Genomic DNA, 72,089 nt, shown 5'->3' with positions numbered 1-72,089 from the left:
TTAATACCGCGTAGACAAGACGGGAAGTTGATATGCAAAATGTTCATTTAAACTCGTCGACATATTTCAATCAGTGTGTGCATGCGTAAAATTAATCATAGCTTAAGTGGTTTGATTTAAATCTTCTCATCGGGCAGGACGCTATACGTTTTAATTTCGATTCTAGCTGATGGCACTCAAGTCATTTTTTTAATTTCGAAATTAGTATTATATATTAGGTACAATGTAATATTCAATAGATAATTTTCTCTGTAATAATAAATCCAAAATCTGCAGAATTAAGATATATAAAGCGTATTTTACGACCGACATGGTCGAGCGCCCCCTATTCGTTTAATACTATAAACGGACCTATTAAACTATTGTTAACAATTGTTCCTTCATTAAGAGAGTCAGATAATAACCTGCAGTTGAATATCATCTAACTGTTTTTCTGGATTTATCTGCTTACTTCGAGGTTATATATCTATAATTTAATTCGTTTCTCTTTACCATGATAATTCTTGGTGACCTAAGATTCTTTTTATCTCGTTATATATTATTTTGTTTGCAGAAATTCTCGTCTAGACTAAAGTACCGTAGGTTTGCAACAACAGATACCTTATCAAATCTATTATGTTTAGACTATTAGCCAACTCTTATCCTCGAGTGGCCTATGGACCTTGATAAGTGGTAATATATATTTTCTACAATATATATATATATATATATATATATATATATATATATAACAAAATAGGTTGGAGTCGCTGAATAACTCATCCTCCCGTTAAAGCGGTTCCATCCTCTTTCCCGAATTTGACTACTGTGCACTTTTCAACTCTCATCCTCGAGTGGCCTATGGGCCTGTATAAGGGGTAAATATATATTTTATACAATATATATATATATATATATATATATATATATAACAAAATAGGTTGGAGTCGCTGAATAACTCATCCTCCCATTAAAGCGGTTCCATTCTCTTTCCCGAATTTGACTACTGTTCACTTTTCAACTATTATCCTCGAGTGGCCTATGGGCCTTGATAAGTGGTAATATATAGTTTGTACAATATATATATATATATATATATATATATATATATATATATAACTTTAGAACGCCATTTTATACACATTTATTCGTTGTAATCAAATCCTACATTACATCCGAGAAGCAACATCATCACAATCGCAAGCATCTTTAGAGGAAGTAGTCCCTATTTTTCCATTTAAATAAAAAGTCATCACCGGGAGGTGTTCTGCATTTTGGACAGATATATGTTTCCTTCTTTTGTAACTGGATCATAAACTCATTGACATAACATAATCTTTCCCTTATACGTTCCCAAAATAATAATGTCTCCCCAGACTTATTCCACTCTTTCTGATTGGATGAGCTCTAGCCATGCGTATATTTCAGAGTAACAGTATTAGTATGTTAAACGAAAGCTAATGTACATCGAAACATGACATTGCAATGATACTTACTTTTGCCCTATGAGTAAATTGCTCGCTCGCTTTATACATTAAATGTTTGTTTCAATAATTATTTATAATTTTTTCAAACATAGTTACATCTTTTAGGTAATTCATTTAAATATACTTTATTTAAACCTGCACAATCGACTGGATTCTCTTGTTGTATATATTCTTTCAGACTCTATCTCTCTCTGTCTCTCACTCTCTTTCTCTATCTCTCTCTTTCTCTATCTCTCTCTTGCTCTCTCTCTCGTTTCGAAGACAAAACAACAAATACGCATTTCCTCTTCCTCTCGCTCGCTTTGTGTCTCGCTGTATATGTTCTTCCAATTTGAAAACTTAAACTATTTTTATACTTTACAACATTTCATATATAAAAATACGTAACCTTTTTTAGCAATTGATTTTTTTTAGTTTTTTATCGCATATATTTTCAAATAACTATGTCTATTTAAGTTAGTATCTGAGATATTTTGTCAAACTGTTTAGATATTTTCCGTAATTTTCATTATATAGGGAACTGAATTTAGTGGTGTATTTTATTTAAATTTCTTTTCCGGACTGATTCTCAAGATTGCGCACACGTAATTATTTTGGGGGGAGTGCGGAGAAAATTTGTACATTAGGTCCACCTCCAAACTTTTCTATAGAATGACTACTTTTATAAGTTTTCGACTATGCTGATTAAGTAAATCTCATTCAAATTTTGCGGAGATAAGTATTTATAGAGATATAAAGACCTGTATACTGCACTGTAATTCACTAGCTTCCGGGCTTGTACGCATGCACGATAACTAAATTTACTTCTATCTTACCGAGACTGCTTCCCCACACTTTCTTTTAGCATTGGTAGGATGGGTATACTGACAACGATTATCACGGTTAAATTTGGGGGAATTAATTTTCCACATTCCCCAGAAAAAAGGGGGTGTTTACTCCGAAAAATGGGCAGGTTTATGGTGTCTATTCTGAAAACCGTTCTTAACATGGGGAGTTTGGGATGTCTATTCCAGATGTTGTTCTTAACATGACAATATTCAAAGCTATAAAAAGACGACACACAACTGGAATTTACTTTAATAAATGTAATTGGTGGAAGATTTGAAAAGAAACGGAAGATTTGAACAACAAACGGCAACAGCTACCACTGATTTCGATTACTCTAAGAAGTAAATATACAGTGAGAATCCCTAACATCTAAAACTTCTACTTTTTTGTACTTTTATTAATTCATACTTATTTGCGCATTCCTTTATTTGCGCATTCCTTTAATTGTTTTTTTTTTAATTCAAACGGTATCTACCACCCCCAAATCGCCAGACAGATTATTTTATTCGCGGCTACAGCAACCAGTTTCCGTAATTGGTCAGGGACGGCCGAGGCCACCACCACCACCATCATATACAACAACAACAACAACAACAACAACAATCGTAGTTTACTTTTTTGCAAGGATGGGGGCAGGATTCCACCGGGCAACGCCGGTTAAAGGGTCCTGCTAGTTGTTAATATGTAACAAACAAAGAGAAAATCTATTTGCGACACGCAGTTTCGGTTTGCATCGATAAATGAAGTAGCGGCCATATTGAAATGTAACGCCATGTCGGCAGGCGGCGAAAGCGAGAATATGAACTGTAGCTTAATTGGAAACTGTTAACAAAATGAAAGACGAACACAATAGAAAAAATAACGGTGCCTTTTTTTTACTTGCCAGAAGTGAAAAAATTTGTCTTCTTTCTTGTAAACTTTAACATTTCAATTAACAGTATCTATCTATCTATCTATCTATCTATCTATCTATATATATATATATATATATATATATATATATATATATATATATATAAGTGAAAGTGTCTTCGTGTCTGTGTGTCTGAGTACATTTTCCTTCGCAATATCTCTGTCAATCTTTAGTCTACAGACTCGAAATTTGATATACAGGCTACTGAGATTTGGGAAAATTGAGGTGATCGATTTTCGGCCAGAAATTTGTCTGTTAAGAGGTCAAAGTCCAACGATTTGACCTTTGAGAACTCTACCAAACTCCTCCGACAATTTTGGGTCTAAACACTTGATATTTTAGATATAGGTTCCTTGGACATGAATCTAACTTAATAACTTGATTTGAGCTCAAAACAATAAATGTTAAGATGTCATAATAGGGGTCAAAGTTAAAAAAAATTGACCGTCTTTTTTTTTTTTGTTTTTTTTTTGTTTTTTGCTCAGCATACACCTGCAAATACCCGGGCAACGCCGGGCACCCGTGCTAGTATATCTATAAAAGTGAACGTTTCTGTCTGTCTGTCTATGTGCCTGTGTACATTTCCCCACGCAATAACTCTGTCAATTCTTAGTCTACAAACTCGAAATTTGATATACAGTTACTGATATTCGGGAAAAATCTGCGTAATTCGTTTTCGGCCAGAAATTTGGCTGTTGAAGGGTCAAAGTTCAACGATTTGACTTTTGAGAACTCTACCAAACTCCTCCGATAATTTTGGGTCTAAAAACTTTAAATTTTAGATATAGGTACCTTGGACATGGATCTAACTTAATAACTTAATTTGAACCCAAAACAATAAATGTTAAGGGACCATAATAGGGGTCAAAGTTTAAAAAAATGACCTTTTTTTTGTTTTGATTTTTGCTCAGTATACACCTCCAAACACCCGGACAACGTCGGGCCGAAATGCTAGTATATATACATACATATATATATATATATATATATATATATATATATATATATATATATATATATATACTCCTATGACTATTTTTTGTGTGTAATGATATTCATATTAAAAGGCCTTTTTTCTATTGGTATTTATTTGCTTTCTCACGCAAGCAAAATGTGACACAAGGTCGTTTTTAATGTGAGGGAAACCAGCTTCGTAAACCAAAATAATAGTTGTCTCAGTATAGAGGGTTTCTCGGTCATTGTCCAAGGTCAAATTAACTTAAGTGTAGCATGAGAACAGGTACTACACTTTGATCCCGGCCCGAAGGTCAAGGACCGTTTTTTCTATTTATTTATTTGTTTGTTTATTTTGCCTCCCCACGAGGGCAGAGTTAGACACAAGATCGGTTTTCATGTGGAGTGAAAACCAGCTCCCCAAAAAGAGTCCACTCTGGTTAATAATAAAAATAATAAAAATGTATAGATTTCTCCTTCATGAGCCGAGACCAAAAGCGTAATGCAACATCAGAACAGATACTACGCTTTGAAGGCCAGGAAAAAAAATGTTACCTTTTTTTTCCATATATTTGTTTTTAATTTTATTCATTTTTTGTTTACTTGCCTCTCCACGATGACAGTTAAAAAGTCGATTTTAATGGGGGGGGGGATCAGCTCCCCAAAAAAGGAATATAGAACTTTGGTATATAAGGGTCGTGGAATTGCATTTTCTGCAAAAGATCGAGTTAATTTGCATATTCTTTTAAACATTCACTAAATTAATACCTTATTAGTTTTTCGGTTTTCTTATGAGATGATCATCTTTAGTTAACTATTACGTGTAATTATATTCATGCAGATATTCTACATGATTTATACTTAGTTAATATTTGCGTAAAAAGTTTATAGTTAACACAAACCTCTTTCTATATATATTTATGTATGCGAATATATTTGTTTAAAAACGTCTGCCTACCAAACTCCTCTGTCAGTTTTTGATCTACCTAGATGAAACTTAATATATAGGGTATTCGAACCCATGCAAAATTTATATTTGAGTTTTAGTCGGAGAAAATCGGTGTAAAAGTGTGAAAATTTAACAAATGGAATTTACCAGGTTAAAGTCGAACGACTGCATTACGAATATGTATGCGTAACGTAATAGATATCGCGTCCTTTTTTTTTAATTTTTAGCTTTGCAGCAAGCATATCTTCATAGTTCAGGCATTAACGTAAAAGGAAATTTTCGATTTAAGGTGGTGGCTCACGAGTCATTTTTTTTTTAACTTGTTAAATCATTACTATATATTAGGTTCAATATTATATAATGTTAGGTTGGCGCAAAAATAATGTCGTTTTTTGACGTTCAACTATATATATAAAAACAACATTATTTTTGGACCAACCGAATAATAAATACGAAATCTGCATTAATCAAAATATCATATTTAAGCGTATTTTACGACCGGGAAGTGCCGAGCGGCCTGCTAGTTGAATATATATCTAGATGTTTTCTTATAATCGTAACAATGTATACATACAGTGTATTACAAAAGTGAGTACACCCTTAACATTTCTTAAAATATTTAACTATATCTGTTCATCGGACAACACTGAAAAAATTAGTTTTTGACACAATGACATGTAGTCGGTCTGCAGCATATATAACAGAGTTAATTTATTTTCCTCTCAAAATAAGTAAAAATATAGCCATTAAAGGCTAAATCCCTGGCAACAAAAAGTGCGTACACTCCTTACGAAAAGCTGTCAATATTAACATACAACACGTAAACTTTTTGTGGCCACCATCATATTCAAAACTGTCTTTAATCTCCTGGGCATGGAGTTTACCAGAGATTCACATGTAGCAACTGGAATGCTCATTCACTATTGAATTACGACGTCGTGGAACTGGCGGATATTTGAGACATTGGCATCTCCATCTTCTGCTTGAGGATGCCCCAAAGATGTTCTATTGGGTTCAAGTCTTGAGAGATGCTTGGCCAGTCCATCACCTTTACTCTCAGCCTCTTCAGTAAAGCAGTGATTGTCTTGCGTATGTGTTTTCGGCCATTGTCATGCTGGAACATTGCTCTGTGACTCAATTTCTGGAGGGAAGGGATCATGCTCTGCTGCAGTAGTTGAAAATACATGTTGGAGTTCATGTTTCCCTCAATGAAATGTAACTATATAAAAGCCAAGTACGGCCAAGGATGGAATACTATTGCCATATCTGGACAGGAGCTGCCAAAAACAGCCTATCATGCCTTGACAGAGTACAAAATAGACTTCGTGGTTTAGTGGGGGATGCCCTTTTCTCTACCCTGCAACCCCTCTCCACCAGAAGGGACGTTGCGAGCCTATCCTTGTTTTATCGTTATTTTCATGGCAGGTGCTCGTCTGAACTCCAATTCCTGGTCCCCCCTCGCCAATCTTTCACGAAAAACACCCGTCTAGCTGAATCCACTGTGAAAAATTTCCCCCACTCTTCATCTGTGCCTAAATCAAAACGCGGATTTCATGAACAAAGCTTCTTTCTTAGAACTGCACGCCTGTGGAACTCTGTTCCGTCTGCCTGCTTCCCTCCGGACTACAACTTGGATGTCTTCAAGTCTAATGTTAACAAATTCCTAATGAACCGCCCCCTTAAGTAAACACTTCATTAAATCTCCTCACTAACGTAATGTACTTGCAATAACCCTTATCCCTGAGTGGCTTCCGGGCCTTGATAAGTGGTGATCACTGTGTAAAAAAAGAAAAAAAAAACAAAAAAAAACTCTCCAATACCTGCAACACTCATGCAGCTCTAGACCATGACATTCTCACCACCATGCTTGACTATAGGCATGACACACTTATCTTTGTACTCCTTACCTAGTCGCTGCCACACATGCTTAAGGCCATCAGGACCAAACAAATTAAATTTCGTCTCATCAGACTATAGGACATGGTTCCAGTAATCTATGGACCTTGTTGACATGTCTTCAACAAACTGTTTGTCGACTAGGTAAGAAGTACGAAGATAAGTGGGTCATGCATACAGTTAAGCATGGTGGTGGGAATGTCATGGTCTAGGGCTGCATGAGTGCTGCAGGTATGGGAGAATTACATTTCATTGAGGGAAACATGAACTCCAACATGTATTGTCAACTACGTGTATTGCCTTCAGAAGGGGTTTCCTCTTGGGGTGACAACCATGCACACCATTCCTGTATGCAATATGTTTGAATATTTGTATTATATATGTGTGTTTATTATATAGTATTAGCGATGGGACGATTCCAATATTTTTACCGGTTCTGATACAATTACTGAATTCGCACTAAATTACCGATTCCGATACAATTACTGATTCTGGTTCTTTATAAATCTCTTGGTATTAACTAATAGGCTTGTTATTTATTCCCGATTACCGTAAAACACATGTTAAATATGGAAATATTTGCTTCAATCGTAAAAAATACACTCTGCGGAATGACCTATAGAATTTTGTTTTACTGGTAGTTGAAAATCAATAAATATTAATACCAATTATTAATATTAATTCTGTTATTAATACTAGCGGTGAAAGGTTTTGCTTAAAACAAAATAAGATAAAAGCGGCAATTAAAAGAATTGTTTTAGCGTCAGAAAATAAGGATAAATTTTTTCCGATTCCGATACCCCATAAGTTCCGATTTTTTCGATTCCCGATTCTGATTCCGAACAAACGATCCAGCACTAATATCTATGTGCGTGCATTATATTTGTATATATGTATGTATTTGTATTTGTATGTATGTGTGTGCGTATTATAGTAACCTCTAATGCATCTGCTATCCACTCTCTTTTCAAAATACGTTTTCTGCTTGTCCATCTGTTTCTGGTGTACAATTCGTCGCCGCTGTGTGCGTTCAACTGTCCGTCAGAACAAATCACAACTTTGGCGCGCTATTCTAAATTATTGCAGTCAACGAACGACAATGCAGCCGACAGATTCCGTGTGCCAAGTCGCAGAACAATTTGAGGGCGGCCGAAAGCTGATGGCGAGACGACGCCATTTTCTTATTCATTTCTTTTTTCTGTTTATTTAAATTCTTTTTTCGTTTTTCGCCGGGGTGAAGACCAGTCGACCATCAATCATGTGGAAGAGTAAACTTCGTCTTACCAGGCGTGACTAATCGAAAAAAAAGTGTCGTCGTTATTACGATGTCAGTGACGCGAAAATGAACTTGGTGTAATAGTTTGAAAGGAGATTGTAGTAAAGAGAGGGGAGAGAAACAGAGAGAGATAGAGAGAGAGAGGGAGGGAGAAAGAGAGTGAAAATAATGAAAGGAAGAGAGAGAGGAAATTAGGAAAAAATACAGAGAATGAAAAACTGAAATGACTAATATATATATATATAAAGAGAGAGAGAGAGAGAGAGAAGGACAAAGAGATAGAAAATGAAAGGGAGAACAAGCGAGAAAGAAGGAGAGAAAGAGAGAGAGAGAAACAGAGAGAGAGAGAGAGAGAAAGAGAGAGGTCGAGGGAGAAAGAGAGTGAAAATAATGAAAGGAAGAGAGAGAGGAAATTAGGAAAAAATACAGAGAATGAAAAACTGAAATGACTAATATATATATATATATATATATATATATATAAAGAGAGAGAGAGAGAGAGAAGGACAAAGAGATAGAAAATGAAAGGGAGAACAAGCGAGAAAGAAGGAGAGAAAGAGAGAGAGAGAGAGAAAGAAAGAAAGAAAGAAAGTGAGAAAGGAAAGAGAGAAATTAAGAAAGACAAAAGTAGAGACCATGGATAATACTTTCACTGTAGCTCCGCGTGTAATTGTGAGGCAAGGATTGCGGAATCAGCAACCAATATTCTCCTGAATTGCTTAGGTTAGTGGCAAGAAGACTCTCAAGTCTGATTGGAAACAATGCCGAGATAAGCGTAGAAAACCAATAACACCTGGAATATCCCAATAAGATATATATATATATATATATATATATATATATATATATATATACTAGCAAAAGTACTCTTCGTTGACTGGGTTCAAAAACAGCCTACAGAAAATGGACTCTGATTTATGAAAGTATGATAAGTTATGAAAAGGAAGGGTTTTAAAGAGATAGCTTCGAATTTAGGGGTATCAAAACCAAAGCAAAATATGATGAAAGTAAAAATAAAATAGATAAACCCCGATAATTTATTATACCATACCTGTTCACACTGAAAAACTTTTCACAATATTCTGTGGATCTATATTTAAAAACCTTGTTAAACCTTGTGGCATATTTCCATTCTATGGAGGCCATTATTATACCATATTTCTTCAAACTCAAACATAATTATTAAAGTATACTTACGCAGATAGATATGAAAAGTCTTTATTAAAGTATGTGCCTATTTCCATTCTATAGAGGCCAGGCGCGAACGCAGACCCCACAATTTTATTATACCATCTTTATTTAAGTTAAAATACTTATCAAAGTAGTCTTATGTACATCTATATAAAAAAAACTTGTAAAAGTTTTTTTTAATTTTTAATTTTTTTATTTTCATACTTTGTGGACCAGGCGCGAACGCAGACCCCCACAATTTTAATGGACCACCGTTCTGCTAGATCAAACATACCCATTCCTGTGTCTCGATACATCTTCTATCATTATATGTGATCAGTTTTTTTAAATAGCCAACCATATAGGAGCCTATTCGTGACCACACACACACACACACACACACACACACACACACACACACACACACACACACACACACACACACACACACACACATTCAGCTTTATATTTTATATATCTATATATATATATATATATATATATATAGAGAGAGAGAGAGAGAGATAGATAGATAGATAGATAGATAGATAGATAGTCTAAAGAAGCTTTGAATAAAAAAAATACAAAAATAAAAATAAAGAATGAAATTTATATTCCCGGAAGTAAAAAAAATATTAATTTTAACCTCTCGAAGACATGAAAAAAAAATGCTTTAAATAGAGAGAGAGAGAGAGAGAGAGAGAGAGAGAGAGAGAGAGAGAGAGAGAGAGAGAGAGAGGGTCGGGGGAGAAACCGAGTGTAAATAATGAAAGGAAGAGAGAGAGGAAATTGTCAAATAGAAATAGACTTAACACTTGCAAAAGTCTTCAATTTTAAAACAGAATTTAACTACATAAGGATGAAAAGAGAAAATCTTAAATAAAATTTTGTAAATAGAAAACGGGGATTATCAGCTGTTTACCATGTAGCTGTTTCGGAGATTTAAAAACAGGACAGCTGTTAAATACATAGCTCTCCAGTGAATAATACCACTTCCCCCCCAAAAAAAAAATGTAAATAATACGGTTACTATTTTTACTAATATATAAAAAAATATATACAGATACATAAAATATAAAAATATAAAAATATAAACTATTAATAAATAAGTTTAAGATTCCAAGATCCGTTCTGCGACATGTTAACTAGCATATAAATGCCATGAGAATAAAAATGCATAAAAGCTTAAGTACCTTAGGTACCACGAAGGCAAATAGATAAGAGGAAGGAAACCTAGCCATACATATCTAAAAATCCAATATATGGTCGGAAGAAGCTTTGAATAAAAAAATACAAAAATAAAAATAAAAAATGCAGTTTAGATTTTCAGAAGGAAAAAATATAAATATCGCAGGCTAAGCACCTACATAATCCGATTTCAAAAAAGTTTATAATGACTAAAGAGAATTCATTTATATATGGATGAAAAAAAGCCTTAACTGAAATTGTTAAATAGAAATAGATTTAGCATTTGCATAAGCCAATTTCGCAAAAGTCTTCAATTTTAAAATATATATTTTATTACTATATATATACACTTGTGCCCGATATTATTCATACCCCCCTTGAAAATTGAGTTTATTAAGTGTAACTTTGTAAGAATTTATTGTTTACGTCCATATTGATACATATTCTTAATAAACCTCTTCTGATCATTTTCGTCATTTTAAAATCTCGGGATACTTGTAATAAAAGAAATATACAGCTATTTATAAAATTTGCAATGTTCAAAAATAATCATACCCCCTTATTTTTTCAGTATTAATCGAGTTTCTGACTGTTTGTTCCCTGTTTGATTCTTATTTTGAATGCTTTTATACAACCTTTGATTAATTTCATTGCGTTTTTTGCATTTTTTCAGAAATTAAAATGATATCAACTGAAAATCAATAAAAGAATAAAAATTATTAGAATGGGGAAGAAAAAAGAGCTTAGTAATGATCTTAGGACTAAAATTGTGAATTCACATAAGGATGGTTTAGGTTACAAGTCAATTTTCAAGAAATTTGAGGTCCCTACAGCAACAGTACAGAGCATCATCAAAAAATTCCAGAGCCACCACACAACAAACAACTTGATTGGTAGAGGAAGGAAAAGGAAACTGTCTGCTAGAGCCACCCGGAATATTGTAAGAAGTGTTAATGCAAATCCAACCACCACTACTAAGGACATTTTAGAAAATCTGGAGTCTTCTGGCATAAAAATATCAAGGCAAACATTGCAAAGGACTCTGCATGAAAATGGTCTGAAAGGAAGAAGACCAAGAAGGACTCCATTGCACACCGGAAAACACCTTGCAGCACGTCTAAAGTTTGCTAGGACCCATGTGAATTCTCCAGAGTCCGTTTTCTCAAGTATTTTGTGGACTGACGAAACAAAAATTGAATTGTTTGGCCATATGGATGCTTCTTACGTTTGGAGGAAGAAAGGAGAAGCTTACAACCCAAAGAACACCATACCCACGGTGAAACATGGTGGTGGTAGCCTAATGTTTTGGGGCTCCTTTTCGGCTAGTGGTCCAGGTAGTTTGGTCAAGATAGATGGAACCATGAAGAAGGAGCAATATTTGGAGATACTCCAGAAAAACATTAGACAGGGTGCGGAGAAGCTCCATTTAGGACCAAACTGGGTCCTTCAACAGGATAATAATCCAAAACATACTGCCAAAATAGTCAAGAAATGGTTTGAGGATAATCAAATTAATGTTTTGGAATGGCCTAGCCAGAGTCCCGACCTGAACCCTATCGAAAACCTCTGGCACATATTGAAAACTGAGGTTAAAAAGCGGAAACCTAGAAATTTGAGGGATTTGGAGAACTACTGCATTGAAGAATGGTCAAAAATCAGTGTTGATGCTTGTAAAAACCTTGTTGATAAATATCCAAAACGGTTACAGGCAGTTATTAAGAATAAAGGGCATGCTATTGACTATTAGTAAGAGAGGTATGAATAATTTTGAACTAGTGCCATTATTGTTTTTCATTGTATAATGTTTCAAACTTGCATAATTTATTTATTTGTTGAGTTTAAATTAAATGCTTATGCTTGATTTATTGTTTGAAATCCCTTTAATATTGTCTACCTTCTGGTTTGAGCAATATTCTTATAGAAATCTCAAAGATCCGAGGGGTATGAATAATATCGGGCACAAGTGTATATATATATATATATATATATATATATATATATATATATATATATATATATATATATAGATGTTGTTTTGGTTTGGTTTTAGCGATACGTTTTGAATGAATTCAATTATTTACGAAAGTGCATTTTTACCTAAATGCGAGTTGGGAATAATTTTCCCTTTTAACCAATTTGGTACCGCCACATGGGGAGCGGTATATATATTATTGTTAAAATGTAATTATCCACTGACTCGTGTTTCGTCGTCTATACATCCACTCTGATGAGTCGTAGACGACGAAAGACGTGTCAGTGGGTAATTGCATTTTAAAAATATTATATATATATATATATATATATATATATATATATATATATATATATATATAAGATCTCTGCCTGTCTGTTTGTAAATAAGGAAGCAGGTCGCTGTGAAAGCGGTGGGCCAGTGTCGTTATAAACAGGCATTTTTATGATGTCGGTTACGGGCAAGGATTCCAGGGGCCGAAGGTTAGAACTGGCGACCATCAACTAGATGTTTGTAGGTTTAATACTAGGGATGGAGCTAGTCTTGCCGCCCTGATTACCTGTGATACAGCGAAACTGTATTGTATTTACTTATGGCATTTGTATGAGTATAAATGGACGAACGATTGGATGGGTAGATTTTTAGGCTTCCATTTGTGCTGACCGCGCAGAGCGTGAGGTAGGGAAGAGGAAACGAATTTGGTCGAGCAGCTGTCACGAAATTATAGTAGGATTTTTTGACGAAAGCACAACCGGAAGTTGAAAGGTTCAACTCCGGAACAATGGTTTCCCCCCCCCCCCAGTTCCTCGTTTCTCTACCTGCCGGACACGGTTGTCCCCTCCCCTATTTTATTATTTTTCGAATTTTGATGTTGCTGTTTTGGTTTTAAATAGGCCTTTCATACCTGAACTTCATGTTTATAACTTTCAAAACCACGATCTCTCGCTATCTCCTCTCTCGTTCTCTCGTTTTTCTATTCTTTTCTTTCGCTCTCCCTTTCTTTTTCATCTCTCTCTCTCTCTCTCTCTCTCTCTCTCTCTATATATATATATATATATATATATATATATAGATGCCTGTCTAGCCGCACTGATGAGCTGTGATACAGCGAAACAGCACTGTATGTAGATGACTATATATATATATATATATATATATATATATATATATATATATATATATGTCTAGCCGCACTGATGAGCTGTGATACAGTCATCTACATACAGTGCTGTTTCGCTGTATCATAGCTCATCAGTGCGGCTAGACAGGCATCTACCTCAAGCCAGGATCGAAACCCGACCGCTTTTACGACGGTCAAGGCTTCTAACCATTACGCTAATCGGCAGCTGCTGTGCGAGTAGTAAATTAACAATGTTTTGACATCGTCCGAAATACCTAAGCTCGATTTGTTTGCACAAAGAACATCGCTTTATATGCTAATGGTAATTCGTGTATTACTTCTCAATATGCTCAACTCAAGATAAGGAGCATTATATATATATATATATATATATATATATATATATATATATATATATATATATATATATATATATATATATATATATATATTTGAATTTACATAGGTCGGTAATTATTTAACAACATTTTTTTTTTAAATTTTAAAAAAAGGTCTTGATATTACAATTTAGTAAATTAAATAAACATAGAACCTGATATCATTTAAACATTCCCAGATATATATCAACCAAAAATAAAATAAAATAATAGCATATGGAATACTGATCCATTAACTTTTAATAAATCTAAAAGGAAAACGTGTAAAAAATATAAAAATATATAATATAAAAAAGCAAGGAGTCATGAGTTACCCCCCTTTAATTAAAACATAGAAAAGAATGCCAAAAGTCTAAAGAACTAAAAATATGCATCGATTACTTCCCTTGGATCTGTCTGAAATAACCAAACAATATGGAAGCCATGTCAATTAAGAACAAAATAGGACAAAATAAATAAAACAAAATAATTTAAACATATATTTACTAAAATATAATAAATAAATTATTGAAAAAATTTATATTAAAAATGAAATATTTAGAAATAGGGGCAGACAAGCTATAATTAAGTAAAAGTGAACATTATTAGAGATAATGTGTGCAGTCCTAGTTTTTCCTCAGAAAGATATACAGAAAACAATATGGCTGACGAGAACCTAACGTTATTTAGCATTAACAGATCCCTCTTATGTTAGGGTTGAAACCGACGGCACCAATGTTTTTTCTGACCTTCTGTACATTTTTAATTATATATATATATATATATAATTATCCACTGACACGTGTTTCGTCGTCTACAACTCATCAGAATGATTGAATCTCGCTAGATTCAGCCACGTGTCAGTTGATAATTATATTTCAAAAACAATATATATATATATATATATATATATAAGATCTCTGCCTGTTTGTTTGTAAATAAGGAAGCAGGTCGCTGTGAAAGCGGTGGGCCAGTGTCGGTATATATATATATATATATATATATATATATATATATATATATATATATATATATATATATATATATACCGATCCTCATGTGGGGTACCAAATTCATTAAAGGGAAAATTATTCCCAACTCGCATTTAGGTAAAAATACACTTTCGCAGATAATTGAATTCATTCAAAACGTGGCGCAAAAAACAAAAACAAATAATATGTATATATATTTATTTTATATAGGGCATTATCAACAATCTCGTTGAATCAGATGTTTACTTTTGGATATCTGTAACCTGGATTATATATATATATATATATATATATATATATATATATATATATATATATATATATATATATACAGGGTTACCAAAAAAAAAATGGGCTCCATCTATAATTAGGCCCCGTTTCTTAGTGTTTTGTCCGAATGAAATGAAACTGTGGTCATAACTAGTTTATTATATTCAAAACATCACATCAAAAGCACTAGGGTCTTTGGCCTTTTTCCCCCGTTGACTGTAAAATGCTCAGAAAAACAATTGAATGTCCTCTGTTTTTTGGATCTCCCTGTATATATATATATATATATATATATATATATATATATATATATATATATATATATATATATATATATATATATATATATATATATATATACAAGTTGGAACCGAGCAACTTGCTTATTTGAATATTTGGGACCAGTTGATGGTAAATAATCTTAGGCTCTCTCGTCAGCCATATTCCGTCAGTACTAATGTTTTTCTGAACTTCTGAACAGTTTTGAATAAATAGATATTAAGCTCCTCTATTGGAAGTGTTTCTTTCTAATCGAGCACCGTGATGGAATTCTTTCCCCAAACAGAGAAAAACATATATATATACATATATACATACATATATATATATATATATATATATATATATATATATATATATATATATATATAGAGAGAGAGAGAGAGAGAGAGAGAGAGAGAGAGAGATGTATGTAGGTTAGTGCGCGGGTTTTCTTTACTTTATTTTTTTGCTAATCATTCTGCTTCATAATGAATTCCCTGATAAAGTCCCTTCTGATTACTACTCACCACTTCTAAAATTAAAGAAACTTGGCTCTGACGAACTAAAAGCACTTGTGCCTCCTGGAAATAAATACACCTGACAAACCCAACAAGCAGCTAAATCCCAACTCTACACAGTAGAGATCTCGAGAGGTAAGAAAACCTTCTACTCCCAGAACTGCTAGACTGTGGAACTCCCTTCGAGGATTCTTCTTTCCAAACTGTACTGACGTGCAGATGTTCAAGTGTAATGTGAATAGACATCTTGCTGCTCATCTCCCTTCATAATGTCCCTGCAATTTATCTTCCCGATAGTAGCCCCCTACATTAAATTGGCACTGTGTCTTGTTGTTTGGGGAGAAAATTAAAAAAAAAAAAAAAATATGAGAACAATAGTCCGAAAAATTCAAATAATACGTTTAACCAATCCTCATCTCTAAAATTCAGAAACATGATAAAACAATTTTTATTGCCGGTGTACAATTTTTCATGGCATTATTTCCGGGCCACTAAACTGCGGTTTTGCCATTCTTTGCATTTTTTCATTTTCTTTTTCATCGTCTTTCTATATGTTTCTTTTTTTCTTTTTCTTTTTTCTTCATTTTCTTTTTAATTTTTCCATCTTTATCTTTTTCCTCTTTCTTTCTTTCTTTCTTTCTTTCTTCTTCTTCTTCTTCTTCATCTGCTTCTATTTTGCCATTTTCTCTTTTAGAAAAGTGTAACCTTCGTTTCCCTCCTCCAGCTGAACCCCTTTTTCTTTTTTTCACTGTCTTTCTATAATCCTTTTTTTTCTTTTTCTTTTTTCTTTTTCCTTTTATTTTTTCCATATCTATCATTTTCCTCTTTATTTCTTTCTTTCTTTCTCTCTTTCTTCTTCTTCTTCATCTGCTTCTATTTCGCCATTTTCTCTTTTAGAAAAATATAACCTTCGTTTCCCTCCTCCAGCTGAACCCCTTTTTCTTTTTTTCACTGTCTTTCTATAATCCTTTTTTTTCTTTTTCTTTTTTTCTTTTTCCTTTTATTTTTTCCATATCTATCATTTTCCTCTTTATTTCTTTCTTTCTTTCTCTCTTTCTTCTTCTTCTTCTTCTTCTTCTTCTTCTTCTTCATCATCATCTGCTTCTATTTCGACATTTTCTCTTTTAGAAAAGTATCACCTCCGTTTCCCTCCTCCAGCTGAGCCCCTTTTGTAACCCACAACACCAACAATACAAGTTCTTTTGAAATGCCCTTATGCCCCTAGACACTTAGACACTTGACCTCCAATTTTAAAACAATCTGAAATAGATAAGGGCGAATTTGGCCCGAAGGGTCGCAGAGATGAGGGACTTGGTCAAAGACAGAAGGGGCTAAATTGGGCAAGAATTCGTTAATGATAGATGATTTGACGGTGAACAACGGTGGGCAGTCTTTTATTCTCTTCCATATTAATACGGCCAAATACAGAAAAATACAAAAATCGTTAAGGCAGTGGTTCTCAAACGTTTGAGCTCTTAAAATTCTCACAGAAAACCTATCACAAAAAAATGAATATTTACTCCCCATAAAACCTTTTTATACAATAAAATAATAAAGTTTTGCTTGAAAATAAGGAGAATTATCATTAACTAATGGGGGTGTGGGGGGCTCAGCTTTGTCCAGGCGTAAAATACGATTAAATATGATAGTTTCATTTATCCACATTTCGTATATACCATTTTAGAGTCGTGATTTCAAAAGTAAAAAAAAAAAATTAAAAATAGTGCCATCAGCTAGAATCGAAACCGAAACTGCTGCATTTAAAGCTAGTGACGTTATCACTGTATGAACATGACACGCGTACAAATCGATTAAAATAAAAATAAATAAACTAAGATGAATGTAGAAAATGTCTAACGATTTTTTAATTTTGAACCATTTTTTAACCCTTAAAAACAATTTTAACCGGCTAAAGACGCATACAAACACGGCCCGTAAAAAAATCCAATCATGTGAGGCCCCTAGCGCTGCTCTCCGACTTTTATTTTCGGAGGAGATAGAGTTTGAAAATATAAATACAGACCGACAGACAAACATCTATCCGTTCATACATTACATTTGTCTTTTCATCTAACTTGAAACCATTGTTTTATTAGACAATTTTTTGCATGTGACCGCAGTGTGAAGGAGTGTGTAATCTCCAATCCAATGAAATCTAATTTTCGACTAATCACTATACAACAGGTAAACTTTTACCTTTTATGATATAAATCTCATTTGTCTGTTTAAATGTATGTATGTATGTATGTCTCGCAAAATGTCAGGTCATGACATATGCTACTGGTACCATGTAACCCAGTACTACCTGCCTCATGGTCGGGTCACCGGCGACTAAACTGGTTTCCCCACCAGACTTGTTTGGTGAGGAGGGTGGCTAGTTTCCCTGAATGAACCCTTTTTCGGGGTCAACGGCCAACTAGCACCGTGTGTGTTTGTGTGTATATATGTGTGTGTGTTGAGGTGAAGAGGGCTCCCGTAAGCCGTGGTGAAGGCAACCTTTCTAGGAGAAGCAAATCTCTGATTTAAAAAACCATAAAGTGGGAGACCAGTACCCGCATTAAGCTGGTCTGCAGTTTAACTTGTTGCTGGCTATCTTGCTCTTGCTTGTTGCTGGATCTCAACAGTTTGAACCGAGAGAGAGAGAGACTTAGCTGTCGTACAAAGCCAAGACTCTGTAACATCATCGGTGTATAGGTACTCCCTCAGGCATTTGTCTATTAAAATGATCTTTTGGCGATGGAAGTCATTTTTGGGATCATGGACTTAAAGTGTCTGAGGGAGTGGCACGCGTCTGGAAAGATGCTGCAATCATCATCACGTCTCGCAAAAACTTTTGACAGAGGCGACAGATTTTCACGATATTGCTATCACTTTGAAGCTCGACCCTTCAGATGACAAATATCGAAAAACTGTCTAAAAACATTAATTTCTTCACTCTCAACTGGGCACCTTTCTACAGGGAGGGGTAGCTTTTTTCGCCGATATTTTCGAAGGTCGTCGCCTCTTTTCGATTGTCTAGCCTTAATTTGAACCTACACAACTTCCGGTTTGGCGATGGGAGAAACAGCTAATACGTCACGTTTTTGTTTTCACCTTCTTTTCCTCCTGCCTGCCCACTTCCACTTCCAGATTTCCTTTTTTTTTTTTTTTTGCTCAACCAACACGCTTACACACACCTCCACTTTCTTTTCCACCTTCGCATCATAGGTTCGAGCCTGCCTGTCTGCCCACTACAACTTTTTTTTTTTTTTTTTTGCTCAACACACGACTCAAAACAACCTGACAACGCCGGGCATCCAAGCTAGTTTCAAATAAAGTTGTAGAATTATTATTTTCATCATCATCTTTTCTTTTTAGAAATTTGTTCATAATTAACGTTGAATTGAATCAAACATGTAACGAAAAAAATCAGAGAGGATTTTATAACATATTCAATCATGTATTAAAAAAAATAAAATAACAACGTTTATCAATGTTTATTGTTATGGAAATGTGTAAAATATTTAACAATTAAAACAAATTACTTATATAACATTTTATTTTATTTCATTTTATTTTAGGGTTTGTGTTCCTTGATAGAAGCGCTGGTTGAGTTTGATGGATGGAATACTGTTGCCATATCTGGGCAGGAGCTGCTAAAAACAGCCTATCCTGCCTTGACAGAGTACAAAATAGACTTCGTGGCTTAGTGGGGGATGCCCTTTTCTCTACCCTGCAACCTCTCTCCCACAGAAGAGACGTTGCCAACCTATCCTTGTTTTATCGTTATTTCCATGGCAGGTGCTCGTCTGAACTCTAATCTCTGGTCCCCCCTCGCCAATCTTTCACGAAAAACACCCGTCTAGCTGAATCCACTGTGAAAAATTTGCCCCACTCTATATCTGTGCCTAAATCAAAACGCGGATTCCATGAACAAAGCTTCTTTCTTAGAACTGCACGCCTATGGAACTCTGTTCCGTCTGCCTGCTTCCCACCGGACTACAACTTGGATGTCTTCACGTCCAATGTTAACAAATTCCTAATGAACAGCCCCCTTATGTAAACACTTCATCAAATCTCAACACTAACGTAATGTACTTGCAATAACCCTTATCCCTGAGTGGCTTTCGGGCCTTGATAAGTGGTGATCACTGTGTAAAAAAAATAAAATAAAAATAAAATAAAATAAATATATAAAATTAGATACGTTTGAAGCCAAAACAACGCATTATTTCAAAATAAAGAGATATTTATTTTGTTTGAAATTTATATTGAAATTCATGAATATATTTCGAAGATACACTTCATCATCAGTATATCTTTCATTTCTTTTTTTTCGCCATGTTGTTGTTGGAGCATAGAACATAACGTGAATTCTGCGTGACCAACGACATTGGAAAAGATTACCGTAAAAACAGCAAACAGACTTATACTTTTTACTTATTTACTTATACATTAATCGCTCCTTGACAAGGTTCAAAAGAGAGTCGCAAACCTGGTAGGCCCTGAACTGGCATCTAAGCTTCAGCCTCTGTCCCATCGACGAAACGTTGCATCCCTCTGCCTGTTCTACAAGTATTTAAGTGGTGAATGCTCTGACGAACTGCAAGAACTTGTGCCCCCACGACGTGAGCACCCTCGACAGACCCGACAGGCTGCTAAATCCCACCCTCACAATGTAGAGATCCCTAGATGTAAAAGATCTTTCTACTCCAATAGTTTCTTCCCCAGAACCGCTAGACTTTGGAATTCCACTCCAGGTTCCTGCTTCCCCAACAGTACTGACGTGCAGAAGTTCAAGTGTAACGTGAACCGATATCTTGCTGCCCAAATCCCTACATAGTACCCCAGTAGTTGTTGTCCCTGATAGTAACCTCCTACACCAAATTGGCAATTTGCCTTGTTTGGGGTGAAAATGTAATAATAATAATAATAATAATAATAATAATAATAATAATAATAATAATAATAATAATAATAATAATAAATACTGATTCTTATCTCCAAAAACAACATAGCAAAAAAAGAAAGAAAGAAAGAAAGACATGCTGATGATGAAGTGTATCTTCGAAATATATTTATAAATTTCAATATAAATTTCAAACGAAATAAACATCTGTTTATTTTGTAATAATGCGTTGTTTTGGCTTCAAACGTATCTAATACGTATTTATTTTATTCAAACTCAACCAACGCCTCTAACAAGGAACACAAAACCTAATGTAAATTCCGCGTGACCAACGCACCGTTCTGACATTTGAAAAGACTACCGTAAAAACAACAAACGGACTTCTACTGATTCTATGCTCCAACAATGTGTCAAAAAAGAAAAAAAAAGAAAAGCATACTATATATACTATATATATTTATGAATTTCAATATAAATTTAAACAAAATAAATATCTGTTTATTTTGTAATAATGCGTTGTTTTGGCTTCATACGTATTTAATACGTATTTATTTTATTTTTTAATCATTTAAGAATCAATGTAACATAAGTAATAATGTGTGTTATATGGCGGAGCGAAACAAGCGTTGATGGGATGTTGATTTTTTTTTTTTTTTACTCTCAATTGATGTTTGTACATCAATTGAATTTAAGGAAAAAAATGTTAGATATGTTCCCTTTTGTAATGTGTAAATAAATTCCATGGATGCTTTGTGGTAGGCTCAAAAAAAAATGTTGACCCAGTGACCGTTGCTCATTTCCTCTTTGTATTTTTCCCCAGTTACCTCAGCCTCCTTTAACATTTCTGGGGGTTTATCTGTCATCACCTGCCTATCAATTCATGATTATTTCCTTGATAAGTAATTGGACGAGAGTGAAAAAAAAATCTAATTATACTTTTGGGATTTGACCGTGAGATTCGTTGAATCCATTAACCAAGTCATATTTTATTTCCAGATACAAAAAGAAGACATCTTAGTATCTCTGGTCTAAATTTATCTGTACTATTATATACGAGGTTCTTGACCGTCGGGCAAGATTATACTCCGAAGCCTTTGACCGAAGATTGATAAAGATAGTGAGTCTGTGCGTGCGTATAGGTGCCAAGTTGGAGTGCGTTCTCCCGGCCTAAGCATGGCGTACACGATTCCAAGCGTTTAGACTAGGTTCTTAGCTAGCCGAGTGAATGCCCCCCCCCCACTTTCATCCCCGATAGGAAACCTCTAAGATATCCACACTCAGATTCTTTATTTCTTGTCCCTGGCTACTCCGATAAGCAATTTGAAGAAACTTCACATACCCGCCCAAACCCCAGTTTCTTTACTCTTGCAGAGAATTTCAGCCCCCATATGAAGAGCGATATTTATTTGCTCCCCCACCGAGCAAATTAGGCACAAGGCCGAATTTAAATGTGAGGAGTGAAGGGGAGGGGGAAGAGAAAAGGGGACCAGCTTCCGAGAGGTGGGAAATGGGAGCTGGATAGTGATTTGACAGCTAGCCCAAGTAGGGTTGCCCCTACATGGACCAGAAGATTGCCACAAGGGCAATGGTCTTTGCTTGCAGCATCTGCCGGAACAGATGGTATTTATTTGCTCCCCCACCGAGCAAATTAGGCACAAGGCCAATTTTTAATGTGAGGAGTGAAGGGAGGGGGAAGGGAAAAAGGGGACCAGCTCCCGAGAGGTGGGAAATGGGAGCTGGTTAAAGGTCAGGCATGTGGGGTTGCCCCCACATCTGGTCTTTGCTAGTCATAACTAGTCATAGCTTGCAGTATCTGCCGGAACAGATGGTATTTATTTGCTTCCCCACTGAGCAAATTAGGCACAAGGCCGTTTTTAATGTGAGGTAAAAACCAGCTCCCCTAAAAGGGGTCACTCTGGTTACCAAAAATAATAATTGTCCCAGTATAGAGGGTTTCCCCTCCATTGACTGGTACAAATCATCTTAAGTGCAGTATCTGCCGGAACAGATACTACACTTTGATCTTGGCCCGAAGGCCACAAAGGTGCCCCCCCCCGCTCGGGGGGCCGGCTTCAGCCCCCATATGGAGAGCGACTTGCTAGTTTTCGGCCAAGCCGGAAAACAGTGGGCGATCTACCACCTAGAGAGGGCTGGGAGGGTCTTACTAGCATTGGGATTATATTTTTGGACTTCCCCTCCACATCCCAACGAAATCAAATTAAACAAACGACTTTTTATAAAATTTTATGTTTACAAATTTATTTTATTGTTTAAAACACTCACATCCACACGATATGATTTGGGAATCTTAGCTAGGACGACTTCAGGTGTGCTTGAGGTATTGTGGTGAATGAAAACTTTAGCTAGAATCAAGCATAGACTAGCAAAGGTATAGGGACGAGGATGACCATAACCTCCCCCTCCTCAATTTTGAGTGGCCTTGTGCCTAATGTTTTGTTTATTTCTGTTTTGGTTGTAAACTGGTAAACTTTTCAGAGTGAATAAAAAATATATAACTCAAATTGTAGTATATGTTTCTTGTTCTCTGTCAGTGGAGGAGAAATCCTTAACGACTGAGACAATTTTTCATTTTTGTTCCTTTCTCCACGTTAAAGCACGACCCTGTTGTCTAACTCTGTCATGTGGGGAGGCAAAGTAAATAGTCACTATTATATACGAGGTGCCTTCAATAAGCTTCCAGATCTGAAGACGGTCATTGGTATACATACATATATATATATATATATATATATATATATATATATATATATATATATGCATATATATACAAGCATACATACATATATACACATACATACACATACACACGTACATATCTATAAATATGCACACATATATACATACGTACATAATGCACATACATACACATGCATACATATATACACAGATATACAAATACAAACAAACATATGAATACATATACACATACAAATACGTACACATATATGCACATGTACATACACATACATTTACCTACATATACATACACACACATATATATGCATTTATACACATACATATACATATATGCACATATATATACATACATACACACAAACATATATATATGTACATATACACATACAAACACATAAACATATATACACACATACATATATACATATACACGTAGATATACATACATATACATACACATGTACATATATAAGCATACATACACATATACATACTTGATTGCAGCAAACTCGTTCTCAAGTATTGCCATTACTTAATATATCTCTGGCTTAAATGAGAAAGACGTTAGCGCCACTAGCAGCACGTGCCGAACTGTCACTTCCATGAACCTTCTACAGTCCTGCACATTTTCTGATGACCGGGTCCAGGCTGTCGTGCCCTGAACACCTGCCGAACCAGACCTTGGATGTTCCAGAGCCTTTATTTCCATTGACGCCCATATCTGCATCAGTCCTTATTGAGTGTCCGTTTGCCGTTTTAGGCAACAGCCAGCCTTTTTCTTATCGAGATACATACTGATGGTAAAATGTGTATTCCATTGCATATCAAGTAATGCCTGTGCTTGAAGCTTTTTATAGTGAGGAAAATCTTTGCACCGAGGCAATCCCACTCTCTGAACACCTGCCATATTGAACCAAAAAGAAGAGTAAGTCAACATCATTGGATGCAGCAGTCGCCGCAGGATTTATATCAGGATTTTCCTTTTTCGAGAGAGGTTGCCTTCACCACGGCTTACGGAGCCCTCGCCGACCATCATGGCATTTGATTCAAGATCTGTTTTTGACCACAGTTCCCGATGATTGTATAACGAATGCAGACAGCCCACTTGAGAATGCTGCTCATGCAGTGATAATGGTTGAAATCGCCCTAAACTCTAGAGCCAAAACTGAAGAGCCAGTGCTCAAAACAACAAGATATTATAAAAAAGGCTGACTGGGAAGCCATCAGAGATCTTATCAGAGATGCCCCATGGGGAAATATTTTTTCTCTTCCTGCTGAACAGAGCGCAAACTAGACCACTGTATGGTTCAAAACTGCAATCGAAGCGCATGTTCCCATGCTGAAATTTTATAGCAATACCCGCTCTCCCCAATAGTTTACTTCGACTTGCGCAACTGCCATTGCTCAAGGGCAGCATGCATACCGCAGATTTAACAGACATAAGTCCAGTTCAAACAGACAGAAGTACATAGAAGCTAGAAGCAACGTTAAGAAAGAAATAGCGACAGATAAGAGAGAATTTACGGAAACTACTAAAAAAACGCATCGAAGCACAAAAACTAGGAACTCGTGACTTCTGGAAAATCCACAACAGTGTAGTAAATAATGGGCAATCAATAATTCCCGCACTAACCAAAAATCACGAGGTTGTTTGCTCAGGAACCGAGAAGGTTAACATGCTTGCCAGTCGGTTTGCCTTAAACTCCACACTGGATCCTCCAGCCACCCCCTACCTGAATATCTTATGCGGACAGACGCCACGCTAGACGATCTGAAAATCACCCCTGCATGTGCATGCTATCATAAAAAACCTTGACACTTCAAAAGCATGTGAACCCAATCTCATCCAAGCTGTGCGATTAGAAAAGTGCCCAGCCGAAGTAGCTCCAGTTCTCTCCAAGCTCTACAACAAATGCCTTAATGAATCTTGCTTTCCGGGCTGTTGAAAACTGCTTCTGTGGTACCAGTATTCAAGAATTCTGGCGAAAGGACTGACCCATCAAATTATCGCCCCATTAGCCTCCTCCCACTTTTTGCCAAAATATTTGAGACCTTAATTAACCATGCTCTAGTCCAGCACCTTACAGATGCTAAACTTCTGATCAACCAACAATATGGATTTAGACAAGCCCGTTCCACAGCAGACATCCTAGCTGTAATCTCTGAACGTATATACCATTCACTGGACAAAGCGGGGGAGGACAGAGCGGTAGCTCTAGATATATCTAAGGCTTTTGACAGCGTATGGAATGAGGGTCTCCTCAGGAAAATTAGATCATATGGTATCACTGGTAGAATACTTAACATAATTAAATCCTCCTTGGATGAGAGAAAAATCCAGGTTGTCCTCGACGGTCGTACATCTAAACAATATGATATAAATGCGGGAGTGCCTCAGGGGTCTATCCTTGGACCTTTAGTTTTCCTGATATTCATAAATGATTGCCTCTGAGATGGGTATATATGCTGATGACACCACACTCTATAACAGGCACAACAGGAAAACAAATGAACACATATCTAAAGAATGGCAGAAACACTAGAGGATGACCTCCAATCTGTAGTGGAATGGGGACAAAAATGGATGGTCACGTTCAATGCCGCCAAGACTAAGTTAGTTTAATTCAATAATTACAAGAAACCTTCTCTACCACCTATAGCAATGGCCAACGACTCTTTATCTGGGAGTACATCTTTCAAACTCCTTGGCCTAACGTTCACAGGAAACATGAGTTGGAACAATTATATTGAAGGCATTGACAGGGCCGCTGCTAGGAAGGTGGGCTCTCTCTACCGTGCTAGAAAACTACTAACATCCAAAAGTATCTTGTACATCTATAAGGCCACCATTCGCCCATGTATGGAGTATTGTTGTCATATTTGGGCTGGTGCATCTGCTACTAGTTTCTCACTCCTAGACAAGGTTCAAAATAGAGTCGCAAATCTGATAGGTCCTGAACTGGCATCTAAGCTTCAGCCTCTGTCCCATCGACGAAACGTTGCATCCTTCTGCCTGTTCTACAAGTATTTTAATGGTGAATGCTCTGACGAACTACAAGAACTTGTGCCCCACGACGTGAACACCCCCGACAAACCCGACAGGCTGCTAAGTCCCACCCCCGCAATATAGAGATTCCTAGATGTAAAAAATCTTTCTACTCCAGTAGTTTCTTCCCTAGAAACGCTAGATTTGGAATTCCATTCCAGGTCCCTGCTTCTCCAACTGTACTGACGTGCAGAAGTTCAAAGGCAACGTGAACCGACATCTTGCTGCCCAAATCCCTACATAGTACTCAAGAATTTTTTGTCCCTGATAGTAGCCCTCTACACCAAAGTGGCAATGTGCCTTGTTTGGGGTGAAAATGCAATAACAATTTTTTTTTTAAAATGACTGGAGCTTAGATTGCTGGGCACCAGAGCATATTCCACACGCCGGTGGGTCATGTATGCTGCAGCTTACAGGGCCTAAGCACCTATGGAGGTTTCTGTCAGTGTTTAATCCATTCGGAAATCATCAGTGCAAGGTGTCACAATTAACACCGATCGACCGATTTGAACTCGGCAACGAAGTCATTTCTGACTCTATCAGCAAACATCAAATCCATTCGGTCATAGTTAATCGCGGGAAATATTGTTGAAATTGAAACAATATATATGTGTGTGTGTGTGTGTGTGTGCGTGTGTGTGTGTGCGTGTGTGTCTGTATTATGTACAGGCACCCACACATATATATATACATATATATGTATATATTTCAAGTTAAAGATATTCAAGAGGGAAAACTCGATAACTAAAATGAAGTTTTTTACAGTGCTCAATAAAAAGTTCATGTATATAGTCGAAGCCAATCCACACACAACTGCTCGAGAACTTGTTTCTGAATTAGACGTTACGTACACGACAAATATTACATAGTCGTTACACTAAACGTGCTAACGTTTCAGACAATTGGTCGGTAAAGACCAAAAGTCCTCGTCAGGCGACGTAATAAAGTTTGTGTACCGCTTCAAGCGTCTGCTTCCCAAATGCATTTTAAAACCAGACGCTCTCAGTGGTACACAAGTTTTATTACGTCGCCTGACGAGAACATTTAGTCCTTACCGACCAATTGTCTGAAACATTAGCGAGTTCAGTCTAGTGACTATGTAATATTTGTCTATATAAATCAAAATATTATTATTATTATTATTATTATTATTATTATTATTATTATTATTATTATTACTAGTAGTAGTAGTAGTAGTAGTAGTAGTAGTAGTAAAATAAACTTCTTGCGGAATTTTTAATTTTGATTTCAAATGATTTTCAATTAGGTTTTCGGGATAATACTTTTAAGTATCCTGTACCTTTATAAGGCCATCATTCGCCCATGTATTCATCTGCTATTAGTCTCTCGCCCTTACAGGGTTCAAAAGAGAGTCGCCAACCTGATAGGTCCCGAACTGTAATCTAAGCTTTGGCCTCTGTCCTATCGACGAGATGTATTTCTCTGCCTGTTCTACAAGTATTTTAATGTAGAATGCTCTGACGAACAACAAGCACGTGTACCCTTATCCCCGAGTGGCTCCTGGGCCTTGATAAGTGGTGACCCCCCCCCATGTAAAAAAGAAAAAAAAACGTAAATACCCCCGAAAAACCCGACAAGCAGCTAAATACCACCCTTACAAAGTAGCTATGCCTCGGAGTAAGAAAGCCTTGTGCTTCAATAGTTTCTTCCCCAGAAATGCTAGACTGTGGAACTCCCTTCCGAGATCCTGCTTTCCCAACGGTACTGACATACAGAAGTTCAAGTGTAATGTAAACAGACATCTTGTTGCTCAACTCCCTTCATAATATCCCTGCAACTTATGTCCCAGATAGTAGCCCCCTACTTTAAATTGGCACTGTGCCTTGTTTGGGTTGAAAATTGAATTTAAAAAAATTAACTGCTTTTTGTTCTATCTAATCGTTTAAATTATAATCGTCTTTTTTTTTTTCAGAATCAAGTACAAGATGGAAAAATGCAAATTCGCACAATTTTATTTTTTCTATTTAAGCTAGTCCGAAAAGCTGCTGAAACAGCTTGCTATATCAACGAAACGTTTGGGCTTGGAACCATTACTGAAGGCATTGCACAATTGTGGTTTCAGAAATTTCGTGGCGGCAATGTGGTTGGCCAGCGGATGTTGACAATGACCAATTAAGAGCCTTAGTCGAAGCTAATCCACACACAACTTTTCGGGAACTTGCTTCTGAATGATACGTTATGTATACGCCGATTTCCAACCACTTTAGAAAGATTGGAATGACAACACAACTGGATAAATGCGTACCTTACGAATTGAACGACACGCAAAAGAAACGCCGTTATGAAGTGCAGTCTTCTCTTCTTTTACGCAATTTGCAGCATCTGCAAACGTTGTGAAACGTGTCCAGAAATGCATAGATGTTAACGGGGAGAACTTCCAGCATCTTTTATAACACTACAGGGAATTTAAACAATAAAACCATCTACGGCAACACATCAAAGGCTGTAAATGACAAAGTTCTCTCTGATTCTCTCTCCTCTGATCTCGAGCGCGTGGTTCAGTGGGAGAAGATGTGGCTGGTTACCTTTAATGCATCCAAAACCAAACTCCTATCCTTACATCATCAACGCTCGGATCCCCAGCTGGCATCAATTGTGATGGATGGCTCGCGTCTGGGTGAGGCTCCGTGTTTTGACAAGCTTCTGGGTTTGACCTTTACTCCTGATCTGAAATGGAACACGTACATCAAGTCTGTTGCCAAGGTCGCTAGAAAGATGGTGGGATCCTTCTACCGATCCAGAAGATATCTCACTACTGATGCAATTCTCTATCTATATAAAAGCCAAGTACGTCCAAGGATGGAATACTGTTGCCATATCTGGCCAGGAGCTGCTAAAAACAGCCTATCCTGCCTTGACAGAGTACAAAATAGACTTCGTGGCTTAGTGGGGGATGCCCTTTTCTCTACCCTGCAACCTCTCTCCCACAGAAGAGACGTTGCGAGCCTGTCCTTGTTTTATCGTTATTTCCATGGCAGGTGCTCGTCTGAACTCCAATCTCTGGTCCCCCCTCGCCAATCTTTCACGAGAAACACCCGTCTAGCTGAATCCACTGTGAAAAATTTCCCCCACTCTATATCTGTGCCTAAATCAAAACGCGGATTCCATGAACAAAGCTTCTTTCTTAGAACTGCACGCCTGTGGAACTCTGTTCCGTCTGCCTGCTTCCCTCCGGACTACAATTTGGATGTCTTCAAGTCCAATGTTAACAAATTTCTAATGAACCACCCCCTTAAGTAAACACTTCAGCAAATCTCCTCACTAACTTAATGTACTTGCAATAACCCTTATCCTTGAGTGGCTTCCGGGCCTTGATAAGTGGTGATCACTGTGTAAAAAAAAAAAAAAAAAAGAATGTTCGTCCTCTCTACTACATTTCCCGGGTAACTTTTAAGTGGGCCACCCTGTATTATAGGCAAAAATGAATGATGATTTTTTAAGTAATTTTCATTTTTTCTTCTTTTTATAATTGTGCTCACTAGATTGGTCACTGATAACAACCAATGATGTTTCTTGCTGTCAAATGTGACAACAAGTTTCCCCAAATTTCCAGTGCTCTCTACCCCTTTCGTTTTTACGCCGAGGTTGTGACATGCGACGAAAAGTGAGTATTTTACGACAACCGGCGACGCTCGTATCACTGGTTAGAAGCCGACGAAGCTCCACGACACTTCCCGAAGCCAGAGTTCCCCCACGTGGTTTAGTGGGGGATGCCCTTTTCTCTTCCCTGCAATCTCTCTCCCACAGAAGAGACGTTGCGGGCCTGTCTTTGTTTTATACTTATTTTCATGACAGGTGCTCGTCTGAGCTCCAATTCCTCGTCCCCCCTCGCCAATCTTTCACGAGAAATAGCCGTCTGGCTGAAACTACTGTCAATAATTTTCCTATCTGTGCCTAAATCCAAACGTAGATTCCATGAGCAAAGCTTCTTTCTTAGAAGTGCACGCCAGTGGAACTCTCTGCCGCTTGCCTGTTTCTCACCTGACTACAACTTGGACGTCTTCAAATCCAACATAAACAAACTCCTGACAAACTGCCCCCCCCCTAAGTAAGACACTCTATCAAAACCCCCAATACTAATGATTACTAAAATACTATCTCATTGATTACTGTACACGCAATAACCCTTATCCCTGAGTGGCCTTCGAGCCTTGATAAGTGGTGATCCCCATGTAAAAAAATGAGAGAGATTTGAATTTACTGAGCGAGAATAAATCGGGCTGAGGAAAAAGTCGCTAGAGCCTTACACGACCAGAAAACTATCAACGGACAACGATTGTGTTCCTCCATCTACGTGCATAGATAGGACGGTATTTCTCTCTCTCTCTCTCTCTCTCTCTCTCTCTCTCTCTCTCTCTCTCTCTCTCTCTCTCATACACACATACACACATACACACACACGCACATACACACACACAGCTTCATAGATCAAGGACTCATTTTGTGTTGCTTCAAGGTGATCACAAAATGACAGGGCGACTGACAGACAGAACCTTTTTTAGATATTTAAGGTCAATCTCATCGACCGCTTTTTTTTTTTTCTGACTCAAAAATGTTGAACTGATGACCCCGGCTCATTTCCTCCTCAAAAACCGCGCATATTTTCTCCATACCTTCCCCGTGTTCTTTATATTTTCTGTGGGTTTATATCGTGCCTATCATTCAGCACCTGGGTTCCCATTGACTATCCCTAGCCTAGATAAGGAATTGGACAAAAGTGAAGATTCCGGAGCACCAAAATCTAATTAGACATTTCGAATTGACCGTGAGATTTTGTAAATTCTTTGTTTTCTTTTTGAATTCTTGTAATGCCTGAGCGACTCCAACGTTTTGCTTTTAGTCGTTCTGATTGTATACTTTTTTTGTTTATTATTTATTTATTTGTTTTTTTTTTTTTGCAATGTTGCTATCTATTTTCCCCTTTGGTGGAATACAGTGAATATATGGAATTATTTATATCCGAGTTGTGATACACGAAAAAAAAGTAAACATTTATATAAAATGACCAAAATAAATTGCTTTCAATAGAATCGTTAATAAAATTTAGTCTTTTCTCTAACAATAGTTGCTGCAAATAAACTTAGGTTCACCCAAAGCGTGAAACCACTTGAGGTAGGGAACTAACAATAACGGAAGATGATTATGGCAACGACAGGAGATGTTTATTTACTTTAGTTTTGAAAAAAAAATCAAGGCTGTAAGAACGAGGACAAAAAATATATATTCAGTAATTTTTTTAATGCTTCGTTCACTGTGCACTCACGGGGGACCATGCATACTTCACTTGTATTTTTTTAATCATAGCGAGAACAAAAAAACAAAAAAACAAGTGAAGCATGTATGGTCCCCCGTAAGTGGACCGTGAACGAGGCATAAAAAAACATATTAAAATTTGAGTCCAGCACCATGCAAAACTGCTAAATAGACATACACCGAAAATTTATTGATAAATAGGTTAATATGGTCCTAAAAATGGAGTGTTTTTATTAGCCCTAAAAGAGCCCCTGGGGCACACCTGAGAGTTATCGTGATGTATATAGACAAACAAAATTATATAGAAATCAGTTAGGTACAACTCTTCAGAAAGTTTTATAAAAATCCAAGGCATCAATTTTTTTTTTAGTAAACACAAAAATGTCAATTTTAGCCATTTTAACCCGAAAAGCAACTTTAAGGGAGGCAACCGGAGTTTTCCCATTCTGTTATTTTATTTATTTATTTTTTTTTTTTGCATTTATCATGTTTAATGTTTGTACAAAATTTCAAAAAAATTCCAAGGCGTAGTTATTGAGAAAGGTGCGGACAGACGAACTGACGAACGGACAAGGGTGAATTTACTGGTCCACCATCCTTTTGTCGGTGGACCTATAAATAAAATGTAAATACAATTTTAAAAAAATAACTAAAACCTGTCGTAAATTTATTTTTGTCCTCGTTCAGCCTTGATTTTTTCCGAAACTAAAGTAAATAAACATCTTCGGCCTTTGCCATAAGCATCTTTCGTTATTGTCAGTTCCCTACGTCAAGTGGTTTCACGTCTTGTATGGACCTCAGTTTATTTGCAGCAACTATCGGTGCATTACAGAAAAGACTAAATTTCATTAACGATTCTATTGAAAGCAATTTATTTTAGTTACCTTATATAAATGTTTACTTTTTATCGTGTTCACATATCGGATATGAAGTATTCGTTATATTCTCTGTATTCTACAAAAAGAAGACAATGGTTACCAGAATCGCAAAAATAAATAGATCTATAATAGAAATCTCACCTGTCTGTTTTAATGTACGTATGTACGTATGTATGTATGTATGTATGTATGTATGTATGTATGTATGTATGTATGTATGTATGTATGTATGCAACTAGCACCATGTATATTTGTGTGTGTGTATTGGGGTGGAGAGGGTTCCCGTAAGCCGTGGTGAAGGCAACCTTTCTAGGAGAAGCAAATCTCTGATTTAAAAAACCATAAAGCGGAAGACCTTTACCCGCATTAAGCTGGTCTGCAGTTTAATTTGTCGCTGGCTATCTTGCTCTTGCTTGTTGCAGGATCTCAACATTTTGAACCGAGAGAGAGACTTAGCTGTCGTACAAAGCTAAGACTGTAACATCATCTTTGTATAGATACTCCCTCAGGTATTTGGGATCATGGATTTTAAATGTCTGAGGGAGTGGCACTCGTCTGACAAGACGTTGCAATCATCATGTATGTATATATGTATGTATGTACGTATGTATGTATGTATGTATGTATGTATGCCTAAAACTTTCGACAGATGCGATATATTTTCATAAGAATGGTAGTATTTTAAAGCTTGACATCTCGGACGACAAATATCGAAAAATTGGGCAAAAACAATGATGCCTTTATCCTCAACTGGACAGGTTTTTACAGGGAGGGGTCGATTTTTTGCGAGCTATTTTTGCAAGACATCGTATCGGTTGCATTGACTTTTCATAATTTTCGCGTCATGGAGTAGCGGTAAGGCGTAAGATTTTCTTGTACTTTCTTTTCCGCCTTCGCGTCACGGGTTCGAGCCTGCCTTCCTACTACCATTCTTTTTTTTTTTGCTCAACACACACCATCCAAACACCCGGACAACGCCGGGTAGCCAGGCTTGTAAATAATACATAAATAAAAGAATAAAAACAACACGAACAAAGATAAAACGTGGTAGTCGTTAAGGCATTACAAGAATCCACAAAGAATTTACAAAGAATTTTAAAAATCTCGTGGTCAATTCGAAAAGTCTAATTAGATTTCTCACTTTTGCCCAATTCCTTAATTGATTGGAGATGGTAAATTGGGGCCCCCGATGCTGAATAATAGGCAGAAAATGATAACTCATGAAGACCACGAGTCAAACGAGTTTTTAAAAATTGAAACAAAGATTAGATCAGATAATTCTAAATAACACATGCCATAATAGTATTTATGTAAAAAGATTGAGACTAGCAACATCACGTTTATCAACAAGGATGTAGATAAGAAAAGAGTCGGACCAATCTACATATTAATACGGTAGCGGGTTTATTATTTACTGTGTCACGCGTACAACATCCGGGTGTTTAATTTTTATGTTCTTTCATTTCTTGTCATAAATAATTTTACCAAGAATACTAAGAAAAGTTTTGGTTTCCAAGAAAAGTTTTGGTTTCGGTTTCGATTATGGCTGAAGGAACTCAAGTTACATATATATAACTATTGGTCGGTTGGTTCCGGATTCTTTCTTGTTTCGCGATGTTGCTTTCTTTCCACATCCTTTCTACGTGATTCGTTGTTAGCTTTTGTCCCTCGCAGAATATATTTGTTTCGACGTTACGGTTTGGTACGATTTAGCGCTTCAACAGCTGAACTACGCTCGACTTGCTTGTCGGTCGAGCCCGAACCATGATTGACGGAAAATCCCGAAGATCATAGTCAAATTCTGAAAGAGTACCGAAGATAAGAGGAAGCAATTTAGCGTCGATTTCTTATCGATTGCAGAGCTATCTATAAGAATATCACGGAGAAAGGGGACACGCCTACGATTGAAAGACAACAGGTGAGTCTTATTAACAGGTTTGAACGAAAGAGGTAATTTCTTACACCTAAGAAAAAGGTTATGTAACCAATAATGCAGTCTGCAAGGTCATTCAACAAGTGTGTCCCTATGAAGACTTACTTATAACGGTGCATATTGATATGTAGAACGCTCAGAAAGATTTGAAAAATTGACCTAAAAAATGAATTTTGGATTAAAAGTTTTTTAAATCGAAAATTTTTTAAATTTATTTTTTTTTAAACTGAAAATGTTTAAAATCGAAAATTTTTTAAATCCAAAATTTTTTAAATTGAAAATTTTCTGAATCGAAAATTTTTTAAATTGAAAATTTTTTAAATTAAACATTTTTAAAATCGAAAATTTTTAAAATTAAAATTTTTTTAAATTGAAAATTTTTAAACTCAAAAATTTTAAAAATTAAAAACTTTTAAATCGAAATTTTTTTAAATTGAATCACAGTTTAAAAATATTTTCTAGAGTGATGTTGAAGTTGCACATCAAGAGACGGAAGAAAAAGAAGGTGAGTATCAATTTAAAGTTTCTTTTTTCTCTTTTTTTTTAAATTCAACCCAAACAAGACATATTACCACTGAAGCATACGGGACTAATGTGATTAGGAACCATGTCAATAGGAGTATACCAAGTGAGGAGTTGTGCAATGAGATGTTTATTTACATTACATTTAAATTTTTGCACGTTGCTAGTCAGGGGAGCAGGGAAGGATTTCCACAACTAGCAGTTTGAGGAAAGACGTTATTAGAGTAGAAAGCCTTACAGCATCTGGAGATCTCTACAGTGAAGGGGTGGGATTTAGTTGATTGTAAAATTTATGTTGAGGAGACACCAGAGCAGCAAGTTTGTCAGAACACATTTCATTGAAGTACAACAAGCACAGGGGTGCAAGATTGCAGCAATGTGGCAGGGACTAGAGATTTGTAGACAGTGTGGAACCTATTAGCTTAGAGTCTTTTTTGGTTCTTGTCTAAGAAGGAGAGACTAGTGGTTGGTGCATCAGTTCACATGTGGCAATAACACTCCAGGGGAAAATAAGACGCGGTAAGCAGATAATGAAGTAGGCCGAAAATATCTTTGCTCGTGCAGGGAAAAGCTCCAACATTTAGAATTGCTGATGCCACTACGGTCTATAATAGACAGGATTGAAAAACAAATGTACGCATATGCAAAGCAATGGAAAAAAAACATATAAAACATGAGTGTAGAGGAATGTGGCCACAACTTTATAATATATAAAAATCGATAGAACATGGACATTATAATAATATAGACGAAATCTGCAAGAATTAAAATATTTAAGCGTACTTTACGATTAGACTACGCCGGGCGTCAATGCTAGTTTTATTATGCTTATTTTATATGCGTTTATGTTTTATATTTTATATGTCTTCCATCTCCGTCGCTTAAGTTAGAAATAACATTTTTATACTTTTGAACAATTGTCGCCATTATAACAATGTTCCTAACTGGAATAATTCATTTTACTATAATTATGTTATGTGTGTTAGTCCGTTAATCTTAGTTATCATATGCTTTCGTCCAGCCCCCCCTCGCTTAGATTTAGAATAACATTTTTATTGCTATGCGTGTAGCTTCAATGGATTAATCTTGTTATTTTGCAAGCAAACTAACCACATTAACTACAGTCCATTCAAGTCGACATTTGTAATTGAATCACGAGTTCAACAGAAAAAAAGTACCGAATGAAAAAAACGAAGAGTAATTTAATCTCTGTTATGATTATTCTATTGACCTTTTTCCTGAGGCTCAGAGTGGAGTTGCCTCCCTTGGATTGCAACTCGTAATTTTTTGTCGTTCAAATTGGTTATTTACTTATTCAATTTTTTGTCACCCAGAGGACTTGTTTGTTTTTTTCCGCGTTTTTTATTTGTAAATATTGTTTAATGCTTGTTCGTATTTTTACTGCTTTTCTGTCTTTTTTCGTAGTGTCAATTCAAATTAGTTTCCACCATCCTCAATTATATATATATATATATATGTGTGTGTGTGTGTGTGTGTGTGTGTGTGTGTGTGTGTGTGTGTGTGTGTGTGTGTGTGCACAAGTATATATAAGATGGAGGAGAGTTGTTGAAATGATGGAAAAATATGGTTACAAACTTATAAAATTATTATAGTCATTGGTTGTTTAAATAAAGAAAATATGAAAATAAGCTTTAATAACTGAAATAAAAAACAATGTAATATTTACCTATCAATCCCCTCTCTCTGACATATATACATATACATATATATATATATATATATACATACATACATATATATATATATATATATATATATATATATATATATATATGTATGTATGTATGTATATGTGTGTGTGTGTGTGTTTTAGGCACAGCCGAAACGGGAAAAGGGAATATTTTTTGACAGAGTCTCTCTTTAAATATCTACCAAAAATCACGTAATTATGCAATCGATGCGTAAATCTTACCGATTATAAAGTGGAGAATAAACTTTATAATGGTGACCTTTTTTTTTCAGTATCCACATTTATATATATATATATATATATATATATATATATATATATATATATACACACACATGCATATATATATATATATATATTAGCCTACAACCCCCCTTCTTTATTTGTGAGGACAGATATGCTTAAAATAATCTTCCAAATCTGAACAAAATATATTGTATTGTTGGGGGAGAGTGATGCTTGTAGCTAAAACCAGCATCAAGTAATCTTTAAAGTCCAACGTAAACAAATTCTTGATGAACCGTCTCCTTACGTAATCCAAATTACGAAGTTTCCACTACTAACGACTACAACGATATTATCCCATTGACTTCTGTACACTCATTAACTATTATCCTTGAGTGGCCTCCAGATCTTGATAACTGTGCACTAATCGATTATTTAGCTTGTTGGTATTGCAATTTATGGTGAAAAATTGCTCGATCCGCAAGCTGGATGTTTCCATTCAAGTTTATGTAAGAAACAATGTCTGACCAGATGTGACTTTCTAGTCCAGCGGCCAAATTTTCAACATTTTCTGGCTAGTGTGGATTATATGTCACTGTGAGAAATACAGGGTGGAATGATACATTTGTCCTCCAAAAACAAAACAACACTACAGCTTAAATTTAAAACTTTTATTGCAAAAATCAATTAAGTAACTTGATAATGTAGTAGAGCTGACAACTATTCAATGTAACCGCCTTCAGCCTCAATCACCGCCTCGAAACGGATCCGAAACTGGGAGTATGGCTTTTCCACAACGGCCGGTGTGAGCTCGGCGAATACTCTGCGGATGGCGGTGATTAGGCTGGCTTAAGTGTTGTAGTAGGTCATGTTGATGGTGTTCTCAACAAAGTAGTCCAGCGGGTTCAAGTCCCGGGAGGAGGAGGGCCAGTGGGAAAAGGGCACAGTCGTTGCACTCTTTCTGAAGCCAAGCCTGCGATTCTTTGAACTTGTTCGTCGGCGCTTAATCCTGCTGCCACACCAAGGGTCTATCAGAGAACGCCTGATTGCAATAAGGGATCACTACACTGTTAAGTACATCCAGGTACACTTCGGTGTTGACTTTCAAGCTGACTTAGCAGATGTGAGGTGGCATGATGTGGCCCTAACTTGAAATCACACCAAAGACAATCAATGTGGCCGAAAACTTTGTTTTCATCATCCTGAGCACGTATATCAAGCGTTGAACCGTCGGGATGTGCATTTTGAGGATGCTGGCAATGGTACTGTTGTCATAACTTGAATTGGTAACGAGCACGAGTTGTACAGCGCCGCATTTCCGATCTCGCACGTTGAACCTTGTGTCACTTTCAGACATGATAGAGGGATCCTATCGCTCTTGGTTTTTTTTTTACACAACTAGCAAAATATTAGATGGTCTACAACAAAAAAAAAAAGAAAACCAGTTTTCATCAAAAGGGAAATGGAATCATATCGTCTTTTCTATGGATACAATTTTATCGTTCCACCCTGTAATCTGCTCTTCCATAATATTTCACAATGTCAATTGTGTCTGATCGAATACCAGCACTAAAGGTGGCATAAAGCACATTTCGACCACCAACTTGATTTGAATCTCCATTGCCAACAATCAGACTCTTATATTAATGTGAGTAATTTTCAACACGTGTCGTATAGTAGTGGTCGGTATATATGATCGTTTATATACTTTACTATCCAACATATGTTGTATATATTTGAATTGTGGTATATACCTGGCACTTCTAATGTCTGTGTCTTTCTTATAAACGAGCCATATGTATGTTTGTATGTGCGTTGTATAACGTACTGTTGTCTTTGTTCTAAATTATTTCACGGCCTGTGATTTATCTCATCTAGTGGTGTTGATGCGTGCGTCTAGTGGTGTTGATGCGTATAATTACATACAACATGACATAACGACATAATGGCATACCTGTTTCTGCTACTTGTTTCTTCTGTGAGTTTCTTCAACGTCTTGGGGAGCCGGACCTGCTTTAGGGAAGACATTTTACAACACAGACAAAGACGATGTGTTTATATATATATATATATATATATATATATATATATATATATATATATATATATATATATATATATATATATATATATATATATATATATATATTATTCACTCCTAAGTCCTCGGAATATCAGAAGAATAATCGACAATCTCTGGCTTGGGGGAGGCGTTCTTCTATGCCTCCATTCTGAGACTTCTCCCCCCCCTCATGGGGATACCCATTTCCAGCCCATCTCTCTTTCTTGATTTCTCGAATCAGACTGTCAATGATGTTTGCGCAAACTGGAGCACCTGACACGCGACACGTAAACTTCCGCTCACCTGTTCGGATACCTACCGGTGCAAACTTGACCGGTCACCAAATTTGACATGTTTTGATAGCCTGTCAAAACATGGCTTTAGATCTCTTGTCCACACAACTCTAGCTAAATAAATAAGTATATTGACAGATAGATAGATAGATAGATAGATAGGTAAAAAATAAGATAGATAGATAGATAGATAGATAAAACGATAAGATAGATAGATAAATAGATAGATAGATAGATAGATAGATTACTTACTGCTTCTGCTCTGCTATAAAACGGAGACTTTACTGTTCTCTGCTCCAAACAGTAAACAATTTGTTTCTATTTTTCAGTATCCATCTAAAAATGATTGCTGAAAGAGTCGCCCCTCCCGGGGCAAGAAGTACGAGTAACTTGTTTCTCCGCACATTATATGGAAAGAGTAAAACTGCAGTTGCGTTATTTTGCAACCATTTATCCTTGCAAATATATGTGGTGGCCATCTGTTCCATATGGAAAAAATAAAGGATACATCAAAGAATTATAGAATCTCTCTTCAGATCCCCTTCTTTCCACTGACTATCTTGGTTTTCTGTGCGCTCATTTGACATTAAAATTACAAACTTAGCTCTAGTTGGTGCATTTGAACGTCGCACGTGTTCTCCCTGAAGGCACCTATCTTCTATAATTACAATCGTCTTGTCATTAAAGTTTCCTAGCTGCAATTGCCCACTACTGTTTTAATATAATAAGAAAATGCAATAATTTTTTTTAAAACAAATTAAAATCTATTAAACTCCACTATTTTTGAGCAACGTTATTTTTTTTTTTTTGCCAGAAAGATAAAGGCCTGGATATTATCATGTGAAAGCGGAATAATATATATCTTTTTCTACTGTTTTTAATAGAATTTAAAATTTTAAAGCCCCCCCCCCAAAAAAAAACACCATTTACCGAAATTTTTGCCTCGATAGATAACACGTTTGTATTATTTTGAAAAAGATTTTTTAATAAATAATTTTTTTTATCTAAATATGATTTAAGCTGATTTGCTATAAGAATCTGCAAAAAATTTATGAGATAAGTATCTGAATTTCAAATAATTTCATACATTTCAAATTCGGATTTTACACCCTTCAAATATGATACATGAGAATTGTTTTTGTTTTTTTAATCTACAATCCTTACTCTTTTCAACAACACAACATATATTGTTCAGTTTCGGCTGATTATTTTAAGCATATTTGTACCCACAAATAAAGAAGAGGGATTTGTAGGCAATATATATATATATATATATATATATATATATATATATATATATATATACTAGCATGGGTGCCCGGCGTTGCCCAGGTGTTTGGCGGTGTGTGTTGAGAAAAAATGTTGTAGCAGGAAAGCAGGCTCGAACCTGTACCGCGATGCATGAAAAAGAACGTGGAAAACGTAACGTCTTTGCTGTTACAACCACCGCCAAACCGGAAGTGATGTAGGTTTAAATTAAGACTAGACAATTGAAAAGAGGGAATGACTTTCGAAAATATCGGCGAAAAAAGCGACCCCTCCCTGTAGAAAAGTGCCAAGTTAAGGGTGAAAAAATTAATGTTTTTAGCCAATTTTTTGGTATTCGTCGTCTGAGGGATCGAGCTTCAGAAAGATACGTATCTTGTGAAATCGAGAGTTTCGGTCACACGATTACTTTAAATAGTCTTAATAATGTTATTTGGTATTATATCCCAACCATCATCAATAGATCTGAAGTCATCTCGTCAGCATCAGACAAAGCCAAACTATTTGCCAAGAACTTTGCAACTAATTCTACCCTTTGCGACAAAGGCCCTGCTATGACAGACAATACGCTATGCCAGATAGAAATATCTGGACGTGATATCGCCAAACTAATCAAAATCTTTGAATCCAGTAAATCAATTGGCCCTGACGACATTCAAATTATAGTGTTGAAAAGGCTTGAACCAGAACTTGCTGCCATACTTTCTAAACTGTTTAAGCACTGTCTTAAAGAGAACTGCTTCCTGACACTCTAGACTTACTTATAATATCCTATGCGTCATGAGTAAGTTGCTGGAAATAGCCAATCATCTCAGCAGAAATAACCTTCTTAGTGACACGCAATATGGTTTCCGTTCTGCTAGATCTATAGCGGATTTTCTAACGGTTATCTCTCATAGGATTAGCGAATCTCTCGACAAAGGCTTCCTTTCTGGGGAAATTGCTCTTCACATATCAAAGGACTTTAATAGGCTATGGCAAAAAAGCCTACGTCACAAGATTTAAAGCCACAGTATAGCTGGAAGTGTCTCTCAATTATTAAATCATTTCTCTCTGCTAGGTTCATTAAAGGTAGTGGTTGATGGACAGAAATCGGAAACTCATCATATTAATGCTAGAGTCCTTATAGGGTCCATTCTGGGCTTAACTCTTTTCCTGATCTACATCAATGAACTCCCAAAATATATACTTAGATCATCCGTTGACATTTATGCTGACGACACTACCACCTATGGCAACATATCCAAGGCTTTAATGACCAAGTTCTCCCTGGTTATCTCTCCTCAGATCTTGAGCTTGTGGTACAATGGGGGAAGAGGTGACTGGTTACTTTTAATGCATCTAAAAACAAGCTTCTATTTTTACATCATACATTGCTCTAATCCCCATCTGGCATCAATTGAAATGGATAGCTGTCGTCTTGGGAGGGCCCCATGTTTTGACAATTTTCTGGGCTTGACTTTTACTCCCAGTCTGCAATGAAACACGTATATCAAATCTGCTGCAAAGGTCACTGAAAAATGTTGGGATTCTTCTACCACCCCAGTAGATATCTCATTGCTAATGCAATTCTCTATCTATATAAAAGCCAAGTGCGTCTATTGATGGAGTACTATTGCCACATCTAGGCAAGGGGTGTCGAAAAGCATCTTATTCTGCCTTGACAGAATTCAAAATAGACTTCGCAGCTTAGTGTGGGGTGCCCTCATCCCTTCACTGCAACCTCTTTCCCACAGAAGAGACGTTGTAAGCCTGTCTTTGTTTTATCGTTATTTCAATCTCAAGTGTTCATTTGAGCTCCAATCTCTAGTCCCCACTTGCCAATCTTTCACGAAAAACAATTGTCTAGCTTAAACTACTGTCAATAATTTTCCCCACAGTTTATCTGTGCCTAAACCAAAACGTAGCTTTCATGAACAAAGCTTCTTTCTTAGAACTGCACGCCTGTGGAACTCCCTTCCGTTTGCCTGTTTCCCAGCTGACTTCAATTTGGTTGTCTTCAAGTCCAACATAAACAAATTATTGATGAACCGCTTCCTTAAGTAATCCAATTAACCGAATTTCCATTACTAACGATTACTATCCATTTACTACTGTACTATCAAAAACCCTTATCCTCAAGTGGCCTTCGGGCCTTGATAAGTGGAGACCCCTATGTATAAAAAAAAACTAAATTAAAATGCTTGTATTTGGCTTCATAAATCTTCAAATAACTTTGATTAGCAGTTGACGGTGGCGCGGGAGTAAAGTTCCTTGTTAATAGAGTAAAAGATGGCTTCGAGGTGGGAATCGTCATGTCCTTCACGAATGATTGTGAAAACTTAAAACACTAATCTCTGTAGATATAGAAATAAATAGTAATAATTATATATCTATATTATAAAGCTGAACGTCTGTGTGTGTATGTGTGTGTGTGTGTGTGTGTGTGTGTGTGTGTGTGTGTGTGTGATCACGAATAGACTCCTATATGGTTGACTATTTTAAAAAACTGATTACATATACATATACATATAATGATAGAAGATGTATCGAGGATCAGGAATGGGTATGTTGGATCTAGTAGAACGGTGGTTCATAAAAATTGTGGGGTCTGCGTTCGCGTCCGGCCCTCAAAGTATGAAAAAAAAAATTTAAAAAACGATTACAAGGTTTTCTGATATGTACATAAGAATACTTTGATAAGTATGTTTTAACTTAAATAGGGATGGTATAATAAAATTGAGGGGTCTGCATTCGCGCCTGCCCCCCCATAGAATTTAACAAACTTTAATAAAGACTTTTCATATCTATCTCCGTAAGTATACTTTGATAATTATGTTTCAGTTTGAAGAAATATGGTATAATAAAATTATGGAGTGTTCGTTCGCGCCTGACCTTCATAGAATGGAAATATGTCACAAAGTTTTTACAAGGTTTTTTAATATAGATCCACAGAATATTGTGATAAGTGTTTCAGTGTGAACAGATATGGTATAATAAATTATGGGTTCTTTTATTTTATTTTTACTTTCATCATATTTTGCTTTGGTTTTGATACCCCCAAATTCGAAGCTATCTCTTTACAACCCTTCCTTTTCATAACCTATCATTTTCTATAAATATAAAAGCGAAAATGTATGTATGTATGTATGTATGTATGTATGTATGTGTGTATGTATGTATGTGTGTGTGTTCGCTTTTGCCGTGTGTCTAAAAAAGGCTTTTTTCAGAGAAGTGGTCGGTCGCTTCACAACATTTAAAAACTTTTTTATATCACATATAAATCGTAATATCTCACAGTTAACAACGAAGCTCGCCTGTCTATTTAATTTACTCGATTTCGGGAAGATAAATATCAACATTTGTCGCTCGCCGCATGTGGGTTAGTCTTTTTCCTATAACATCTTGGGGGGGGGAGTGTTCAGAAGTAAATGAAATCCCGCAGTCTAACTTGATCTCATTAACTCATTAAAACGGGCACCTGCTAAATCCAAATAATTAAATAAATTCAAACGTGTTTCCATTAGCATCTCGCGGTGGGGCAATCGTTAACGTCGCGCGTTTTTTTTTCACACTTTAATTTACAACTTCGGGTTCGATCCTCATACTTACTTTTTTTTTTTTTAAACCCACCCCACCCCCTAGTTTCCACACACACCTCCAAACACACGGGTAACGCTAGTACTTTCATAAATCAGAGTTCATTTTCTACAGGCTGTTTTTGAACCCAGTCAACGACGGGTAATTTATATATATATATATATATATATATATATATATATATATATATATATATATATATATATATATATATATATTATTTTTAAAAAATATATAATTATCCACTGACACGTGTTTCGTCGTCCACGGCTCATCAGTGTGGCTGAATCTAGCGAGATTCGCAATCGGCATCTCGTGATAAGAAGCCTAAACCTCTACCACGGTGCTAACCTCGCCGGGCTACTAAATGCATCACTTTTACGTAGATGATTTTATTTGTTTTTGTTAGCGATAATTTCTTGAATGAATTCAAGTATTTATACGAAAGTGTATTTTTACCTAAATGCTTGTTGGGAATAATTTTCCCATTGATCAATCTGGTACCCCCTTTTAATGGGGACCGACATATATATTATTTTTAAAATATAATTATCCACTGACACGTGTCTATATATATATATATATATATATATATATATATATATATATATATATATATATATATATATGAGAGAGAGAGACAGGGAGAGAGAGAGAGAGAACAAAAACAAATTTAAGATTTATAGTTTCTGTAGAATATAAGAGTGACCCTGCTTGCTTGACCTGTCGCTTTACTGTTAACCCTTGACCTTTCATTCTCTTTAACTGATTGTCTAACGCGATAGTTGTTGCCAATTGATTTAAGGCATTAAATTCATATTCCGGCCACTTAAAAAATAACTCAAGTAAATATTTTATTCCCCGGAGGAGTCCCTGGGCTCCTCATCTTATTGATCTGACAGCATCTTCCGGAACACTGATAAGCACCATTCTTGACCTCTACCCTTAAATTTCAACACAGCGTGTTGACGAACGCTATTAACAAGCCAACTTGACGAGACAGAAAGAAATAACAGGTCACTAGTTAGACTATCTAGCCGAAATAAATGTGGTCTATATAGGTATTTAGTTCTCCTCCACTGCAAGAACTTTGGTACCAGGGTCGGAAAGTGAGATTGAGAAGTCAGCGCCCTTGAGAGGGGGGAGGCATTCTGACCTTCAAAAAAGTGCCTTTGCAGGCCCGTTGACATTCTTCGTTGAGGGCACCTCAGGCGATTAGAAACAAACTAACCCCTTCCCAGGGAAAGAAGTCAAAGCCTGGGAGGGTGGACCCCCTAGAACTGCAAAGAACTTTACACCCACCGCAAACTCAACAGGGGTCGGATCATTCCAGGTATGGTCCAATGCCTGTCGATATTTGAAGGCCCAGGATAAAAATCCCTGGCCGTGTGGTCTATATGGGGGGAAAATATGGAACACGTATGCCGGGTCTAGCCACTCTAAAAGGCAGTGATACAGCGAAATAGCTATTTGTAATTGAGGAATAACGCCTTGACGGAAATTGAACACATTTTAGAAATTGAACACATTTTAGAAAACAAACCGTTGAATCTGGTTAAAGAGAGGTGACAACAAACGGCTGGAAAGATGACGTCACGTACATACGTGAACTTACGTCACAAGACAATGTCATTTCAACAGAAGTTGACTCAAAACTTCTGCAATATCACGACTTGCGCGTGAATTACGAGTAATTTAACGTGCAGAGCAGTTTCTCGGTGTTATCCACCCTCTTTCGCTTGGAGAAAATCTGAATCTCATAGCAAAACATAGCCAGGATGACTGGAGGCTGTTCCAAGTCCAGCAGTTCCTATTTACAATGCCTCCCCACGGGACTGAGTTAGACACCAGGGTCGTTTTATTTTTTTTTAATGGGGAGAAAAGGAACAAAAATTAAAATTGTCTCAGTCGTGGAGGATTTCTTCTCTGCTTAAAGTGAACAAGTAATTGAAGTGTAGCATCTGAAGAACAAATACTACACTTTGATCTTGGCCCGAAGTTCCAAGTGCAGGAATTGCTAGAAACTTGCCAGAGTTTGGTCAATGTAACTATCTACGGGGCTCCACTTCGAATGATATTTTAATTCTTGCAGATTTCGTTTATATTATTAAAGAGCTGATGTTCTATCTATTTTTATACGTTATAAAGTTGCGATTTCAAAAATAAATATATATATATATATATATATATCCATATGACTTGGGTTTCATTAGCTTGAATCAAAATTGAATTAAAAACTTATATATAAAAAAAAGAATATTAATACAGTAGTGTCCAAAACTTAGAAATAACAACTGCGAAAACTGAATTTTTTACAACTGGTAGTCGTTATCATCCATAATAACATACTAAAATTTGAATCATTCGCAAAGGATAAATTATAACAATTATTTTTTTTTTTCAAAATTATACATATATAACTTATGTTCCTTCAGCTACAGTCGAAACGGAAACCGAAACTTATGAAGAATTCTTGATAATTTTTTTTATAAAAACAATAGATGACTTAAGTGCCATCAGCTGTAATCGAAACCGATACCAAAACTTTTAAAGAATTCATGGTAAAATTATTTACAATAAGAAATGGAAGTACATAACAATTAAACAACCCGGGTGTAAGTGTGACACGGAAAACGCACATGCTGTCGTATTAGTATATAGATTATTAATGAAGATTTGTATAAATTTTAAGCCCCCCCCTTTGGGTAGAGCACTGTCGTAAATAATCTCACCCACTACTTAATTGGCTGAAAATGCGAAGCTCGTTGTTTATTTGTTTACAAACAGGCGGTTTGAGCACTGTAAAAGTGGTGGCGGATGTCTATTTAAATAGACATTCCGACGAGTTATTTACCGGCGTCGCTTCTGTGGTCGAGTGGGAGAACTGCCGACTGTCAACACGGCGGTTCTAGGTTCAATCCTTGGCTTGGGAGAGATGCTAGTCTAGCGACACTGATGAATTGTGATACAACGAAACATGACTGTATGTCGATGACTACAAATATAAAATAAATTCCCATAAAATTACGATAGCTCATTCCTATATTTATAAGAATGGATCGATTACAAATGGGAATTTGATATTTCTATCTGAAGTCGAAACTATACAATTATTTCTATCATGATGATAATAGATACTATCCTAGATGCCCGGCGTTGCCCGGGCGTTTGGATGTGTGTGTTGAGCAAGAATAAAATGTGGTAGTGGCAGGCTCGAACCCATACCGAGAAAAAGGAAAAGAACGTGAAAATAAAAACGTGACCTCTTTGCTGTTGCGCCCATCGCAAAACCGGAGGTGACGTAGGTTTAAATTAAGGCTACTCAGTTGATGACTTTCGTAAATATCGGCGAAAAAAGCGACCCATCTCTGTAGAAAGTTCGCAGTTGAGGATGAATGTTTTTAGCCAATTTTTCGATATTTGTCGTCCGAAGGGTCGGGATTCAAAACGATACCTATTTCGTAAAAACCTGTCGCCTCCGTCGAAAGTTTTAAGCAGATATACATGCATACATACATCGTGATTGCAACGTCTTGTCAGACGAGTGCGACTCCCTCAGACACTTAAAGTCCATGAGCCCAAGCAGGCATTACACTGAAGACGGTCATTGAGATCAATTATTACACGCTTCCAGCATTTCAAGCCTCCACGTGTCACAACGTTTCCATCGCCACAGGACCAATTTTATAGACAAATACCTGAGGGAGTATCTATACACATAGTATGTTACAGAGTCTTAGCTTTGTACGACAGATAAGTCTCTCTCTCTCTCTGTTCAAAATGTCGAGATCCAGCAACAAGAAATAGCAAGATAGCCAGCAACAAGTTAAACTGCAGACCAGCTTAATGCGGGTACTGGTCTCCTGCTTTATCGTTTTTTATATAAGAGATTTGCTTCTCCTAGAATGGTTGCCTTTACCACGGCTTACGGGAGCCCTTTCCACCGAACACATGCACACATACACACATACACTCACGGTGCTAGTTGGCCGTTGACCCCGAAAAAGGGTTCATTCGCCCTACATACATACATACATTTCAGCAGACATGTGAAATTTATATTATAGAAGATGATATCTCTTTGTCTGAAATCTAAACTAAATTATAATCTTAAAAAGATAAGATACCAGTTAGAAAAGCATTTCATCCAAGGCATGAAAATTGTTAAACAATTCCTATAGATTGATATTTGTCTGAATTCTAAGCTACACTATTAATTCTATTTGTACATATCTCGTGATGAAACTTATACCTTACTTTCTAGGGCAATTGCTTTTGACATATCAAAGGCCTTTGATAGAGTATGGCAAAAAGGTTTACTTCCCAAGATCTTCAGCTATGGTATAGCTGGAAATGTCTTCTCAATTATTAAACCATATCTCTCTGATAGGTTCATAAGAGTAGTGGTTGATTGGCAAAAATCAGAAGCTCTCAGTATTAATGCTGGAGTCTCTCAGGGGTCCATCTTGGACCCAACTCTCTTCCTGATCTACATTAATGATCTTCTAAATCACACACGTAGATCATTCAAAGACATTTTTGCTGACGACACTACTATCAATGGTAGCACATCTAAGACCGTAAACGACCAAGTTCTCTCCGACTCTCTCTCTCTCTCTCTCTCTCCTCTGATCTTGAGCACGTGGTACAATGGGGAAAGAGATGGTTGTTACTTTTAATGCATCTAAAACCAAGCTTTTATCTTTACATCATCAACGCTCTGATCTCCATCTGGCATCAATTGAAATGAATGGCTCTTTCTTGGGGAGGCCTTATGTTTTGACAAGCTTCTGGGCTTGACCTTTACTCCTCATCTTAAATGGAACACATACATTACATCCGTTGCCAAGGCCGCTCGAAAAATGGTGGATGCTTCTATCCATCCAGTAGATATCTCACTACTGATGCAATTCTCTTTCTATATAAGAGCCAGGTACGCCCAAGGTGGAGTACTGTTGCCACATTTGGGCAGGAGCTGCTAGAAAGGACTTATTCTGCCTTTATAGAGTTCAAAATTTACTTCATAACCTCGTAGGGGATGTCCTTTTCTCCTCCCTGCAACCTCTTTCTCACAGAAGAGATGTCGCGAGTTTGTCTCTGCTTTATCGTAATTTTTATGGCAATGCTCGGCTGAGCTCCAATCTATGGTCCCCCCTCGCCAAACTTTCACAAGAAACACCCGTCTAGCAGAAAACACTATCAACAATTTCCCCCACTCTCTATCTGTGCCTAAACCTAAATGTAGATTCTATGAGCAAAGCTTCTTTCTTAGAACTGCACGTCTATGAAATTGTCTTCCGTTTTTCTGCTTTCCAGATAACTACAATATGGTTGTCTTCAAGTTTAACGTAAACAAGTTTTTAATGAGCCATTCCATAAACGTTAACAAATTTACTGAATTTCCATTACTAACGATTACTGTATTATCCAATTTCTACAGTACACTCTTTAACCCTTATCCTCGAGTGGCCTCTGGCCTGGATAATTGGTTATGCCTATGTAAAAAAAAAACCCTCTTCCTTATACCATAACGAAAACGTTTTTTGGGGTTTGTCCTGGAGACTTTTTCCAGCTCACCATAAAATAACTGTTTTGGGAGTCGATAGTCATCAAGCCGGAAAAGATGACCCGCCGAACGCATCTGGTTGTTAAAAACAATAGTAGCAGAGCTGAAAGAGAAAAACAGACCAAAAATCATGTATGATATGAAAAGAAATTGGAATCTTAGGGAGATAGCAATCATACCAGTTATCATAGGTGCCACAGGGCTTATGAAGAAGAACCTAAAGTCCTACCTAATTAATATTGCTGGTGAACCAAGTGCAAAAGAGATTCAGACAATTGCACTTAAGGGAAGAGTGAGGATACTAAAAAGAGCTCTCGGTTGGTTTCAATAAAAAGCGGGGCAATGTTGGCAGCTGGTTTGGCTGCCCCATACCCAGTATTACAATCTTCAAAAGAAGAAAAAAGAAAAAAAAAGAGTGGTTTGGGCTTTAATGAAGATATAATTTACGAAAAAATGTGTCTAAGGCAGAGCTGATGAAACCTCTAGAGTGGTTCCAGGTTGCTGACCAGCAAATCAAATGCAGCTTTGTCTAGGACGCCGTTTTATTGTCTCCTACCAAATTCTTGGGTTAGCAGTGTTCTAAAAAAGCTGCTCAGCCACAAAAGCCCCACCGAGCACACAACTACCGAAGTATTGTTGCGAAAAGCGATATTAGTATTGTCTTTTGTTGCCTATGTGCAAAATCAATTATTACATGCTTCCAGCCCATCAGGACTACATACGTCACACCTTTTCTATCGCCGCAGGTTTTTATTGGGAGGGGGGTTAACAAGCGTCATTGTCTGAGGGAGTATATGTACAAAGATGTTATTACAGAGTTTTAGCTATGTACGACAGCTAAGTCTCTCTCTCTCTCTCTCTCTCTCTCTCTCTCTCTCTCTCTCTCTCTCTCTCTCGGTTCAAAATGTTGAAAAGCAATATCAAGAAAGTCAACAATATGTCAAACTGCAGACCAGCTTAATTCGGGTACTGGTCTTCCGCTTTATGTTGTTTAAGTCGAAGATTTGCTTCTCCTAGTGGAGTTCCATTAATCACGGCTTACGGAAGCCCTGTCCACCCAATGCCATTCGATACATGATTAGTATTTTGATTTCTGAGCACCAGAGCATAATATACACGCTGCTACCAGGGCCTAAGCTCCTCTGGAAGTTTCTGTCAGGGTTACGTCAATCTTAGCCTTGAATTAAAGAAGTTGGCCTACAAGGCAAGGGTTCAGCCGTTTAGAAATCTACGGGGAAGAAACTTACACACACAGATATATATATATATATATATATATATATATATATATATATATATTCATATATATATATATATGTGTGTGTGTGTGTGTGTGTGTGATTAGTTTTTTGGAAAAAGAAATTCAGCAGAGTGCTTAATAAAAAGCTGAGCATTGGCTGAAGAGAGCTTGATATGGTTTTCTTAAACGGTCCTAATCATCGGGCTTGAAACCGACGGTAGCAATGATATGTCTCATCTAACAACTTTCTGTACACAAAATATATATATTTATATATATATATATATACACACATATATATACACACACATATATATATAATATACGTGTTTATTTAATATATATATATATATATATATATATATATATATATATATATATATATATATATATATATATATATATATTCATTTTAATCTTTTTTCCTATCAGTTGTAGTCGGATTATGTTACCCCCTAAGCCTGCTAAACTGTTTATCGTTTTGTATTTGTCTACTTATTATTATAAGTGTAAACGAAAACCCTTGAATTTCCTTGTTTTATCTGCATTAGTGGACTTTGATTTCCACTGTAATTGTCACCTGGCGACAACCGCGCACCCTCAGCCGTCCCCTACGCAACCCGGAGACCCCAATGTCACCGATACTCCATCAAGCACTTTCCCTCTCATTTGACGTGACTTTTATTCCCCAATAGCTTGATATTTTATTCTTGTTATTCGCTGTATTTTTATTTGTATATTTTAGTTTATTCTGGATCTTTGCGTTTTTTTTATGGCGAGAATTAGAGAGATTTACCCCCCCGTGCCCTTGTCCCAACCTTTTCCCGTCCCATAGAAAGAGAGTCGGTGTTTTTCGCGGCTTCGTTCGTCTTCTTTGAGGCGAGACTGAAATATGATGCTGGAATTCCAAGAATGATGGAACAATTAAATTATCAGACGTGTCGCAACAATAAGAAATTAATCCGATATTAATATCACATTAACGCCATCGTACAATTAGAATTTTTACCTATCTTTATACACAGACACTCTCACACACGTATATATATATATATATATATATATATATATATATATATATATATATATATATATATATACAGAGAGAGAGAGAGAGAGAGAGAGAGTAAGTTATAAAAATATATGTGGCAATGAAGCTGCATAGAATATTCCGCGTTTTATCCACATTAGGATTCGTCAGGCTTATGTGAAGAGTTATGATTATTTCGCGTTTTTATATACGCACATTCTATTGAGGTTTTAATTAGCCAATAACCTTCCTAGTTTCCACCGCGCCCCTCCTAATCAGCCAATGGGCAGGCACATACAGGATAAAGGCCCAGTTGACCTTAGGTTTAACCCTTCCTTTGTGTCAGCGGGAAACCTATATATATATACAGAGAGAGAGAGAGAGAGAGAGAGAGAGAGAGAGAGAAAGAAAAGAGGGGTTTTAATATGAATATCAATAGACACAAAAAACGAATTTATTGGAGTATATATATATATACTCCAATAAATTCGATTTTGTGTGTGTGTGTGTGTGTGTGTATTGATATTCATTATTAAAAACCCTTTTCTATCTATTTAAAAAGAAAATACAATTTTGTTATGTATGGGTTGTGAAATTGCATTCATTAGCAAAAGATCTAGCTAATTTGCATATTCTTTTAAACATTAATTCTAATTAATTCCCTATCAGTTTTTTTCGGGTTTCTTATGGAATGATCATCTAGATTTAACTATTACGTGTAATTATATTCATGCAGATATTCTACATGATTTATACTTGCATAATATTTGCGAAAAATCTTTACAGTAAACACAAAATTGTTTCCATATATATTTATCTATACGTATATATTTTTGTTTAATATGTGAAACATATACGAAAGTGAACGTGTCTGTGTGTGTACATTTTCCTACGCAATAACTCTGTCAATTTTAAGTCTACGAGCGCGAAATTTGATATACAAGGTACTAAGATTTGGGAAAATCTTTGTAATTTTTTTTCGGCCAGAAATTTGGCTGTTAAGGGATCAACGTTCAATGATTTGACCTTTGAGAACTCTACCAAACTCCTCTGCCAATTTTGGGTCTAAACACTTGAAATTTTAGATAAAGGTTCCTTGGACATGGATCAAACTTAATAACTTGATTCGAGCCCAAAACAATAACTGTTAGGGGGGTCATAATAGGGGTCAAATTAAAAAGAAATTGACCTCTGAGGTCTCTGCCATATTACTCAGAGAATCTCTGGTCTAAACATTTGAAATTAGAGATAAAGAGTATTCAGAGATAGGTCAGGCTTTTTAATCGGTTTGGGTTGCAAATTTTTGTTACCAATATATAAATGTATGTATGTTTGCATGTCTGCCTAAAACTTTCGACAGAGGCGACGGATGTTACCAAGATCAGAATCGTTTGAAGTGCGACCTTTCAGACGCCAGATATCGAAAACTTGGCTAAAAACATTAATATCTTCACCTTCAACTGGACACTTTCTACAGGGGGGGGGTCGCTTTTTGTCGCCGATATTTTTGAAAGTCATCCTCTGCTTTTGATTGTCAAGCCTTAATTTGAACCCGCTTCACTTCCGGTTTGGCGGTGGTCGTAACAGCAAAAACGTCGCGTTTGTCCCGTTCTTTTCCTCCCTCGCGATACGTGTTCGAGCCTGCCTCCCTACTACCACTTTTTTTTTTTTTTGCTCAACATACACATCCAAACACTCGGACAACGCTGGGCTTAAATGCTAGTATATATATAAAAGTGAACGTGTCTGTGTGTCTGTGTGTCTGTGTGCCTGCGTACATTTTCCACTGCAATAACTCCACCGGCCAGAAATTTGGCTGTTAAGGGGTCAACGTTCAACGATTTGACCTTTGAGAACTCTACCAAACTCCTCTGCCAATTTTGGGTCTACACACTTGAAATTTTAGATATAGGTTCCCTTGACATGGATCTAACTTAATAACTTGATTTGAGCCAAAAACAATAAATGTTAAGGGGTCATAATAGGGGTTAAAGTTTAAAAAAACTGACCTCTGCGGTCGCTACTAAATTACTAAGACAATTTCTGGTCTAAACATTTGAAAATTTTTACATAAAGGGTATTCAGGGATAGGGCAAGCTTTTTTTTTGCACAGTGAACGGGGCATCAAAAATGACTAAATTCAGCATTTGCCCCCCCCCCCCGATTTAGCCACCAAAGTCCCCAGAAGACGTAAAATCCTGGTGAAAATGAACAAACGGTGCAGTTTTAGGCCTTAACATATGGAAATTTGAGTTCTGCACCATGCAAAAAAAAAAAAATGACTAAGTTCAGCATTTTCCCCCCTCATTTATCCCCCAAAATTCCCCAAAGCCTTAACATATGGAAATTTGAGTTCACCCCCATTCAAAACTGCTATCTTCTCCGAAACTAAAAGTCGTAAAGCGACACTAGGGGCTTCAAATGATTGGGTTTTCACGTACTATTTTTTTATGGGTCTTTAGCCGGTTAAAATAGTTTTTAAGGCGTCAAAATTGGGTCAAAATTGAAAAAAATCGTTATACGTTTTGTACATTCATTTCAGTTTATTTTTAATTTTTAATCAATTTGTATGCGTGTCACAGGTGCAGTGAGGACGTCAGCAGATTTGAATGCTACAGTTTCAGTTTCGATTCTGACTGATGGCACCCAAATCCTTTTTTTTAGTTTTGAAATTACAACTCTATAATAATATTTACGAGATCAGGACAAATTAAAATATCATATTTAAGCGTACTTAACGCCTAGGCAAAATGTAATAACAACAAAAAAAATGCATCTGTTCTTTAAATAAGTCTATGCTAAATCTCGCCATTATTGTCCACTTTGATCAGCAAGCGCTTGTAAAAAATGATAGATATTTTCACAAGTTGGACGGACAGTCGAACAGAATTGTAAAATGGATAGAAGTTAATTAAAAAAAAAAAGTATTGAGCTTGTGCATTGTGTGTACAGACTTTCCCACGAATCTCAAGATTGCCGGCAACAACAACAGAAATAAAAAAAACAAGCGAAAAATAAAAAATAAATAAATGAAATAAATAAACAAATAAATGAAATAAACAAACAAATAAATGTCAGTTCAGTCAATGAAAGAGGGATGTTGGGTTCAGCAATCGAAATGTTAACTTGTCATTTAGAAACATGACTTGCGCGTTTTGTCTTTTGTTATAGGAGTACGGAAAGAAAGATTGGGAGGTGCAGGGGGTTGTGGAAAGAAGATAAACATGAAGAAGGGAAGGGAGAAATGTAAAAGAGGACAGGGAAGAGGAAGAAGAAGAAGAAGAAGAACTTATGATAGAACATGAAAAAAGAAAAAGAAAAGGAGAAAGAAGAACAACAACAACGTTGTGTAAGAAGAGGAAAATGAAAAAAGATGGTTGGTTGGTTGTTTTTGTTTTACGGCATATCAACCCTTTTCAGTTTATTTAATGCCGAATCCAAAGATTTTGAAGAAAAAATTTTTTTAATAGAATATATTTGTTGTTTTCAAGTAGGTTTCTATTCAACCCATAGTTGGGATCCTAACAGGTACTACCACTCCAGGTCAGAGTGGACCTGGGAGCAATGGCAATTAAAGGGTGGCTACACACTCCCCAAAGCCCGCAAGCTGGGGCCTCACCACTTGATATAGTTTAAGGTCATATCAAGGACCATGCAAAAAGATGAAAGAAGATGCGAAAGAAGCAGAAAAAGAAGAAGAAGTAGTAGTAGTAGTAGTAGTAGTAGTAGTAGTAGTAGTAGTAGTAGTAGTATCATCATCATCAGCAGCAGCAGCAGTAGGATATGAAAATGAAGAACGGGGAATAAAGGAAGATAGGAAAAGAAGAAGAAACCATGCAGAAGATAAAGAGGGGAAAGATGTTTTGGTAAAAAGTAAAAAAAATGAATATTAATGATGAGAAAAATAATAAAAATATAAAGAAGAAGGAGAAGAAGAAGACGAGGAAAAAGACGAAGAAGAAGACGAAGAAGAAGAAAAAAGGAGGAGATGAAGAAAGAAAAAGAGAAGAAAAGAAAAAAGGGAATAATAAAAAAAAGAACACCAACAACAAGAACAACACGAAGAAAAAGATGAACGTGGGCTACTAAAAAAGAAAAAATGTAGTAGAGGCAATATATATATATATATATATATATATATATATATATGCGTGTATATATATATATATATATATATATATATATATATATATATATATATATATATATATATATTAGTCCTCGCGCAAAAGAGCAGGACACAAAATGTTTTAAATAATAATAATAATAATAATAATAATAATAATAATAATAATAATAATAATAATAGAATAACAATAACAAAGACTTTCGCTGGCGAGGACTACTATTGACCGTAACCAGGTGTACACTCCTTTTGAAATTTTCATCTCTATTTTTCTCGTTGTGTACTGAGTTAATGAAACCTATATGAAATATGTTCCTTATTAAATTTTAAAGATTTTCTGTTCTGAAAGAAGTTTAAAAAATTTAATCTAAAAAAGTTATTTTAAAGTTTTTGTTAAAAAAAAATCAGATTTTCTCATTATTCAGACATATATAGCAAAGAGAGGGTTTACAAAAAATAGGGGGGGCTGAGGAGAAATACAAACTGAAACAGAGAGACTATTCAGACCTGTGATAATAAAAAGAGGGGGTTGCAAAAATGAGTTGTGGTGTGAGGAGAAATACAAACTGAAATAGTGAGAAGGAGAGTTTTAAATTATAATCTTAAAAAGAAAAGATATCAGTTAGAAAAGCATTTCATCCAAGGCATGAAAATTGTTAAACAATATGTTTTTACTATAGGCTTTAAAAATAAAGATACAAGGTTCAATTTGAAATTTATTTATCTTCAAGGTGCGCTTTTATAAATTTTACAAAGTAAGGTATAAAAATTTAATTTAAATTGAATCAAAAAATTACTTGGATTTATTTTATGTAATGTACATTTTGGTGCACTTTAAAAACATTATCTTTCATCTAGAAATTAATGATATAGATATAAAATTTTCAATGATTTTTGTATGTATATATATATATATATAATACGACAACAAGAATATGAAATGAAGACACAAAACTATATATAGGTAGATATAGAATGGATCATTTATTGAATAATGAAATACAGGCAAAATTTGGGGTATAGAGGGGACTTTATGGCAGGGCATTTCGAAGCCTAATGCTTCTCATCAGAAGAGTAGAGAAGGTGCTAGGTAGCATGGAGAAGATGCGGCGTCTAGCGTAAGGTTCATTAAGGATGAAAAAGACTAAGAGGAATTATAGAATGTTGGGGGAAGCTTTAATGAATTCTAAATAAATAAGGAGAAGCTTATTATATATAGTATGATGTATAAGAATATAAATGGTCTTTAACATAGTGTTGAGATTAAGGGGTATATGTATTATGGTTAAGTAGGGGTGTATTGTTGCTGTGTGGTAATTTATTTTAACGGTTTGTGGGATGTCTATTTTCTATGGAGTGGGTAATTTTGATTAATTTGAGGGGAGGGTTATGCAAGGTTGTAAAACTGAAAGGTAATATGCGGCAATATATTTATAAATTTCTACTGTTATGATATAGGGAGTATGATCATAAGGGGGCGGTCGGAGATTAGGGTGACAATGACTATGAGTGCGTTTAACTTGATGTAAAAGGTTAAGTATACATATTGATGTTAAAATTGGGGAGTAAGGAAACCATAGCTACTTATGAGAGTGGTAAAAATAGACCAAATAATAGTAGGGTAATTATAATAGCACGAAAGATAATAGTAATGATAATTATAATAATAGTAGTATTAATAAAGCTGAAAATTAATTAGAAGTAAAATTGAATATAAAAAAAAAATTGAATATGAAAAAAAAAATTAGATGTAAAATTGAATATTAAGAAAAATAAAATAGAATAAATAAAATAAAAATAAAGGCAAAATTAAAAGTAAACATTAAAATTAAACATTAAAAATAATGTTACTTAACCTTTAAAATAAATGGGTTAAATAGAAACAGACTTGAAAAAAAAAGAAAACAAAAACAAATATATTCTATCAAAAAAAAAAAAATTCTTCAAAATCCCCGGATTTGGTATTAAATAACATGAAAAGGGTTGATATGCCGTAAAACAAAAACAACCAACCAAGCAACCAACCTTATAAAGTATATTTCTTTTACAACGCAAACTTATAAAAATAAAGAAGCTGAACACAATTACGAGCAGCTCTTAAAAAATTATATGGGGGGGAGGAGCCATTCCTTTCTGCGGACTGTTATAGTCATCTTTATAGTTGTTGTTACACCATGTTTTGGCTAACTTATCCTCTGGCCTTCTTCGGGTTGTTAACCGCGACGGAATAGTTTTGCTGAGTGTTGTAACTATATCGTCTGTATTTACTGTCTTTCTTGCTGCGGTTTTCTCCCCACGTTTTGTCCAACTCCGGACTACCATGGGTAGGACTGAAACCGCTATCCTTCAACAATTCCAACCTAGAACCGTAGAAACTCAATGGCTCTATTCACCGCACCATGGGCCCCGAAGGAGAATGGGGTGGCAAAAACATGCCGAGACAACAACAACTATGGAAAGCAGAAATTACTAGGGACACGGTTACAAGACTCGGCATTCCTATCCTGTCGCGGTTAACTACCTGGAGGAGGCCAGGGAGTGAGTTGGTCGAAACGTGGTCAAATACCCACAACTGATGAAGATAACAGTTTTCCAAGAGGAATAAATACAAAAATTACTCATCTTAAATGATTCCAAGAAAAAATAATGTATAAAAGGAGGGGGAATAAAAATTGCATGTAGGTTATATAGGTATATTAATTTATGTGATTAAATTAAATAATCATATATATATATATATATATATATATATATATATATATATATATATAAATATGGCGTGTTGTTTGTTTGGGACGGGTGCTGCTCTAGACACTAGCCACACTGAATAGCTATAATACAGCAAAACGATGAATGAGTTAACACATAATGTAATCAGACACCTCGCTGCCCAACTCCCCACAGTCGCATATTAAACACAACCCTCTATAGTAGCGTCTTTCGTCTAACAAGAATACGATTGTTTTGGGTGAAAAGAAGAAGAAGAAGAAGAAGAAGAAAAAGAAGAAGAGCAAAAAAATGAAGAAAAGAAAAAAGAATAAGAAGGAAGAGTGTGCAAAGAAGAAAATAGAAAAAGCATAGCAAAATGGCAAAAAAGATAAATATAAATACAAGAACAACAACAACAACAACAACAACAACAATAACAACAAAAGGACAATAGAAAAGCGTGGAGGATGGGGGGAGGGTGGAAGGAAATTTTCGGAATAGAGACGCGGTAGGCGGAGAAACTAGTATTGGATTTTCTTTTATATAAAAGGTTCGTGTCTTAAAACGAAGTAATCGATATACGAATAAACGCCTTCTTTCTGTCCACTTAATTCCCCACCACACACGTTTTCCAAACACACCGCACTATAAACATATACATATACCGCTTTCAACACACAAAGCACTACAGACACATACACACACTACTACCAACAGACACCACTACACACACATAACTACCAACACACACAGCCCTACAATCACTTACACTACTAATAACACACACACAGCATCACCCATACATAAACGACTCACTACAAGCACTACAGACACATACACACACTACTACCAACAGACACCACTACACACACATAACTACCAACACACACAGCCCTACAATCACCTACACACTACTAACACACACAGCATCACACATACATAAACGACTCACTACCAATACACACAGCACTATAAATATATACACCCGCTACTATCAATACACACATCACCACGAACACATAGAAATCACTACTAACACATACATAACACTATAAACACATACATACATCACTACCTAAACACACACAGCACTAGAAACACATAAATACATCACTACCAACACATATCGCTACAAACACACATAGCACTACAAATAATTACCCATATCATTACCAACACACAGCACAAGAAACACATACACGCAAAATTACCATCACATACACATCACTATAATTGCATACATACATCACTTCCTGCACACACTGCATTGAAAAGACATAAAAACACTACCACAAACAAATACACATCACCACAAATACATACACACAACACTACCAATACACATAGCATTACAAACACATACACACATCAAGACGATCACATACAACATTAGAAAATATACTACTATGACATACAGCACTAAAACACATACAAATATTACTACCTACACATTCACAGCACTACAAATACATACATACATCACTATTAGTACACACAGCACTACAAACATATGCATACATATACTACCAATATATACACATCACTACTGGCACATACATACATAACTATCGACATATAAACAGCTCTACAAACACATACATCACTGCCAACGGATGCACAGCACTACAAAATATACATACACCACTACTAACACATACACACATATACACCACTACAAACATATACCCAAATTACTACTAACACACATAGCACGACAAACACATGCACACAACGACAAATACATACTCAGCACTGCAAATACATTCACATAGCCTATCATCACACACATATATATATATATATATATATATATATATATATATATATATATATATATATATCAGTCATCCAGAGAATACTGATTCGTTGCATCACATATTTTCATTGCAGCTAGACTGGCACCTATTCCGAACCAGGGTTCGAACGTACAACTATCAATTTGATAAGCGCATAGGATCTGTCCATAAAAGATCTCAAATGTGTATTTATATACAAAATTTGCTTGTTTATTTATAAATAAGGAGCTTTACGTTACACCAAGCAAGCAAGAGGTGAAATCACTTAGATTAGTGCACTACCCAAGGAGGGTGGCTGAAAAAGTCTACCCCCGTCTCTCTCTCTTTCTCTCTCTCTCTCTCTCTCTCTCTCTCTCTCTATATATATATATATATATATATATATATATATATATATATATATATATAAAGCAAAACAGGCTCCTTCAGTCTTGGACTAACTATGTATACCCATATATGTATACATATATATATACATATATATATATGTATATATATCTATATATATATACATATATATATACATATATATATGCATATATATATATGTATATATATATATATATCTATATATATACACATATATATATACATATATACATATATATACATATATATATATACATATATGTATATACATATATATACACACACACACACACACATATATATATATATATATATATATATATATAAATGTTGTGTCTGTAAAACACTAAGTCATTTCTGCAGGAAACATTTAGTACATAAACAATAAGTAGCAGAACAAAATTAAATTTAAAAAATAATCAACCAAAAATTTTTAAAAGCCAATCTTATTATAAGTTTATTTCGACCCTATAGGGCATATGTCCTTTTCAAATGAGCAATTTAATTGGAGACTGTTGCCTCACACACACAAGCACACACACACAAACACACAAACACACGCCCGCACGTACACATACTTACACACACATATAAACACACACGCCCGCACGCACACACACGCACGCACATACACCCACACCTAGACACACACACACGCATATTTATATATATATATATATATATATATATATATATATATATATATATACAGAATTTTCCGTGTTTTATCCTCATGAGGATTCGTCAGGTTATTACATGGACTTGAGATTTTTTATACATTTCTGTGGTGCTGACTTTACTAGTTAGTCAATCAGATTCTTTATTTTTCATGCAAGTTGTCAGGCAAAGTTTCATTTAACCTATAGTTCTCCATCTTTTTTGTTCCCTTTGGAGGGGATAGAACCATCTTTTTGTGTAAGAAAGTCACTTAGTTTTAAGGTCTAACACGGGTATTAACCTTTACTTGCATGGCTTTAACTTTACTTGCATGGCTTTAACTTTACTTGCATGCCTTTAACTTTACTTTCATACCGTTAACTTTACTTGCAGGCCTTTAACTTTACTTGCATGGCTAAGCTTTCGGTGAAAAGGGAGCAGCTATGCATAAGTTTTCCCTGCCAGTACATAGCCTTTCCTCTGCTTCCAGTCGTTACGGGTCCGCTCCACTGCACATGAGCATTGGAGGTTGAGAGGGTACCTACCTAATGCGCAAGAGATGATGCACCTAAACTGCACTAGCAAGTTTGGAGCCAAGGTGGAATGTCCTGTGGTGACAGAGTGAGACTACGCCAACACCGAAGGATAGAGCACTGCGGCTCCAACTAGTCATCGTCAAGATTGATGGACTGTATGATGATGATGGGTTCCAGGACAAGAATTCATCTAGTCTGGTTGAGTATCCAGTTTCGTGCTTTACTTGAGGTTACATCATTTGAAGAAGGGTCCCCATTTCTCGTAAAAGCCAGTGTAGGTTGGCCAAAGCGCGCTTTTATTTGTGCTATGAATATTATGTAACTTTGAATATTTTGTTAGCATTTACGTATTTTCATGCCAGGACGTTCTATAAACGCCTCTACAGACTGAAATTAGAGACTCGATCAAGTGTCCAATAGGCATTCAAATTTCTCTGCAGACCGAATGTGTTTAAATATGTCCATTTACCTGTTTACTTATCATCTATATATTAATACCATAGTGCCTTTAACGTACGTATGTGTGGTGTCGTATTTCTGATATGTTTTATTAAATATAAACTAAAAAAATAAAAATGTATCTATATATAATAAACTTATAAATAATAATAAACTTTAAAGAATTTAAAAAAAAAAGAATAATTAACCTTTTTTAATTGTTTTATTTATTTTTTTATTACGTTTTCACCCCAAACAAGGCACATTGCCACTTTGGTGTAGGGGGCTCCTATCATGGGGCAACAATTACTGGGGTACTATGTAGGGATTTGGGCAGCAAGATGTTGGTTCACGTTGCACTTGAACTTCTGCACGTCAGTACAGTTGGGGAAGCAGAGACCTGGAATGGAATTCCAAAGTCTAGCGGTTCTGGGAAAGAAACTACTGGAGTAGAAAGATATTTTACATCTAGGGATCTCTACAGTGTGGGGGTGGGATTTTGCCGCCTGTCGGGTCTGTCGAGGATGTTCGCGTCGTGGGGGCACAAGTGCCTGCAGTTCGTCAGAGCATTCATCATTAAAATACTTGTAGAACAGGCAGAGGAATGCAACGTTTCGTCGATGGGACAGAGGCTGAAGCTTAGATACTAGTTCAGGGCCTATGAGATTTGCGACTCTCTTTTGAACCTTGTCACGGAGCGAGAGACGAGTAGCTAATGCACCAGCCCAAATATGACAGCAATACTCCATACATGGACGAATGGTTGCCTTATAGAGGTCCAGGATACTTTCGGGTGTTAGTAGTTTTCTAGCATGGTAGAGAGAGCCAACCTTCCTTGCAGCGGCCCTGGCAATGTCCTCGATGTAATTGTTCCAACTCATGTTTCCTGTGAACGTTAGGCAAAGGAGCTTGAAAGACGAACTCTCAGATAATCGTTGGCCATTGCTATAGGTGGTAGAGAAGGTTTCTTGTAATTATTGAATGCTAAATCTTTTGGTTATTTGAAGCCGCCATAAAAAAAATGAGATAAAAGAATTGCCATCTGAAAGCAATCGTTCGTTTTGGAAATTAGAAGAGCACCGCCCCCTCCCCGGGCAGCTATACTCTGGTAAGTTGGCCCGTTATATCCCACTTTTTTTTTATTTATTTAATTTTTCAAGTTGGATCCAATTTTTGCGGTGCGTTAGTTTATTAAGGATGAAGATACAGAACAGTAAAGAATGGATTTTTACTTAACACCGTTGTTCCAGCGCAGTTCGTGTTCTACATAAGTGCCGAAGCATGTTAAGGTTCTTTCTTGATCCTGGTGAACTTGAAAAAATAATCTGATCAACTCTAATCATCCTTCTGGTATAAGGGAGTACCTGAACAGATAAAAAAAAAACAAGTGTATTAAGTTTTGTAGAACTATCTAATCTCTTGAAAGTATTCACTAAACCTACATACGTACGTATGTGTGACACGGTTTCCAAATTATAAATTAATCGATCGGGAGATTCTATTTATTAAAATGGATGCTTTTAAAACCTCCTGGTTTTAAAATTCCACGAACATTAAGTTAGTATACAGATAGGCTAATTTAATGTTCGTAGTATATTATCACTTTTTATCTGCCATTTTAATAAATAGGATTTCCAGATCATCGAAGAGGCAATGTAAATATAAAAAATAAAATAAATAAGGGATGTTGCTTTTGGGCTTTACGTTAGACTAAAGTGTACCTATCTGTTCTGTCTAAAAATTGTATAATAACAGTGTGTGGTTTCCGTTCGCACCGTTCGTTCATACAATAGAAATATGTCACAAACTCCTATCATAATATTGAAGATAAACTGCAATAACACGATATATTATGACACAACGTTAACCAGATTACTTAGATAAATACTTTTACAGTTTTAACAAAAGGACTTTAATAATATCGGAAAGTCTCCATTCACGGTGAGCGTCCCAAAAATGCCCAGCGGCAATATATTACATATGATAGATACCGCTGTGAACTTTCCACAGGCCCCGCTGGTAATAATGCTAATTCTTCTTCTTATTAATATTATTATTGTTGTCGTTTGTTTATTTATTTACGTGTTATTCTACTAGGGTAAAAAGTATTTTGTTTATGAATGCGTTTGTTATTTAACTTTTGCAATTTGGGGGTTCTATAGAATTTAGGATACCTAATTACTCATTTAGGCATAGTCTACACGAGACGAGTCATTTTCGTACATTTTATTACGATTTTTCACTCAACAATCGACGAACATCCACTTTCTTTGAGCATTCAATAATTGATTGCTATTTTTACTCGGCGTTTTTTGTTTTTTAATTTTGTTACTTTTTGAATGAACTTCTGTGATCATAAATTTTCTATATTGTATATATATATATATATATATATATATATATATATATATATATATATATATATATATATATATATATATATAATATAAAGCTGAATGTCTGTGTGTGTGTGTGTGCGTGCGTGCGTGTGTGTGTGTGTGTGTCTGGTCACGGATAGGCTCCTATATGGTTGACTATTTTAAAAAAACTGATTACATATAATGATAGAAGATGTATTGACACATAGGAATGGGTATGTTTGATCTGGCAGAACGGTGGTTCATTAAAATTGTGGGGTCTGCGTTCGCGCCTGGTCCACAAAGTATGGAAATAAAAAAATTAAAAATTAAAAAAAAAACGTTTACAAGTGTTTTTGATATAGATATACATAAGAATACTTTGATAAGTATGTTTTAACTTAAATAGGGATGGTATAATAACATTTTGGGATCTGCGTTCGCGCCTTGCCTCCATAGAATAGAAATAGGCACAGACTTTAATAAAGACTTTTCATATCTATATGCGTAAGTATACTTTGATAATTATGTTTCAGTTTGAAGAAATATGGTATAATAAAATTATGAGGTGTTTGTTCGCACCTGACCTCCATAGAATGGATATATGTCATAAAGTTTAACAATGTTTTTAATATAGATCCACAGAATATTGTGATAAGTGTTTCAGTGTGAACAGGTATGGCATAATAAATTATGGAGTTTATCCATTTTATTTTTACTTTCATCATATTTTGCTTTGGTTTTGATACCCCTAAATTCGGAGCTATCTCTTTAAAACCCTTCCTTTTCATAACTTATCATACTTTCATAAATCAGAGTCGATTTTCTGTAGGCTGTTTTTGAACCCAGTCAACGACGCGTACTTTTGCTAGTATATATGTATATATATATATATATATATATATATATATATATATATATATATATTCTGTAGAAATATATATATATATATTTCTGTAGAAATATATTTTCTTATAATATATACCAATCCTTATTAAAGAAGCTTAATGTAATTATAGAGGAATATACTGAATAAATGATAAAACGTACATTCCAAAATTCATGATGTTGACCATCTTATAATGTATTTCTTTAATTCAGTTGGCATTTACAATTATCTGTTTCGTAGCGCACAATCATCCACTTACTTATTTTATCAATCAGTGAATCTATTTTGCCCTTAATTCATCAAAAGAAATAGCAACAATCAATACGTCAAAAGGAAATAAAATGTGATTTGACATGATTAAAATCCGAAAATTGGAAGAGAAGCGGCAAATACCTTTAATATGTTTCTTTTACACCATTTTGAATTTTAAAAATAAAGGCACTAGACCCAACTATAGTACTAAACTGTAAATACCTTTCATAGTATACTTTTAAAGGTGTATATATATATATATATATATATATATATATATATATATATATATATATTCAGTAATGTGATTGATAATTTAAAATTCAAATTAGAATTAAATTAAAAATCCATGGCCTTTTGGTCAAGATCAAAGTGTAGTATCTGTTCCGGCAGATGCTGCACTTAAGATAATTTGTACCAGTCAATGGAGGGGAAACCCTCTATACTGGGACAATTATTATTTTTGGTAACCAGAGTGACCCCTTTTTGCCTACTTTTAGGGGAGCTGGTTTTTACCTCACATTAAAAACGGCCTTGTGCCTAATTTGCTCAGTGGGGGAGCAAATAAACACCATCTGTTCCGGCAGATACTGCAGCTATGACTAGCTACGACTAGCTATGACTAGCAAAGACCAGATGTGGGGGCAACCCCACATGCCTGACCTTTAACCAGCTCCCATTTCCCACCTCTCGGGAGCTGGTCCCCTTTTCCCCTTCCCCCTCCCTTCACTACTCACATTAAAAATTGGCCTTGTGCCTAATTTGCTCGGTGGGGGAGCAAATAAATACCATCAAAGTGTAGTATCTGTTCTTCAGATGCTGCACTTCCATTTCTTGTTCTCTTTCGATGAAGGTGCTGGTACGATTACTTGGAATAGGAATTGGCAATCGTAAAATCCGGAACTTTTGAGGGAGTTGGAATCGGTATTGAAATCGGGAAATAATGGTATCTATTTTCTTTTAATTTTTCTTTTGTTTTTTAGAATTTGCTTTCGGTGATATTTTTTAACTGTGACGTATTTTAAGGTTCCTTTGGGATAATGAATTTTTACTAGAATATTTATTTTTTCATTTTTAGTATTTCATTAGTTTTTTTTCTGATTAGCCAATGCTTATTTTCATTATAATTTTAAATATTTAGGTTTACAAGGGTCTGCAGAAGTAGTTCCCCCCTCCTTTTTTATTTATGACCCTCGTCCGGTCTATGACTCGATCACGATCTGATCCGCGAGATCGAATTAGTTGTCGATGTCTCTTTCAAATATTTATTAGCAATTATTAAATAATTTAATTTAGGTCAGTTTAAAATACAATAAAGAGTATATTAATACAAATGTTATTAAAGTCGTGTTTGCTAAGTGTTGTTGATTTTTCTGTAAAAAAATACTATTTTTAGCGATATTCAGAAAAGTAGTTATTTATCAAAACAAATTTGTTACTTAAATATATTTTCTACTCCGTGGAATTTCTACGGATCGCGCTAGTTTTTAAATAAATATCGATGCTTCCGTTCTGTTTCGAAAGACAAAGGATACCCCCTGTAGGAATAGTTGCGGATGTAATTGTTAGGCAAGGGTTGCGCAATCCACTACCACAACTCTCTTGAATCGGCACTGTTTGAATCCAGTTTGTTTGTTTATTTGTTTGTTCGTTTTGTTTTACGGCATATCAACCCTTTTCAGGTTATTTAATGCCGAATCCAGTGATTTTGAAGAACAATTTTTTAATAGAATATATATATATATATATATATATATATATATATATATATATATATATATATATATATATTTATATATATATATATATATATTTATTTTAAGTTGGGACCCTAACAGTGTGGACCTGGGAGCAATGTCAATTAAAGAGTGGCTTTACACTCCCCAAAGCCCGCCATCTGGGGCCTCGCCATCGGATATAGTTTAAAGTCATATCCAGGACCTTCAGTCCAGTGGCAAGGAGAAGTCCAGGACGACTGGAAACAATGCCGAGATAAGCGGAAAGCATATTACATAATTGTTATATATATTTTTTTTTAAAAGGTAGTCACCATTTATCAAGGCCCGGAAGCTACTCGGGGATAAGGGTTATTGTGTGTACAGTACGTTAGTTTTGGAGATCTGATAAAGTGTCTTACTTAAGGAGGCGGTTCATCAAGAATTTGTTCACATTGGACTTGAAGACATCCAGGTTGTAGTCAGGTGGAAAACAGGCAACCGGAACAGAGTTCCACAGGCGTGCACTTCTAAGAAAGAAGCTTTGTTCATGGAATCTACGTTTTGATTTTGGAACAGATAAGGAGTGGGGAAAATTTTTGACAGTGGTTTCAGCTAGACGGGTGTTTTTCGTGAAAGATTGGAGAGAGGGGACCAGAGATTGGAGTTCAGACGAGCACCTGCCATGGATATAACGATAAAACAAAGACAGGCTCGCAATGTTGCAGGGAAGAGAAAAGGGCATCACCCACTAGGCCACGAAGCCTATTTTGTACTCTGTTAAGGCAGGATAGGCCTTTTTTTAGCAGCTCCTGCCCAGATGTGGCAGCAGTACTCCATCCTTGGACGTACTTGGCTTTTATACAGATAGAGAATTGCATCATGAATTGCTTTTATACAGATAGAGAATTGCGTGTGTATATATATATATATATATATATATATATATATATATATAAATTAAAAATTCAATAAAATAAAAAGCTATAGCAAACATCTAAATGACTACTTTAAATACAGTTCCTGATTTCAAAAAAAGAAAAACCAAAAGATTCATCTGCCTTACTTTTAATGCTAGGTTTATTTTTGGTGTCTTTTCAATTCAATAGAAATCCTCCTAAATTTGCTGATGAGGAGACCGTGCTTACCAAAAAAACTATGTATAATTGTTCTACGTGACTTCATGTATACCACAAATAAAAAGCACGGATTTCCGAAACGATCGTACAGATAATTGACTTTGTTGTTGTTCCTTCTTATGAAACTGATTTTTAATTTAATTAAATTTTGATTTTTAAATTTAAAAAATTTTAAAAAATTTTAAATTATAAATCACATTACTTAATATATATATATATATATATATATATATATATATATATATATATACGTTTTAATTTTGACTCATGTCCAGGAAACCTACATCTAAAATTTGAAGTGTTTAGACCCAAAAGAGTTTGGTAGATTCTGCAAAAGTAAACTTTTTCAACTTTGACGTCTTGGCGGCCAAATTTTCGTTTAAAAATCTGATTAGAAAGCTTGCTGCATGTCTGAATACCCTTTATGTAAAGTTTCAAATATTAAGACCAAAATTGGCTGAGTAGTTTGCTAGATATCGCAAAGGTCAAATCTTTTTAACTTTGAGCATTTGGCAGCAAAATTTTCGGCCAAATGCGGATTAAAAAGCTTGCGCTGTGTCTGAATAAACTTCATGTAAAATTTCAAATGACAAATATTTGGCTGAGTAATTTGGTAGAGACCGCAGAGGTCAAACTTTTTTTAAAACTTTGACCCCAATTTTGACCCTTTAATCTTTATTGCTTTGGGCTCAAATCAAGCGAAAAGGTTCGATTCATGTCCAAATAACCTACATCTAAAATGTCAAGTGTTTAGACCCAAAATTGGAGGAGGAGTTTTGTAGAGTTTTCGAAGGTCAAATCGTTAAACCTTGACCACTTCACAGCCGAATATCTGGCCGAAAACCAATTAAAAAGATTTTCCAAAATCTCAATACTCTTTATGTCAAATCTCGAGTCTGTAGACTGAAAATTGACAGAGTAGTTTGGTAAAGAAATGTACACACACAGACACACACGCAGACAACTTCACTTTATATATATACTAGCAGGGGTGCCCGGCGTTGCTCGCGTGTTTGGAGGTGTATGCTGTGCAAAAAAAGCAAAAAAACAAAAAAAATGGTAAATTTTTTAAAACTTTGACCCCTATTATGACCCCTTAAAATTTATAGTTTCGGGCTCAAATCATTTTATTAAGTTAGATCCAGGTTTAAGGAACCTATATCTAAAATTTCAAGTGTCTAGACCCAAAATTGTCGGAGGAGTTTGGTAGAGTTCTTAAAGGTCAAATCGTTGAAATTTGACCCCTTAACAGCCAAATTTCTGGCTGACCCCCGTCACATCGATTTTCCCAAATCTCAGTACCCGGTATTTTAAATTTCGAGTCTATAGACTAAAAATTGACAGAGTTATTGCGTAGGGAAATGTACACAGACAGACAGACAGACACGTTCACTTATATATATATATATATATATATATATATATAGCGTGTCCAGGGGTGATGAAAAAAATCCAATAAAGTGCTCGATCGTAGATGTGAGAGCTGAAGATACAATATTTATTATGACACTGTATATATAGTGTCATAATAAATATTGTATATATATATATATATATATATATATATATATATATATATATATATATAGATAGATAGATAGATAGATAGATAGATAGTCTTGTTCTTGGTGAAAGAGAAATCGTTGTAAGCCGATGCAAATTTTATGTGTGTCACAATCCAGAGCAGATAGATAGATAAATGGATAAAAAAAACGGAAAATATAATCTATGTTTTTTATTATGTTTTAATTTTTTCATCATACTTTTGCTTTTATATTTCGGGGGCAGAGATCTTTTACTCGATTTATGGTAGCTGAACTTTCGTATCTAGAAATATGACCATATCTTGTGTGCTCCAGGGCTATTTTATCCGAGGTTATGGCTAAAATATATTTGGTTCCACGCTCGAAAACCCGACCGTGTTTTAACCCCAGGCAGTTCGCAACGTATTAATGGCTACGCTCAAACCATAATCCAATATTTCTTGGACTTGAACAGAAACGGACATGCGACTTAAGCAAAGCAAAACAAAACTTTTCATAAATAAACAAATCATATATATATATATATATATATATATATATATATATATATATATATATATATATATATATATAAGTTTTAGTTTCAGCTTCGTATATATATATATATATATATATATATATATATATATATATATATATATATATGAGTTTTAGTTTCAGCTTCGATTTTAACCGAAGAAACTCAAGTTATATATATATATATATGTGTGTGTGTGTGTGTGTGTGTGTGTGTGTGTGTGTGTGTATAGAGTTTTGTTTTCGGTTTCGATTGAAGCTAATGCAGCGACGTCATATGGATATATATTTTTGCAATCACAACTTTATAATATATAAGAATCACTAGAAAATTTACTCTATAATAATATATACGAAATGTGCATGAATTAAAATATCATATTTAAGCGTAGTTTACGACTGGGCTACGCCGGGTGTACCTGCTAGCTGAGATAAATACTTTTGCAGTTTTAATAAAAGAGCTACAAGATGTTTCCCTTTACGTTGAATGCCAACATCAATATATTATATATGAAAGAGTCCGCTGTGGAATTGAAAGGATAGCAACATATTATTTCGCTGCCGTTTATTATAACAGAGCCCCATGCAAAACTTTTTAGCAGGTCGGACCGATTGTTCTCCAGAAAAAATGATAGTAATGAAGTATTTTGGTGACTAAAACTTAG

The sequence above is a fragment of the Euprymna scolopes genome, chromosome 44, assembly GCF_053919585.1.
Source record: "Euprymna scolopes isolate OS-2025 chromosome 44, ASM5391958v1, whole genome shotgun sequence".
In the NCBI taxonomy this organism is placed as follows: domain Eukaryota; kingdom Metazoa; phylum Mollusca; class Cephalopoda; order Sepiida; family Sepiolidae; genus Euprymna; species Euprymna scolopes.
Note: the sequence above shows the minus strand (reverse complement) of the source record.